The sequence below is a fragment of the Hemiscyllium ocellatum genome, chromosome 47 (genome assembly GCF_020745735.1).
Source record: "Hemiscyllium ocellatum isolate sHemOce1 chromosome 47, sHemOce1.pat.X.cur, whole genome shotgun sequence".
Classification (NCBI taxonomy): Eukaryota; Metazoa; Chordata; class Chondrichthyes; order Orectolobiformes; family Hemiscylliidae; genus Hemiscyllium; species Hemiscyllium ocellatum.
This window is the reverse complement of record NC_083447.1, coordinates 22,474,009-22,546,097: the sequence shown is the minus strand read 5'-3', so window position 1 is coordinate 22,546,097 and position 72,089 is coordinate 22,474,009. Positions and strand designations below refer to the sequence as shown.

At 42.2% G+C, this 72,089-nt stretch overlaps 1 pseudogene; it reads right to left on the bottom strand.

The window, feature by feature from the left end:
• Positions 1-14,972: 14,972 nt before the first annotated feature.
• LOC132836654 (complement C1s subcomponent-like) lies at positions 14,973-62,275 on the bottom strand (annotated as a pseudogene).
• Positions 62,276-72,089: the final 9,814 nt, after the last annotated feature.

The window sequence follows — 72,089 nt, the reverse complement described above, 5'->3', positions numbered from 1 at the left end:
TCTTCCTCTATCCATCCTATCTTTTGCATAAAAAAATAACATTTTCCAAGCTACCATCCGTTCTAAGGAACGGACGTTGGACCCAAAATGTGAACTGTGATTTCTCTTCACAAATGTTGCCAGACGTGCTGAGCTTTCCCAGCAATTTCAGTTTTTATTATACAGATGCCACTTGCCCTGAAAGTGATCCCAATCATCTAGATATCTGAAGCCATCCATGCTACACCAGCTCTTTAGCCCCTGCATTTTACTATGTTATCGTCCTATTTTTGGCCTCACTCACACATGGTACAGGAAGTAATCCTGAGATTACAACCCTGGAAATCTGCTTTGCGACTTCTTACCCAATTTCCTAAATTCTATTTGCAGGACATCCTCTCTGTTTCTGACAATGTTGTTAGTCCCAATATGGACCTCAATCTCTGGCTGCCTACCCTCTCCTTTCAGAAATCATGTGCTCACTCTGAAACATCTATGACCCTGGAATCAGGAAGGCAGAAGGTAATGTAGGAAGCTATTTGTGTCTCTGGATGCTCCTGTCCCATGGCATGCTTAGTACTGGATCTCTTATTGTTCGTGATATAGATATTGAAGTAACTAAGCGTGAGAGATGGTAGGAAAGTTTGTAGATGGCATGAAGATTGCTCAGGTTGGTGGCAGTGAGAAGAACGGTCTTCAGTTACAGAAAGACATAAATGAATTGGTCTGATGGGCAGATCAATAGCAAATTTCTGGTCAAGATGGCGGCAGTGTAAGCAGCCCAGTGTTCAAGCTCCTGAGCGCTGGAGCTTGAACACTCCATCCATTTTTCCCTCTTATTACCTCCTTTCTCATTTTTTAAAAACTTTTAACTGATGGTGGAGTAAAGCTCCTGAGCCCAGGACTCATTCAGTCTGTCTGCTTTTCTTTTTGTTTCTTTTCCTTTCTCTTTTCTTGTGTGTTCTTTTTATCTTTGACTCACCTTTTGGAGGTGGCAAGTGATCCCCACATGACTCGACTGAGGGGCTTACTTACTTTTCTGGGGCAAACACAGGATCTGGCTTTGGAATAAGCAGCTGCAATATTGCGGAGGCAACATCAATGAGCTGGGCCCAGAGGTGAGAGATGGCGCCTGCGGATTGGCAACGTTTTTATTGGTTGGATCTGGTGCTGATGGTGGCAAAGCAGTTGCAGATTGGCCATCATGTTTACATTGGTGAGGTGAGCCCAGTAGCAAGAGAGGAGACTCCAACTTTGGTGGGTCCGTGCATGTAACAGTAATGCAGTAGTGGAGGAGAATTGGCCCAGCAGTGAAAGATGGTGCCTGGAGAGTGGCAACCTCAATATCGGTTGGGTTCAGTGTAGGAAGCAGTGAGGTGGAGGGGAAACGATAGCAAAAAAGGTGTTGCTGACCAGGAGCCAGCTGAGGATAGATGAAGTTTAAGCTACATCTTCTATTTTTATCACTTCCTGATTCTTATACGTTTTAAAATTGGTGTCAGATTGTGGCGACAATGATTTATATTTTACTCTAATTTACTGTTTTCCTCACTATAAACACATACATGACAGTAAAATCATCAAAAAATCATCATCATATTGAGTTTAAACCTGCTAAGTGATACAGTTATGAAGAAATAACAAACTAAGCGAGAAGTCTATGAATAGTAGGATACTAGAAAGCTCAGAGGAACAGAAGGATATTGGGGTGCTTATTTACAGATCCCTGAAGGTAGCAGGTTGTGTTAATAGGGTCGTTAAGAAGACAGAGGGTGGTGGTGGAATGTTGCCTTTCAGACTGAAGGCCTGTGACCTGTGGAGTGCTACAAGGACCAGTGCTGGGTCCACTACTTTTCATCATTTATATAAATGATTTGAATGTGAACGTAGGAGATTTAGTTTTAGATGACATAAAAATTGGAGGTGTAGTGGACGGCAATAAAGGTTACCTCAGAGTACTATGGGATCTTGATCAGATGGGGCAATAGGCTGAGAAGTGGCATTTGGAGTTTCATTTGTGAGATGCTGCACTTTGGAAAAGCAAATCTTAGCAGGACCTGTACACTTATTGGTAAGGTCCAAGGGAATGTTGCTGAAAAAACAGACCTTGGAGTGCAGGTTCATAGATTCCTGAAAGTAGAGTCACAAGTAGATAGGACAGTGAAGAAGGCCTTTGGTATGCTTTCCTTTATTGGTCAGAGCATTGCGTAGACGCATTGGGGGAGGGGGGTCATGTTGTGGCAGTACAGGCTGTTGGTTAGTCCACTTTTAGAATATTGCATGCAATTCTGGTCTCCTTCCTATTGAAAGGATGTTGTGAAACTTGAAATAATTTGAAAAAGGTTGGAGGACTGTTTTCCCTGGAACATCAGAGGCTGAGGGGTGACCTTATAGAGATTTATATAATCATGAGGGGCATGGATAGGATAAATAGACAAAGTCTTTTCCCTGGAGTGAGGGAATCCAGAACTAGAGGGCATACATTTAGGGTGAGAGGGGAAAGATATAAAAGGGACTTAAGGGGAAACTTTTTCACACAGAGGGTTGTGTGTGGATGGAATTGCCTTTAGCAGTGTTAGGACGGAATTCGTCCAAGTGTGTTCTTTAAGGAGAGACCACACTTACCCAATTATTTGATATAAAGCAGGTACATTTATTTAGCTGCAGAAACTTAGCTGTTACAGCGAAGCACGAGCGTTCGAATGGTTCGCTGGAGAAAATGTACAAGTTCTGAAAATCTATCAATAAGCTCCGTTAGTTATACTATTTTCTAATCTCAATTCATGCAACGTGATCTTTCACAAACAAAAGCCTTCTTCAAAATGGTATAATTTGCAAACAAAGGTTCTATGTATTCTGGAAACATTTTTACAAAGGCTTTACATATATTTGATACATTCTGTATCATAGACACAAAGAATTACTATGATCGAGACATTTTTCCTAGTCTTATTATCACATAGTTTACCTTAATCTAATCACTTAGTTTAGCAGGAAAAATTGACCTTGCTGATGTTCTTTCATTTGAACATCAGCTTTGTTAGTTGTCATGGCAACAAGCCCAGAATTAAAATTACTTTGGTCATCATTTTAAACTATAGGTTCACAGTGCCCCCCAATGTCCTAAGAAGTAACTACATCTCTATCCTACCTAACATTCCCCCCCTTGACCTCTTCAGAGGCCATAACAACTTAAACCGTTACAATCGCAATATTGCGCGGCAACCAGGGCCAGGCGTGTCGGCAGACTCAGTATTTACGTCCCTTTGGCTTTTCCGAACACATTATCTTGTCCAGGCCATCCGGTTCTAGGGAAACATCAGATCTGAGTGTAGGGGTCCCTAAGCAGCATCTTAATTTATAAAGTAAAATCAACAATTAGTATTTGATTCTAAAGTATTCTTATTTTAGCAAAAGAACTACAAAATCTTTATTAAAATTAACAAAACATAAAATATAAATGAGCATGATAACAAATAGTAGAGAACCAGAGAGAGAGAAGAAAAAAAAATGAGCTTGGATGCTTGTAGAGTGAAGGTCAGTTGTCCAAAGAACACCAGATTGTACACCCACCAATTAACCGGTCACACTATACTATATCATGAAATCTCAAAATAGCTTTTCATATTACTGGCACAATGCCGAATTTTCTTGTAATAGATTTAAATCGGCTTCAAAATCAGCCGCATAGCTGGCATTTATATTTTTTTTATCAAAAACAATGTGAATATAATGTGCTGTGTCCACAGCTTTCTTATTTTTTGCTGCTCGGCAAGCCAGAGACTAGTCCAGATTCCCAAGACAGATGCCAAGGCCAGGCATCCGTTAAAACCACATGTTCACAGTCCACCACTTCTGAAGGTCAATGCGCGACTGTGCCTGCCTTAGGTTGTTCCTCAGCTCGAGGAATCTTACCCGTCATTGGCTAACCAGTCGTTCCTCAATGACCAATGCAATCCACATCCATTTCAACGTACAGGAAAGTGGTACCTGGTTTATCATAGTGATCAGTGGCTCTCGATACCAGACGATGTTTAGGAATCTCTTGCATGATCAATAGTCCCTCAAGCCTCGAGACACATAGCACTTCAAAATTCCTGACTATTAAAGCACAAATTTAACTGTTTCCAATCTGTAACGGGAGAGGAAGAAACAAAACACAAATACAGCCCTCACAATTAGAGCTTTGGAATGAGTAGGATTAAAAAAAGAAATACAGTCATATAGTAAAATCATTAGTTGTCCCGCGCTTCTCTTAGACATGTCTCCTCCATCCTCTCTGGTTCTGATTCCGTAATCCTTCCCTGAGCCGCCCCCATCACAGGCTCCTTCAGCACTGCTGCGGAACACCAGTATGCAGGTGTTGAGTCATCCTTTCCCGTCAGGTCATGGTCAATCGTTCGTGTCACCAGCGTCCTGATACATGGCACACACATAACAATAACCACAGGTAATAAAAATAGCAGCAGGGATGCGTAAACCAAGGGTCTCCCCCCCCTAACAACAGAAGCTACTGACATGCAGCCAGAAAGTCACCAATTCTGTCTGACTTGTTTGCTTTTCTAGTGTATGAGCTTTGCCAATAGTGATGGAACACTGCACAGAAGCATACCGTGTCATTCCATCTCCAATAGGGAGATTTAACTAGTTGTGCTACCCTTGAAACATGCTTCTTGCTGGACAGTGACAGAGTTTTGTTGGCATAAACTGTAGAAACGTTTTCAGCCTAAATTGAGATTGATACAGTATAGAATTCTGTAAGGATGGATTAACAAAGCTAGATGTATTGGTCTGCTTTGTACCAGGTAAAAATTGTAACTGATTCAATCTTCTGGTGATTTTACACATACTTGCAACTATGTGGTACAAATTTTACTGATCTGTTGGTTTTGAAATTACTAAATGTATTGCTCTTCTTTAAGTAGGGCAGCAAGTACTCAATTGTTGCTATTGACAGAGCAATAATTCAAAACATCAATTGCGAGCAATCTTAATCATGCAATGATAAATTCAGAAATCTCATTTTTGGAAATGTATGTAATATATCAAAAACTCATCAGACTTTAACAAGTAACTTTTAATCTAATTTTGTTAGTGAGCCCATACCAATTTTCCATTTACTAATTAATCACAGACCCATAAGCTCCTCCTTCAACAGGGGTAGGGTCATCTTCCAGTTTTTTTGAAACCTAAAACTAAATTCAGATCCAGTACTTAATAATGAACAAGGGGAATAAGTCTCTTACTCTTAACCACAACTAATTATATCTGATTTCTTATCTCATCTTTCCTAGAACCGTCATAACCAAGTTTGAATTGTGGAATTAAAATTAGGTGTTTGACCACAGTTGTATTAGGAATTGGCACAAAATCTGTGTGACCAGGACTGAATCCCTCCTGTTAGTGAATAGCTGTGAAAAGTACTATATAACAACCAGAAATTTAAATCCAGACTTTGTAATACAAAAATATAATATTACTCTATCATCCAAGCATCCTTAAGACTTAAAATTTATTCCTCTTCAGAAAATCCCATTTCCCTCTAGAACTAAATTTCGAATCAAACTTGTGCAAATAAATCATTTAGCAAAATTGATACCATAATGATGTCATTCACTGTAGAGTGCGAAGCTTGAATAGATAAAGGTTCAACACCCATTCCACGCAATAAGCTCAGCTCAGAATCTAAGCAAAACCGATGGCAGAATATTGGCATCTCAAAATCATTGATTACAGAGGCTAAAGCAGTAGCACAATGGATCATGCAAAAATGCTTGCCTGCAGGTCTTAGAAAAGATAGACATAGAGACCTACCGAACTTCCCCCACAAAACTAAATGTTAAATTGAGAGAGAACAGATTCTTCCCGACTCAGGCGACTGACTGTGTGGAGTTTGCACGTTCTCCCCGTGTCTGCGTGGGTTTCCTCCGGGTGCTCCAGTTTCCTCCCACAGTCCAAAGATGTCCAAAATTGGCCATGCTAAATTGCCTGTAGTGTTAGGTAAGGGTTGCGCTTCGGCGGGTCGGTGTGGACTTGTTGGGCCGAAGGGCCTGTTTCCACACTGTAAGTAATCTAATCTAAGAAAAAAAAATGCTGTTTGATTCTTTTGATAAACTGTGAACAACTCCAGATGGTGCGAATGTCTTGTTAACACAAACAAAAGATATATCTTTCCAGTCACTTTATGTGTAGAGCCTGATAATTATTAGCAATGTGGAGAGAAAATAGAGAAAATAACAAAACGCATTGAAGTAGAAGACCATCTGCAGAGGGAGGGAGGAAAGAACAGCAGAAGGTTTCACTTTCCGTAACACAATGCTTTCAACAGACGAGCGCTCCAGTATCCCCATATAAGTCCCCCTTTTCCCCTAGTAAATAGTATATTTAAATTAGACATTAAACCAGCCCACATATACATACTGGGTTTTAATCATAGATTAATCTGTTCTGAAAATCCTATCAAATTCTCAACCAAGACCGTTATTTCCTCTTTTATGTTCCGACCTCCCCACTAGTGAGGGGAACACCTAATCTCCTCGTCTCCTATCGGTACTTTCCAAAGTTACAAGTCATTATCTTCTTCCCTTTTCCTTTCTTCTAAGAAATATTGCAATGTCCTTAGATTCCCATATCCTTAAACACCAATTTACCAATTCATGCTTGTCTTACTTTAATGCCTGTAACTAACTTGTAAGCATATTTATATATTTACGTCCATTTATCCAGTATTCAATTTTCAAAATGTAAAATGCATACAGTTACCAATTTTGAAGACCACTGTGATCACTCAGTTTTAGTTCCCCATTTTAGATCCAAAATTAGTTTTCTTAAGTACTTCTGGTCAATCATTACTCAATTAAAATACTTTAGGTCTTAAAATAATCAGAGATGTCGTACAACAATTTGTTGATTCCAGTTAAAAACTTCTAACGCATGCATAATAATCGAATCCAAGGTCACAGATAATAACCATGGAAGTTTTTGTTTTTACAACTACCCACTGTTGAACTTAAACTTCAACTGACCTTCACATATTTTGTATGTAAAAAGATAAAAGAAAAGGACAGTTAGACAGTCATGATTTGTAAAAGAACAGAAGTTATTAACCTTTAAAAAAATCATGTTAAGTTTTCATAAAAATCACATTTAAAACAATCCTGGAACTCAAGCTCCAGTGAATAAAACTTACTCATTCAATCATCAACAAATGTGCATTCAAACTAAATCACAAGGTGTTAATTGTTTTGCTAGCTGTACACACACTCTCCCTCTCTTTCCACAGTCCTTTGTGAATCTCCTTACCCCTAACCCTTATTTCTCGCAATCCTTCTATCCGTCCTTCTCTCTTGGTTCCTCTTCCCTTTGTCTCCTTCACCTTCCATTTTTCTTTATCTATCTCTGTTTGTTCTGAAACTTCAGTTTGTTATTTTGGTTAAAAGAAAAATTAACTCTGTCTGCAACTTGACCATGAAGTCACTCAACATAATACTGGATCCAGGGCACTACATATTTTGGCTCTATATTGTTTTAATTTTAAAAATATCTCAATGTCACTTATACAACTGTGAATTAAACTCAATGGGAGTTCCTCGTCCAAATAGAAACACACACACACACACACACATCTGGGAGCCACAGTCTATGGAAAAAAAATCATTATAAACCACAAGCAATTCACACCCCAGTGGCAATGGAAACCAGAGAGAAAAGAAAAAAAATTGAAAGTCAATGACTGCCAAACCATAAAAATATATACATTAAAACATATTTACAATTTATTTGGAAGTTGTACTTGCTATGAACTGACACAGGGAGTACATAAAAGGGAACTTTATAGGTTCAGTAATTATACCAAAGTTCAAAGTTTTTTTTCGTAATGTTTTAAAAACTTTACTCACGCAAAATAGAGTGTCTGAGCTATAGCCGAATCCCATAATACAAATACTCTAATATCTGGACTAGAAATTGCTTTACTTATAATCCTTATCTGCAGCTTTAATACTATATTTTGAAATTGAATCAACAATTATTAATTTAGAACATTAATTATTAAAATCAGTTTGTATTTCATAACTGATTACTAAATTCCATATTAATTTAGTTGCTTTACTGTCCTGATTCCCACAATACAGACATCCCAAGCTTTTTGGACCCTATCCAATAAGATGCACTCTAAACAAGATATTTTTTTGAAATATTAATTTTGTTTTCGGACGTGTTACCTGGTGTGATAAATTTTGAGCACGATTACCTACTGTCTCTTCTATATTTATAAGAACATTGGAATAGTCGGATGGAAAACTTTTTTTATAATAGAACATAATCAAATCTGCCCTGTCTATCCCCAGCTAACTCTGCAGTCTCAATAGTGGGCAGCGTTAGTAAGTGGCTCTGGAATCGTGCCAATAATTCCCGTAGATAGACGTCCTCATCATCTATTTTCGTTGACAATTTGATTTTACTAAAAACATTTTCCTTTGCTTCCTCTTTTCTCTCTGTCAAATTATCTTGAATTTCTGATTGAAATTCATCAAAATCAGCAGCTGTAAAAAACAGTTGGTCATCTGTGGGGAACCAGCTCCTGCTCCTCCACAGCTTAAGATTCTTATCTAAATTTTCTAATTTTCTCTGAGCTTCTTTAATTGTATTATTTTCTACAATTAGATTCATAATGTCTTCCAGAACTTTCCCTGTCTGTGTTTGTGGGACTATTACTACAGGGACTGGGTTGAAGTCTTTATTTACTAACCCCTTGGGGATATGCACAGACGCTACCAAACAGTTTAAATCACACTGCGGAATAAAAGTAACCACAAGATGGGTCTTCCATTCTGGTAACTCATTCTTGTCCGTGCCTATCTCTTCAGTAGGGGGTTTGCCCAAAACAATCACTTGTCGTGCTAAAATATTAGTAGACTCTCTGAGACCCTCTAAAATATTTGTCATTAACGTAACATTCTGAAAGGTCTCCTTAATCTTTTTCAGAATAAGTTCTTTTTGATTTAACGCCTGTCCTAAGACTAGGTCTAAAGTTTCTTTCTGTAAAGCTACACAGTCCAATAGCAGTCGACCCCCTAGGGTCGTATTCCCACCTAGACTGAGTCTCCACCAGGGAACTCCAGGACATTCTGTCCTGAGGTGGCGCAATTTTGGTGGTCCAAAATTTAATTCCTCCATCTTATTTTCTCTTATCTGACTCTAAGCTTGCCCCCCCTTTGTTTCTGTTTCTATCTTTCTTTGACACTTTCTCCTTTTTTTTCACTGTAAGCTGTTGTCAAAAATAAATTTTTCTGCTGTCCACCTTATACTACTTTCATTTAAACATAAAATTTTCTCTCAAAAAATGGGGTTTAACCTTATCAGTTACCAACTAATCTTTTCTTCTTTCTCAATATCTATTAAAATTCTATCCTGAAAGAAAATCACGTTAAGCATTCATGAAATAACAATCAAAAATATCACACAGAATTAAATGACAGACTACAAGTCTTAAACATAAAAAATTAACAAACAGATGAATTCAAGCCAGAGCACAAAGTGTTAAACTGCTTGTTAGCCTTCTGCTCACAGACAGACACACTGATAAAGCTTGCAGCAGTAAAATTCTCTCTCTCTTTTTGAGATATGACACACAGTTTCTTAATTCCACAGACCCATACAAATTTTCACACAAACAGAGATTCTTTTTTACAGAGATTTTTATACAAAAAGATTCTTACACCCACACAAATTCTCACACACACACAGAGACTACCTTTCTCTCGCAATCAGTTTTACACACACAGAGATTCTTATACACACTTAGATCTTCACAAACACAGAAACTCTCTTACTCTCACAGATTTTTACAAACTTAAAAATACTTAAACACACAGATTTTACACACCCAGAGACTCTCTCTCTCTTACAACGAATAGATTTTTTACTCATACATACACATAGTCATTTATATTAGCAGCTTCCGTTCGTTCTTCCTATTCTGGCCGGCCCCTTTATCACATACTTACATAAACATACAAATTCAGATATCCACTTCAATCATCTGACTCTTTTCCCTATTGGGATCCGCTTTCAAAACAGTACGTCTTTAAGAACCTGACCTTCACGTGGCAGACCTCTGCTCTTAATAACCAGTCTAAGGTAGACGTCTGAGTGGAAAAAATCCCTACAAGGAAACGGTTCAGACTAATTCCTACTGCAAGTCTCCTCACTCCCAAGAATTTTTAGTGTACACTAGCGCGTCGGGGTTAGCCAAACCCCTCACTTGGAAGAATTTTAAACTGGCGGAGACAAATTCTACGACACTTTCCCTCCTCACTTCTAGGACTTTCACATTTGCACGGCGGAGATAGCTAATCCCCTCACCTAGAAGAATTTTAACGGCGGAGACTCCTCACTTCTAAGAATTTTCAGTGTACACTAGCGCGTCGGAGTTAACCAAACCCCTCACTTAGAAGAATTTTAACGGCGGAGACTCCTCACTTCTAGGAATTTTTAGTGTGCACGACGGGGTCCGCGGTTCCCCTCACCTAGAAGAATTTTAACATCGGAGAAAATTAACATTAGAAGATTTAAAATAACTTACCAGCTAAGATTCAGTACCTTTGTGTCCAAATCAATTCAATTTCAAGTTGGTGAGGATTAAAAAACAGATAAATGTCTAACTCAAGAGTTAACTACTGGAAGCTTTTAATGTAACAGGCGCTTCCTCACCTTAAAGTTTCGGCCGAAAAGTTTGTCTGCTTCCCAATCTGCCAACCTGTGGTCTCCTCCTCCACTTACAGGACGGAATTCGTCCAAGCGTGTTCTTTAAGGAGAGACCACACTTACCCAATTATTTGATATAAAGCAGGTACGTTTATTTAGCTGCAGAAACTTAGCTGTTACAGCAAAGCACGAGAGTTTGAATGGTTCGCTGGAGAAAATGTACAAGTTCTGAAAATCTATCGATAAGCTCCGTTAGTTATACTATTTTCTAATCTCAATTCATGCAACGTGATCTTTCACAAACAAAAGCCTTCTTCAAAATGGTATAATTTGCAAACAAAGGTTCTATGTATTCTGGAAACATTTTTACAAAGGCTTTACATATATTTGATACATTCTGTATCATAGACACAAAGAATTACTATGATCGAGACATTTTTCCTAGTCTTATTATCACATAGTTTACCTTAATCTAATCACTTAGTTTAGCAGGAAAAATTGACCTTGCTGATGTTCTTTCATTTGAACATCAGCTTTGTTAGTTGTCATGGCAACAAGGCCAGAATTAAAATTACTTTGGTCATCATTTTAAACTAAAGGTTCACAGTGCCCCCCAATGTCCTAAGAAGTAACTACATCTCTATCCTACCTAACAGCAGTCAGGGCATTGATTATCAGAGGAAGGAGGTTATGTTGGAGTTGTGCAAGACTTCCACTAAGCCACAGTTGGAATGCTGTATGCAGTTCTGGACACAATAGGAAGGAAGTAATTGCACTTGGGGCTGCAGAAGAGATTCACCAGGTTGTGGCCTGGAATGGGTTAGTTCAGTTGGTTAAAACGGGTGGTTTTATTTGAAGGTAAAAACAATGACTGCAGATGCTGGAAACCAGATTCTGGATCAGTGGTGCTGGAAAAGCACAGCAGTTCAGGCAGCATCCAACAAGCAGCGAAATCGATGTTTCGGCCAAAAGCCCTTCATCAGGAATAAAGGCAGTGAGCTGGAAGCATGGAGAGATAAGCTAGAGGAGGGTGGGGTGGGAGAGAGTAGCATAGAGTACAATGGGTGATGGGGGACGAGATGAAGGTGATAGGTCAGGGACGAGAGGGTGGAGTGGATAAGTGGAAAAGAAGATAGACAGGTTGGACAAGTCCGGACAAGTCATGGGGAGAGTGCTGAACTGGAAGTTTGAAACTAGAATGAGGTGGGGGAAGGGGAGATGAGGAAGCTGTTGAAGTCCACATTGATGCCCAGGGGTTGAAGTGTTCCGAGGCGGAAGATGAGGCGTTCTTCCTCCAGGCGTCTGGTGATGAGGGAGCGGCGGTGAAGGAGGCCCAGGACCTCCATGTCAGAGTGGGAGAGGGAGTTGAAATATTGGGCCACGGGGCGGTGTGGATGGTTTTATTTGAAGCAGAGAAGGCTGAGAGAGAACCTGACTCAGGTGAATCAAACTATGAGGGACATGGACAGGGTGGATAGTAAGGAACTGTTCCCCTTTGTTGAAGGGGCAGTAACAAGGGGCCATTTAGAGGGGATTTAAAGAAAAGATTTATCACCTGGTGTGGAAATGTGGTATGTACTATCTCAGAGGATAGTTGTGGAAGAAAACCTCACAATCTTTAAAGAATATTTGGATAACCATCTAAATTATCAGAATACTCAAGGTTATGGACACACTGCAGGAAAATGGGATTCAAATAAGCTTGGAGTAGTTTTTGTTGGTGCGTCTCAATAGACTGAAGGGCCTCTTCTGTACTATATGATTCTATGATCATACCTTGGCCCACCTGTCTAATCCACTTGCACTTTATGCTCCTTTCAGCATCTTGCCTTGTTCCAGCCTCCTCCACTCTTTTTCTCACTCTTTATTCTCTGCTGCTCTTACAGATACCTTTTATTATATAGATCTCTTCACTGCTTTCCTCACTCAGCGTCTGCACTAAAAATCGCATTCTCAGTGATTCTGACCTCCCACTGATTATGTTTTCTGGGATGCCTATTCTCTAATCCTCCATGAATCTCTCACTCCATGTAAACTTTCCGATCTATGGTGGTTCTCCATGTCATCTCACACAATCATCTGTGTTTCAATCATCTGTGCTCATATATTCATGCCATTCTCCATTCACAATTCCCTTCTGCACCTCAATAATACATTGTATATCTGTAACTGGAAAATAATATTATAATGCATTTTCAACTCAACAGTAGTTCAGAATATGGATATTACTGAAAGAATACATTTTGTTGAAAGTTTTCACCTTGTACTCATCAGCACAATTTGCAAGAAGTACCAATAAAAGGAAACCAGAATTTATACTCTGAGAGGAAAACACTAATTGTTTGGGAATAGGATTCTGGGTGTAGAAGCATTGCGATGGAGAATGCAACAGTTGATGTCATCTCTGCCACATCCATCCTGCCACTAGCCTCAACGGCCTTGTATTTTATTCTTCAATGTCCTACTTCCAAACTCACATCTTTGTTGTGTCCTCACATGCTCTATTTGTTCATATAAACTATTCTTATCCTCTTGATTCTCTTCCCACAAAATTGCTGATCATACAACGTTTTAATTTTAAAATGATAAATTTTAAATTTTAGAAATTTTAAATGGATTTCTCTCTGCTAGTGTTGCCAGTCTCTTCTTTAAATCGACCATCACCATCCCTTTTCTTCAAAGAATCAAACCTTGAGCTCTCTGTTCATACATATCCAATCTCGCATTCTTCTCCAATGTTCTTCAGCATATTATACCCTCCAAATCCATTACTGTCTTTTTTGGAGCTCTGTTATTGAATTCATCCAAACAGGTTTGCCATGACACACACATAATTCTTATCAAAGTCATAACTGACATCCTATGGGGTGGTAAACTTTCCCTCCTTGTGTTTCTCAATTCATCTGCAGCTTTTGCTCCAGTCAATTACACTACCCTCCTCTAATCACGGCACGGTGGCACAGTGGTTAGCACTGCTGCCTTACAGCGCCAGAGACCCGGGTTCAATTACCGACTCAGGCGACTGACTGTGTGGAGTTTGCATGTTCTCCCCGTGTCTGTGTGGGTTTCCTCTGGGTGCTCCGGTTTCCTCCCACAGTCCAAAGATGTGCAGGTCAGGTGAATTGGCTAAGCTAAATTGCCCGTAGTGTTATGTAAAAGGGGTAAATGTAGGGGAATGGGTGGGTTTCGCTTCGGCGGGGCGGTGTGGACTTGTTGGGCCGAAGGGCCTGTTTCCACACTGTAAGTCTAATCTAATCTAATCTAGTCCAGTTTTGTTGGACTACTTTCACTTGGCTCCATTCTAAACTATTACTCATAGTTACTTACAACCTAAAAATCTTTCTGCCCCAACTGGAACCAATGTCACCTGAGGCACAGTGTTAGTTTTCTCTTTTATGCAGATAACCTCACCAACATCTCTCTTGACTGCTTCAATTTTGTTAATTTGCAGACTAGTTATCAAACATTCAGTTCTGGATGATCAGAAATTTCATCCAATTAGATGTTAATAAGATTGAATTTATTGTTTTTATTCACTTCTTTATTCCTTGGGTACTGAAGTTATTTCTGGTAACAGTCTGAGATTGAGCTGCCCTCTTTACCTTTGATTCTGAGAAAAGTTTCTGACCTCAAAATCTGGACATTGTTGAGACACAATTTTCTACTTCGAGAAAGCATTGTACAACTTTGCCCATATTTTTCTCCCTAAATTTCTATTTCTCTCCATTTGCCTGCATGTGCATCTCTCTCTCTCTCTGTCTGCATATAGCTGTGTATCTCTCATTCTCTGTTTTGCCTTCCAAATATATCTCCACCTGTATGTGTGCTGTATATTTTGTGTGAATCTATCTCCATTTGTTCCACCATATCGTTCTCTATATATAATTCTATTTCTCGCTATCTCTACCCCGTCTCTGTTTTTTTATTCTCTATGTCCCTCTGCCTCTCATTCATGCCCCTCTCCCCCTCCCTATCTCATTTATTTTCTGTCTCTCAAACCTGAAACAAATAAAAACATGCACCCACAAGAATAGGAATGGGAGGCAGAACTATTTCACAGCTCATTCCAATTAACTTTGCATATGGAAAGTGAAAGAGAGAGAGAGAGATTTGAAGACAGATTGTGTGAGAAAGAGACTGAGAAATAGGAAGAAGGGTATGACTTCCTGTTGCTCAGGAGGAGAAAAAAAGGAATACAAAGAGACAGAAAGGGAAATGGTGAGAAAGTGAGAAATACACAAATTTACCATTACACTTTATTGTGATTGACAGCACAATGGATTAGTTCAGTCCTCCTCGTTGCTTTCATATTTCCTTATGGTTGTCTCAATCCAGTCAAGATACTTCCCCACATGAGTGTACAACCCATTAACGCCACAATACTTGGGTCCAAAAGACACAATGCCCCTGGTCACGTAACGATTCTGGTCCTGGGCTCTTTGAACACAAAGGTTCCCCCAGGATCACCCTGGCAGGAGTCAAAACCACTTCTTCCAGCACAGATCATGTTGGAGGTGAAAATTGGCTTTGGTTCTTCATAGTGTGAACCCGTGCAGTGGTCCATGCTGGCGATAGGTATGGCAGCGTACTGCAGGAAGACAGCCTTCTGATGTCTTTCCGTCCTTCCCCACCCTGAAATGTAGCCCAGTTTGCCATGCTGCAGTGATGAAGCTTTTTCTGGTTTAGGGAGGCAGACGGGAGACAAGTTTGGTCCAAGTTTGATCTTCTGCTTGAGTTTAATCAGAGCAATGTCATGATCAAAGTTGGGTTGTGCTTTTTTGACTTGTTTCCTACAGTCTGGGTGCACAATGACCTCTTCCACAGGGAGTTGGTTTTCTCGTGACCTATGTCTCATGTCAACATGGATATTCACCTGATGCGAATTGTCAAAGAGAGAAGCAGCCGTCAGCACCCAACCATCGGATATCAGTGCTCCACCTCCATATGCAGATCCACCAATGATCAAACGCCCAACTCAGCTGGTCTGCCACCGAAGATGCGCCCAGGTTTAGAGGAGAGTTGGCTCATCCCACAGACTGTGAAGGGATGAAAATAAGAGCAGTTAATAAGTTCTCATATCCACTCAAATGCAAGACTTGCAAATATTAATTACCGAAAACCGAAACCCTGGCAAATGTTTGATTTGTGGGCAGCACACAGTCAAGATCCACACTACAATCTCCTCTGTGTTCAATTAAAATGGACCCAAACAATATCTTCTGTAAAATAAAACAAAGAAACTGCAGTTGTAACAGATTTTAAATAGCATCTGCTGTGTTGTCCATTGTACAAAGCCATCCCCATTTCTGATTACCAGGCAAAATCTGTGCTCAACTCTCTGGGAAGGACAGAATCCTGAAATACTTGATAAACTGTTCTGAAATTATTGCTAAGATCCCAGCTGGAAAATAATGTCTCATCCTGGGCACAATGTTCAAAAGGATATGAAACTCTGAGAGTGTATGGAAACAACTTGAGCTGCTTTGTGCAAAGGACAAGAAACTTATAATTACTGCTGAGAGATTAGATAAGCTCATAGAGTCATAGAGATATACAGTACAGAAACAGACATGGTCTCATTCGATGTAACGGCACTATTCACCTCTATCGACAAAACCCAACCCAGAGAAACAATATCCAACCTGCTGGACATACATAACAGACAACAGGATGTTGAACCTATTAACAAAGATGGCATACTTAAACTACTGGACCTATGCCTCACAACACACTTCACGTTCAACAACCAGATATATGAACAAATTAATGGAACACCCATGGACTCACCGATCTCTGGACTCATAGCAGAAGCAGAAATGCAAAGGTTAGAACAAACAGTCTTAACGCAAATACAACCCAAACTCTGGGTCAGATACGTGGAGGACGCCTTTGTAATCATTAAAAACACAGAAATAGAGAACACACACCGTATCATCAGCACCACACTCACAGGAATTCGATTCACGAGAGAGGAAGAAAAGGACATTCCTAGATGTAATGGTACAGAGAACACTGAATGGAGAATTCAACACGAAGGTATACAGGAAAGCCACACACACAGACCAAGTCCTGAACTATGAAAGCAACCACCCCAACACACACAAGCGAAGTTGCATTAGGACACTATTCAAAAGGGTCACAACACACTGCAGCACACCAGAACTGCAAAAAGAGGAAGAAGAACACCTATTCAAGGTATTCACCAAAAACAGATACCCGCGCAATTTCATCAACAGATGCCTAAGGGAAAGACAACGGAATGAGGACATGCCGCAACCCAAAGGAGTGGCCACACTACCATACATCAGGAGCATTTCCGAACTGACAGCCAGACTACTGCGACCACTAGGACTCATAATAGCACACAAACCAACAGCCACACTTAGACAACAACTCACCAGGACAAAGGACCCGATACCCAGCATGAGCAAAACCAACGTAGTGTACAAAATCCCATGCAAGGACTGCACAAAACACTACATTGGACAAACAGGAAGACAGCTAACAACACGCATCCATGAACACCAACTAGCCACGAAACGACACGACCAGCTATCCTTAGTAGCCATACACTCAGATGACAAACAACATGAATTCGATTGGGACAACACCACTATTATAGGGCAAGCCAAACAGAGAACAGCCAGGGAATTCCTAGAGGCATGGCACTCATCCACAAATTCTATCAACAAACACATCGACCTAGACCCAATATACCGGCCACTGCAGTGGACAGCAACTGACAACCGGAAGCGGCAGAAACAAACCACTATAAATGCCGGAGGAATCAGCACAGAAGCGCTTCACAGGAGGCTTCCAAGCACTGAGGATGTCACCTAGAAAGGGGATGAAACGTTTGCAACAAAAACTCCCAGCTCAGTGAACAGAACCACAACAACGGAAACAGACTTGTCCATGCCAAAAAGATATCCCAACCCAATCTAGTCCCACCTGCAAGCTCTTAGCCCATATCCCTCCAAACTCTTTTTATTCATATACCCATCCAGTTGCGTTTTAAATGTTGTAATTGTACTGGCCCACCACTTCCTCTGGCAGCTTATTCCATACACGTACCACCCTCTGCGTGAAGACATTGTCCCTTAGGTCTCTTTTATATCTTTCCCCTCTCACACTAAATGTATGCCCTCTAGTTTTGGGTTCCCTCACTCCAGGGAAAATACTTTGTCTATTTATCCTAACCATGCCCCTCCTGATTTTATAAACCTCTATAAGGTCACCCCTCAGCCTCCGATGCTCCACGGAAAACAGCCCTAGCCTATTCAACCAACCCCAATAGCTCAAATCCTCCAACCCTGGCAAATTCCTTGTAAATCATTTCTGAACCCTTTCAAGTTTCACAACATCTTTCACATAGAAGGAGACCAGAATTGCATACTATATTCTAACAGTGGCCGAAACAATATCCTGTACAGGCGCAACATGACTTCCCAACTCCTGTACTCCAATACTCTGAATAATAAAGGAAAACATACCAAATGCCTTCTTCATTATCCTGACTACCTAAGGCTGCACATTCAAGGAGCTATGAACCTGCACTCCAAGGTCTCTTTGTTCAGCAACACTCCCTAGGACCTTACCATTAAGTGTGTAAGTCCTGCTAAGATTTGCTTTCCCAAAATGCAGCACCTCGCATTTATCTGAATTAAAGTCTATCTGCCACTTTTCAGTCCATTTGATCAAGATCCCGTTGTAATCTGAGGTAACCTTCTTCGCTGTCCACTACACCTCCAACTTTGGTGTCATCTGCAAACTTACTAACTATACCAGTTCTGCTCACATCCAAATCGTTTATATAAATGATGAACAGTAGTGGACCCAGCACCGATCCTTGCGGCACTCCACTGTTCACAGGCCTCCAATCTGAAAAACAACCCTTCACCACTGTCTTCTACCTTTTAAACCAGTTCTGTATCCAAATGGCTAGTTCTCCCTGTATTCTATGAGATCTAACCTTACTAACCAGTCTCCCATGGGGAACCTTGTCGAATGCCTTACTGAAGTCCATATAGATCACATCTTCCAATCTGCCCTCTTTGTTACTTCTTCACAAAACCTCAATCAAGTTCGTGAGACATGATTTCCCACGCACAAAGCCATGCTGACTATCCCGAATCAATCTTTGCCTTTCCAAATACATGGACATGCGTCCCTCAGGATTCCCTCGAACAACTTGCCCACCACTAATGTCAGGCTCACTGGTCTGTAGTTCACTACCTTGTCTAACTACCTTTCTTCAACAGTGGCACCACATAAACCAACCTCCAGTCTTCCAGCACCTCACCTGTGACTATCGATGATAGATTTATTCCACTATGCGCTGGAGTTGTTCTCCCCATAGCTGAGAAGATAAAGAGGAGTCTTCATTCTGGTGTTTAAGATTGAGGGATTTTGAAAACCAAGAAAGTAATGTCTCTATAGCAGCACATTTGGTAAATAGATGAGTAGATATATGATGGGAAAAGAAGCTGCAGCAGGAGGAAATATTTTTTCAGATGGCACGTTACTTAAGATCATTAATGATTTGGACATGCCGGTGTTGGACTGGGGTTTCCCAAGTTAAAAATCACACAAGACCAAGTTATAGTCCAACAGGTTTATTTGGAAGCACTAGCTTTCGGAGTGCTGTTCTGAAAACTCGTGCTTCCAAATAAACCTGTTGGACTATAGCCTAGTGTTGTGTGATTTTTAAGTAAGATCATTAACTGGTTGAACATTCAGTGGAAGCAGATAATATAATTCTGAGGAGATGTGGTATATGTTTAGAAAGAAACTACATTTTTAGGCAATGGGGAAAGGGCATGAGGAATGTTTTTAATTAAAAATGTCTACATACAAAGCAGTAGAGGCACGGTAGGGTGACTGGACTCCTTGTTAGTGGTATTACTTCATGATTTCATGTTGTTTTTCTTTTCATGCATTTTGTTAAATATTTACCTGGTTTACACTTGGGCATGGTCCGCTGGCCACTCGTAATGTCCACCCATTCAGCATCAGCCGAACATTCAAAGACAGCTGGTGGAGAGAAGAATGTAAAGGGAGAGGGTTTTCTTTTAGGGAGAAGGCTGCATAACATTACATCCTTTTTCCCAAATGGGCTCATGGGATCATTGCCCCTGGTCCAATGTGGGTGATCGTGATTTTAACGCACATCATTCATATTTTGTAACTATCTTCTACTTATCTTATAGTAAGTTGCTCAGGAAGCAGTGCTGTAGTTTTGACCGAGTTCTGTTGATGCAGTTTTTGGGGACTCTCCAATTTTCTTAAATTGACCTCATGAGCACTCACTGCCTTTAAGGGTGGCAGAGGCAGAAACTTTCATAAGAGCATTTAGATGTACATTTGCATACACAACAAAACTCTGGGCCAATTGCTGGAAAATGGGATTAGAATAGAATCATAGAATCCCTGCAGTGTGGAAGCCACCATTTAGCCCGATGAGTCCACACTGACTCCAAAGAGCATATCATAAAGACCCACACTATCTCTGTAACCCCGCATTTCCCATGGCTAATCCATCTCTCCTGTGCATCCCTGGACACAATGGATAATTCAGCATGACCAATCCACCAAATAGTTTGGTGTTGTTTTTGACTGGTGTGGACACAATGGATTGAAAGGCCATTTTCCATGCTATAGATTTTTTTTGGCACTGTGATCCTGTAAGTGGTCCACTGTAATGCTTACTTTAAAGTGATTCTTGCTAGCTTTTTCTGACAATTGCTGTTTTTCTGACAACTTCACATGTCCCATCTTTGCATCTAATACTATCCCCCATGTATTATGTTTTCTCCTCCTCTTCCACTCTAGTCTAAACTCTAACAACTGTCCCTTCAAACACTTTGGTCCCGTTTGTGTTCTGATACAGCTGGTCTCGTTTGTATTGGTTCCACCTTTCAGAGAACCTGTCCTAATGTCAATAAATCTGAATTCTTCCCCACTACAACATTTATTCAACCATGTATTCATCTGATCAATCAATTTTCTGTAGTCACCTTATAGGACCTCAGCCCTTTTTCTCACTAATTTCATTGGTACCAATATATATGATGACCATTGATTGTTCACCCTCCCTCTTCAGAATGTCCTGTAGCATCTCCGTGACATCTTTGATCTTGGCAACAGGGAGGTCACATACCAGCCTGGAATCTCTTTAACTGCCTCAGAAATGACTGTTTCCCCCCTTACTAATAATCTATCACTATCTCAAAATACAACCCTGCCACTCTTCTTCCTCCTATCTTACACAGCTATGCTACATGTGGTTCTGTGGAACTGGCTATCACTGGTATCCCCAGAGATGACAGTGCTCCCACCCCCAACAGTATTCAAAAAGGTATAAATCTTAGGGAGGGGGTTGGCCACAGTGTATCCTGCTCTACCTGCCACCTTTTACTTTTCCTGGCTGTCACTTACCCCCTTCTGCAGTCTTTACCTGGTGTGATTTGAGTACCTCAATGAGTGCGCTGTAAAGATAATCTCAGCATTGCAAAAGCCCCAAGGTGAGCCCAGTTACAGCTCCAGTTCTGAAATGGTGGTAACCAGCAGCTTCAAAGAGATCCTCCACTCACATCTCAGTCACTTCCCTGCTTTATTTTCCAAAACAGTCAAGTTTTGATCCTTTTCTAGTAGATCCATTTATGTATTGGTTGAGAAAGGTTTCTTGAACACACTTAACAAATTCCAACACATTCAAGCTCTCAACACTATGGCAGTCTCAGTCTGTTTGGAAAATTCGAATCCTCTATTAGTACAACTCTTCAAGGTTAATGTAAAGACTTGTAGCTCGGATGCTGGTTGTCATGGTTGTGAGTATGATTGTCAAGCTGGGAAGTTGATTTACAGATGTTTTGTCCCCTATCGAGTGACACCTTCAGTGCTTTGGAGCCTCCTGAGAAGTGCTGCTGTCCCGCATCTTCTGGAATTTATTTGGTTTTGTTCCTGCTGCTTCTGGTTGCCGGTTCCAGGTGTTCATTGTAATGGTGGTATATTGGGTCCAGGTCAATGTGCTTGTTGATGGAGTCCGTGGCTGAGTGTCATGCTTCTAGAAATTCTCTGGCTGTCCTATGTTTAGCTTGTCCTGTGATCATTGTGTTGTCCCAGTTGAATTTGTGGTCCCTGTCATCTGTGGATGTGGCTTTTAGGGACAGCTAATCGTGGCGTTTAGTGGCTAGTTGGTGTTTGTGGATGCGGATGGTTAGTTGGCTTGCCTGTTTGTCCTATATAGTGTTTTGCGTGGTCTTTGTATTGAATCTTGTAAATTACATTTATCTTGCACATGATGGGCACCGGGTCCTTTGTCCTGGTGAGTTGTTGGCTTATGGGCTGTCATGAATCTGATGGTCGGAGAAGCCTGGCTGTCAGTTTTGAGATGTCTTTTATGTAAGGTAGCGAGACTAGTGAGTTAGGTCATGGTATGTCCTTGTCAAATTGTTTGTTTGTCAGGCATCTGCAGATGAAGTTGTGGGGAGATCCGTTCTTGGCAAATAATCCGTAGAAGTGTTTTTCTTCTACCCTTCGTAGGTCAGGAATGCTGCAGTGTGTTATCGCCCTTTTGAACAGAATGCGAATGCAGCTTCTCTTGTGTCTTTTTGGCTGGTTGCTGTTGTAGTTCAGTACCTGGTCGGTGTGTGTGGCTTTCCTACACACGTTTGTGGTCCATTCACCGTTCTGTGTTCTTTGGACCATCGTATCCAGTAATGGGAGTTGATTGTTGGTTCCTCCTCTCTCGTAAATCTGATCCCTGTCAGTATGGTGTTCATAATCTGATGTTTGTTCTCGATTTCTGTTCTCTTAATGATGACAAATGTGTCATCTACATACTTGATCCAGAGTTTGGGGTTGAATTTGTGGTAGGCCTGTTTGTTCCAATCTTTGCACCACTGCTTCTGCTATGAGGCCAGAGATGGGTGAGCCCACAGGTCTTACAACTCTACTATTCTTACAGCTATCAGTGATCTCCCTACAAAATTGCCCCTCAATTTCTTACTAATTATTGGGAACCCTATAGTACAATCCCAGCAAAGTAATCACACTTTTTTTTCACCTCCCCTGTGTTTCTTCACTGGAAGGCCCTCCAGGAATATCATCTCTAAATACTGCCGTGGCATTTTCCTTAATCAAAAATGCCACTCCCCTCCTTGCCTCCCCTACCATCTATACCCTTGAACTTTGAGCTTCTGGTCCTTTCCCTCCCTCAGTGATGTTTCTGTAATAGTTATTTTGTCCTAGTCCCATGCCTCCATCCTCTTCACAATCCACTTTACAGTAATGCTGTTGTTGACTGACATCGGACTTTTAGTGAGGCCGTTCCAGGATTTGTACCCAGTGACAGTGAATTTCCAAGTCAGGATGTGTCCTGGAGGGGAACGAGCAGGTGGTGATGTTTTCATGCAGTTGCTGTCCTTCTCTATCCAGATAGTTATGAGTTTGGAAGGTGCTGTTGAAGGATTCTTATGAGCTGTTTTGCTTAATCTTGTAGATTGTACACACTGCTACCACGTGCAGTAGTGGTGGAGGAAGTGGATGTTTAAATTGATGGATAGGATGCATTTTCTTTTTCTGGGATGATGTCAAACTTCCAGACCTGCACTCATCTGGACAAGTGGAGTGTATTGTAACACACTTTGACTTGTACATTTAGATAATGGATTCAATTTGTTCTCACTTTGTGGACAGGACAGACAGAGGCAACTTTCCACATTATTTGGTAGGTTCCAGTGTTGTAGTTCTGCTAGCACAGCACAAATATTCAGTATTATTTGGGGAATCTTGTCAATGCCCATAACCTTTGCAGAATCCAGTGCATTCAGCCATTTATTGATATCATGTGGCATGCCCTCTTGCATTCTTCATTGCAGCTGGGTCATTTGCCTGACCCTACGGAAATGGTAGAGTAGGAAACATGCTTCGCCATGAAATTACAAATTGTTTTTGAATACAATTCTACTGCTACTGATGGCCCAGTGCCCATAAGAGATGCCCAGTTCTGAGTTGCGAAATGCATTTGATTCTGTCTTTGATTTGAATGTACCTTAATGACTCAACATGGACAGCCTTCTGCAGTAAAGAGTTGTGTCGATTCACTACCTTCTGAGAGGAAAGATTCCTCCTCATCTTAGTCTTAAATGGGTCCTCTTACTCAAAGTTTATTGTTGCTTTTAAAAGCAGTCGTTCCAGAAATCCTGACATCGATATTAACTGTTATACATAAGACCATGAGAAATAGTAACAGGAGTAGGCCATTCGGCACCGAGAGCCTGCTTAACCATTCAATGAGACCTTTACTGATCAGACACTCTTCATGTCCACTTTCCTGCTCATTCCCTATAACTTTAGATTGTTGATCAGCAGGTGAATCAATCTTTCTCAGCCTTAAATATACACTAGGATACTCTTCACCACTGCTGTATGTGGCAAGGAGGTCCAAAGACTCAACTCTCTGAGAGAAAAAACTCCCCCTCATCTCAACCTTAAATTGATACTCCTTAAATCTGAGACCATGCCGTCTGGTCCTAGACTCTCCTGTGAGTCTTCTCATCCTTTCAACATTTACTCTGTCAAGCCCCTTAAGAATCAGACATGTTTCAATGAGATCATCTCTCCTCCTTCTAAATTCCAATGAGCAGAGTCCCAACTTGTTTAACCTTTGCTCATAAGACAATTGCTGCACACCAGGGATCATCTTACTGAAACTTCTCTGAACTGCCTCCGATGAAGTAATATCTTTTGTACTCCAGCTGTGATTTCATAAACACCTTGTACATCTTGGAGTAAGGCATCCATATTCTTAAACTCTCAAGCCTGTGAAATAAGGACCAACATTCATGATCCTTCCAGATTACCTGCTGCATGCACCTGTGTACTAGCTTTCCGTGGTTTGTGCACAAGATGCTTCATATACTACAAGCAATGGACTAAGTTGCAAGTCTGAAAATATGATTTAGACTGCGTAGGTGCTTGTTGGCTGCCGTGAACACAATGGGTCTCACCGTTTCCTTCAAGTTCATAGTATGATTCTTCACAGCTGTACGTATTCCAGTGACTGTAAACTGTGGATGTGAAGTTCTCATATCCATTTGTCAGGTTACTGGGAGGTCCGCAGTTCACGGCTGTGAATGGGAAACAGTTGAGCAATAAGCTGCAATAAATCATGAGATATCTTTTAAGGTTCACAACTTCAAAAATAATATTTATACTTTTTTTTGTTTGTTCAATTTACGTTTCACCATTTTTCCGGTCTGTTTGAACCAACTCTGTGTTTGTTTGTATTTTTATAACATTTACGTTTAAGAGACTTGTTTCAGACATCAGGTTTCTCAACCTCAAATGTAACATGAAATTCTAACTCATCATGCTCACTCTTTTCCAGAAAACCCTTCATTGGAGGATCATGAATTAATGCTGCTAATCCATTATTACTAATAACCTGTTTCCTGGATTGTTCCACATCATCAAATCTACCTTTGCCAATTTGTTCATGCCAAGCAGTATGAAGGTTAACCTACACTGATAACACTTTCCTTAAAAGCTGTCACTATTTCTTTTTGTGTACAAGTCCGACAATGTAGCTACAGATGAGGCAGCTATATGTGAAAACGGAAGCATCGTGGGAATGCCATGAACTAGTATTCTGGAGGCCAGGCTCTCTGGATGCGAATTTAAATAGCACCCTGGCAGCTCATGGAAGTAAAACTCAGGAAATGAATTTTGAATTGAAAGCTAATCCCAACATTGGTAATAGTAATAACAATTAAATTATATTCAATTATGATTAAAACTTCTCTAGTTCACTCATGGTCTTTAGGAACAGAAATCTCTCTACCTACCTGATCTGACCTGCACGTTACTCCAGACCCACAGCAATGTGGTTGACTCTTAACTGCCCTCCGAACTGGCTGAGAAGCTCCTGAGTTCATGAATAGGCAACAGATACTGGCTTTTTCAGCAAAATTTGCATCAAACCTCACCTTCGCTTTTTCTTGTCTCTACACAAACTGATTCTCCGCTTTGATCTTTGGAACCATGGTCCGCATTCTGCCATTCTCAAACAAAGAGCTATTCCACCTCCTGCTCTTTCTGACAAAACGTCAAGTGCCCTTGTCTTCAAGATACTTCATTTGTGCGTAAATTAGAACAGCCTGCAACAGGCAGGTCATAACATCATTGAACATGGGAACATGTTTGAAATGCAGAATGACTGACTCCTGTTGTTATATCTCTTCCTGAACAATTATCTGATCAAAAAGATAGTTATTTTTGAATCAATTTGGGCGGCACGGTGGCACAGTGGTTAGCGTCTGAGACCAGGGTTCAATTCGCGACTCAGACGACTGACTGACTGTGTGGAGTTTGCACGTTCTCCCCGTGTCTGTGTGGGTTTCCTTCGGGTGCTCCGGTTTCCTCCCACAGTCCAAAGATGTGCGGGTCAGGTGAATTGGCCATGCTAAATTGCCTGTAGTGTTAGGTAAGGGGTAAATGTAGGGGTATGGGTGGGTTGCGCTTCGGCGGGTCGGTGTGGACTTGTTGGGCCAAAGGGCCTGTTTCCACACTGTAAGTAATCTAAAAAAATACTTGTTCAATGATGTCATTACACACCTCCTTGTCCTGAGGTAGGGATATTACAATGCATCAGAACATATCCACTTGGTCAACAAGATAAGAATAAAGGAAGTAATTACTGAAAGAATGATGGACAGAGAGACTCCACATTCTGGATTAGTGGTGCTGGAAGAGTCAGCAGTTCAGGCAGCATCCAAAGAGCAGTAAAATCGACGTTTCGAGCAAAAGCCTTTCATCAGGAATACAAGCAGAGAGCCTGAAGGGTGGAGAAATAAGTGAGAGGAGGGAGGGGATGGGGAGAAAGTAGCGTGGAGTACAATAGGTGAATGATCGGTTGGGGGGAGGGTGGAGTGGATAGGTGGAAAAGAAAATAGGCAGATAGGACAAGGAAGAGGTGTAATCCAGGTAGCTGTGGGAGTCGGTGGGTTTGTAAAAAAAATATGTCGGTGTCAAGTCGGTCATCATTAATAGAGATGGAGAGGTCTAGGAAGGGGAGGGTGGATTATACCTCTTCCCACCCTACCTCCAGCAAAAATGCCATCCCCTTGATAAGTTGGAAATAGATATAGTGACCATATAGAAAATGGAGCTTAGAATGTTAACTAAAATGGCTGAAGCACATTGGCTATATTGCCCAGCATCCTGAGCGAACAAATTGCTAATACAGCAACTTGCACAGGCTGGGTAAACATGTCCAATCCCACAGATCTGAGAATGACATAGTACCAGCACTAGGTCAAAGGGCAGCCATCAGAGGAGCACTGGTGCCTCATGTCTAGCTGTAACACATTAATGAGGTTTGAATGTTTACATTTAAAGAGCATCTCTGAGATTTGACTGTTGCCTTGAAGGGTTAGAAAAATAAGGGGAGTTAATGTCAGACTTTAAAGATAGTGTTAATATCTTAACCAGATGGGTGCTGGTGTCTGTGTGTTAGATTTAGAGCATGTTTTGATGTGTAAGCTTACAATTAAGTATACTTTGATTAATATACTTTGCGATAGCTTAATGACACGGGACTCTGTATTGCGTGAGAAGTTATGTATAAATGTAACAACTTTCCCTATCAACGGTGAGAGAATCCACTCTTTAGTACCCAGTGTGGTCTGAGTGGCTTTTCTCTCCCAAGCCTTGTTAGTATATTCATATACTGATAGTCTTGAATAAAAACAGTACTGTTGAAGTGTATTAATTAAGTGGTGGTTCTCTGTTCTTGGACAGGCGTTCACAGAAAGCCAGGTAACGTGGCTGAGCTTTCACATTTTGGTGGCAGCGGTGGGATCCCAACGGTAGGCGGCTCCTGGTGACGGTTGAACAGGACACGGTCTTGCTGTGGCAAGGTGGACACGGGCCCAACTAGGACGTGAGTATACCGTTTGGGACTCACGACTAGTGTCTCCCCAAGTCAGGGGCGGACCTGGATCCAACTCACCGCAGCAGGAGCTGCTACTGGACGGGATCAAGAACGAACCAGTGAACAGGTTTTTAAAGGGACCACCACAAAAGCACTGGGAGTGCTATAGAAGGTAGAAAAAAAGGCGCTCTGAACGCGGTAAGAAGTAAGAATAGTTAGATACGTACGTGTGTGTGAGTGGGTTTAAAGTCCCTTGAGCAGGATCTCATAAAAGCAACACTCACAAAAGGTTACGGAAAGTTTAGGGAATATTATGGGACAGTTTATGGATAAATGTGAGGATCCGGGATCATTAATTGTAACAGTCTGCGCAGAATATCCTGAGGATGCACAGTCACTCAGGAAATTGTCAGGATGGCTAACAGAAAAATTGGGACCTGATGAATGGCCTGCAGGAGGTACGTGGAAATTGGAGATTGTAAAAAGAGCTACGGAGTTAGTATGGAAAAAGGGAACGGGGGAAAGAAGGGTAAGAAAATTATGGTTAAACTAAGAGATGCATGCTTAAAAAAGAAAGAGGAAGCTAAACAACAACACGAGCAGAAGGTTTACAACAGTTGGTTACATAATGCTACAAAAAGGGGGTTAAGTGTCACTAAGGATGGGCTTCCTTTGACCCTCCATGAGCTCAAGGTTGCATGTGCAAATTTTGATGAAAATATTAATAAGAACAAACGGTTGGCCAACCAAGCGGTGGAGGCGGCATTGTCAGACCTGAGGCTGGGTGCAGGATGGGAGGATAAGGGAATTAGTTCTAGGAATGTGGAATCCCCTCCCCATCCCCCTCCATCGGGTACAGCACCCCAGGAGGCACGTAGTGAAAGGAGTTTTACCCCAAGCACAGGTAAAAAAGGATATCGGCCTCCACCACAGTGTGAACCCGAACGGCAATTGCCCTACCCTTGGACAGAGGAGGCTGACGATGACAGTTCAGAGATAGAGGAACCCTCAGGTCACATGTTCCCTATGCGTACTGTTCCTAACCCTCAAGCAGGACGGGTAAGAGTCCCCGCCCAGCCGAACGCTGTCCCTCCTGTCGCTGCGATTTTTCACCCTCCTACCCTAGAAATTTTTACGCCATGGAAACCGCAGGAAATTTTGGCACTGACTATGAATCTCCCTGACAAAGATAAGGATCCACAAAAATGGTGTGAATCAGTTGAAAGCATTTGGCAGGATTACGGGGCAGTGGGAGAAGATATCTGGAATTTTTTGAGGGTTGTGTTTATTGGCTTGAAGTGGACAAAATTTTTAGAAATATTAAATATGCCCCCTGGTGCCAACAGTTGGGCTGCCTTTACAGCACAACACCCGAATCAACAACAACAGGAGCAGGAAATTAAAGAAGCAATGCGGCAGGTCCTCAGAAAACCGGTTGACTTAGCAAAAATTATTGATTTAAAACCAAAAAGGGGGAGGGTGCTGAGGAATACCTACAGAGGTTTAATGAAACTTATGGCACATATTCTGGGGACCCTCTTTTCCCTTTGGGAGCGGGGGCTGTCTCATAACAGTATAATAGTCTCTTGATGAACACTTTGCCTAAACCTACACAAGATAGATGGAAAACTAACAACTTAAATTGGATCAATTCCTCACAGGGGGATACAGCTAGGGCAATTAAAGCATTATGGGGCGAGGGTGAAGGTCCTAAGGCCGAAAAACCTATTAAATCTGAATTTGTTGTACGGGAAAGTGATCAAAATACCATGGCCCCCTTGCGGCAACCTCCCACCCCTCCCCAGCAGACACAGCAGCAAGGGCTGTGGAGATTACCCGGACCCCAGCTGCAGTCTGACAATAGAGGCTATCAGCTGGAACCGGATTTTTATGTCCCAGGCTGGCAAAACCAAAAGGGCTCAGAAAGCTGAATTAATTGCATTAACTAGGGCATGTGAGCTAGCCTCCGGACTTACAGCTAATATATATACTGACTCTAGATATGCCTTCGGGGTTGCCCATGATTTTGGGACACTATGGGAAAATCGAGTTTTTCTCACCTAGTCGGGGACCCCTATCGTACACAGGGAGGAAGTCATTAATTTGTTACAGGCCATTCAAAGTCCTCGCGAATTGGCCATTATTAAATGTTCCGCGCACTCTGCCGGAACAGATCCGGTTTCTATGGGAAATAAACAGGCTGATGAAGTTGCTAAACAGGCTACGGAGCTCCCTGGCTCCTTAATGAAGATTCAGAGGAAATCTATTAGGGCCTCAGTTCCTGACAAGCAGCCTCCCTCCACCGCTGATATTGTTGCTTTACAGGGGGACGCCCCTGACAATGTACTTCATGAATGGACTGATCTGGGATGTTTCAAGGACGTTGACGGTCTTTGGAAAACCCCAGCAGGCCAGGTGTGTATGACTGATGTTTTAGCCGTCTGGGTGGTTGATGTTGTCCATCACTTAACACACTGTGGGGCTAGACAAACTGCAGACTTAGTCTGGGAATCTTGGTGGCATCCCAGTGTTCTGCAATTGGCTAGAGCACAAACTAAAAAATGCTTGACATGTATGCAGCATAACCCCGGCAAGGGGGTCCCCTGTGAACAGGGTAGAACCCCGCTGCCTGAAGGCCCCTTCGATACGTTGCAAATGGATTTCATTGAGCTACCCAGAACGGCCAAGTGTAAATATGTTTTAGTTATTGTAGATGTTTTTAGTAAATGGATTGAGGCTTATCCTGCAGCCGATGACAAGGCTGACACTGTTGTTAAGACTTTACTCAAGGAGATTATTCCTAGATTTGGTGTGCCGCGGACACTCAGTTCCGATAACGGCCCTCATTTTGTGGCCCTTGTTAGTCAAGAACTTTGTAAAGTTCTTAATATCAAGCAGCAGTTCCACTGTGCTTACCACCCTCAGAGCGCGGGAGTGGTGGAACGTGCTAATCAGACTTTGAAATCTAAATTGGCCAAACTGTGAGCTGACAATGGTCTCTCGTGGCTCCAAAATTTGCCCATTGCTTTGTTTCAACTCCGGGTGTCCCCGGCAGGAGCCCACCGTCTTTCCCCCGCCGAGATTTTGTATGGGCGGCCCCTCCGCACTCCCTTTAGCACTGACTTCTCTGATTCTCCTGTTGACATACATTAGATGTCAGATGGGATGATCTCCTATGTTTTATCCTTAAATGATGCCTTACGCATGAACCATGCGATGGTTAAAGCTGCCAGGCCTTTGCGGTCAGATTTGCCGTTGCCCCCAAACATCCGACCTGGCACCTTTGTATTGATCAAAAACTTTGCCAGAAAGCACGGCCTGGAACCCCGGTGGGAGGGCCCTTTTCAAGTCCTCCTTACCACCCCTACTGCTGTTAAGGTTGAGGGTCGTAAAGCCTGGATCAGCCTACACCATTGCAAGCTTATTGGGGAGGAATGAGAATAAGGGGCAGCTACTGTTGTATGTACGTTCTCTTCCCTTGACAGAGGTGCCACTAAGGAAGGAAGATTGAAGAAAAGTGAAACGATGAAACCTATCCTCTTTCTCTTTGGCCTCTGCCTAACATCAACATGGACATCAATGCAGACCAGTAACACCACCAGCGGTGCACCCCCTACTCTCCAAGGGTCTACAAGCAACTCTAGTGCAGCCACCGCGGAGACGTGGATAAAAACAGGCACCCCCGCGATGACTTCACACTTTACAGATGTTACTACTAAAATGACTAATGGTTTTGTGAGTATGGCACCACGTATTGCTTCTGATGGCCCCAATGGTACAGTAATAGTCCCGAGGGATCTCGTGAGTACTATGAGTGACAATATGACTATTAGCACCCCCCTAATGAGTTTATCACTGTCAAGAGTGATAGGTACCCAGTCTAATAATATAAGTGAACCAAGTCAGACCCTAGCTACCCCTTGCAACCTCATCAGGGATTGGTGGGTATGGAAACAGGAGAATAGCATAACGCTGAATAACACAGGCCCCACGAGAATAGTTCAGGTCAGAGTGAATGCCACGTGTGATCGTCATGGCCCAGGTAACAGTGGGTTTAACCAGACAATTTGTCCCTTGGTCGGCTTTCCTGACGACTCTAAGGCCACTTCTAATTATAGCAGCATAGTTGTCCAAAATATTGCCTGGTCACAGGATTGCGTAGAGCATTTGCAAAACCTAACAGGACTTCAACAGTGGTGCCCTGGATATAATATTACAACTCTGGATGCTAGGACAGAATGTCCCAGTAATATAACAATTCATAATACTGGCATCTGCCAGGAAGTAATGTATGTATGCCTACGAGGAAATGGCACCAAATCCGAGGATACCTATACGTACTTAAATGGCACACGCATGTGCTGCCATGCCTTTGTGAATAATACTGCAGCGGACCCTAGAGACTATTTGTTCAACTTTCCCGGTTACTTAAAATTAAAAAATCTCGTCTGCACACTGCACCGTTTTCTTAAGACCCACCAAAAGAAAAGAAGCAATTTACCGGAAGCAACGAGCCTTACCGGCAACACCTTTACTGGCTTCCTTGAAAAAGTAAAAACTCATCTTGACAATCAGACTGATGAAGGAAAGAATACCAAAGTAGTATGTGTCCCAGGCCCACACTCGGTAGGGTCCGGATTCCTCATGATGGCGGCCCCTACTGGTCAGGATGAATTATGCAGTCTTACCTACAGGCGTACCCAACAAACCCCAAAAATTATTCCCTATAGAGACATTTCTGACCAATACCCGATCCAGTATGGTTACCTCAGGCGTTGCTATGACACCTGGCAAATGGTACCAAAAGGTTTTGTAGTAGCGGTGGTGCCAGAATTTAAATGGTGCATTCATAGTGATACAGGAAAACATGCCATGGGAGACTTAGAAGACAGTAGATGCCAGGTAATAATATCTCATGATCAAACCAGGTCAGACCCCTTTGGGGGCCTCCCGGAGGACGATTGGGACCTTTGTGTTAATGAAAAGACTCGTCCCGACGCCCCTACAAGCCGCATGGGTGCCGTCCTCTTCCACGCTAAACACTGTATTACGCCTGCACTTAACGGGACATTTTAGTTATGCAATCACACAGCCTATGAATACCTATCTATTAACTTTAAGGGCACCTGTGCGTTGATATATCACCTCCCAGCATTCCAGTTATTGAATTCAACCCCAGAGGTTAACAGCAAATGGAAGAAGTGGCATGATCTTAATTCAAATTACAAACCTCATGCTCGAGGCAGGAGAGATCTGTTCCACCAACAGACATTTTGGAGCAGATTCTTTGGCGCCCTTCTGCCCAATTATGGGGTCATGCAAGCCCTGGACCAGATTTGTGATCTCAGTCACGAGCTTGAGGAAATGGCTAAGGCCACTGCTGATGCCCTGGATCATTTGGAACACGAGCAGACTGCCCTGCGAATGATGACCTTACAGAATAGGATGGCTTTAGATTATCTCTTAGCAAGCCAAGGGGGAGCATGTGCAGTTATTGGCCCGGAGTGTTGTACTTATATTGAGGATGAGAGCTCGGCTGTATATAATGACACTTCACTAATTAATGATGTTGCCACTAAAGCATATGATCTGGACCACACAGACTCAAAGGAGACCTGTGCCTCGTGGAACCTACTGTGTCAGCTGTTGGGATAGCTAAAGTCTATTGGGCTGGACATTCTCTCCATTCTGGCCATCATTCTTGGCATTTGTATTAGTATTCGAATCGCTTGGGCCCTTATTAAGAGAAGTTGTCAAACGTGTCCCGCACGACGCCGATGTAAAAAGGAGACAAGCCCTATATGGACACAGGAGAAAAGATTGACACCTACACTTTTGACTGATGGCAATTTAGATGTAGAAACAGAAAAAGAGTTTGCTCGACTTCAACGTATTAATATCTGAAGGTTATCATGAAATGATAAAAAGGGAGGAATGATAAGTTGGAAATAGATATAGTGACCATATAGAAAATGGAGCTTAGAATGTTAACTAAAATGGCTGAAGCACATTGGCTATATTGCCCAGCATCCTGAGCGAACAAATTGCTAATACAGCAACTTGCACAGGCTGGGTAAACATGTCCAATCCCACAGATCTGAGAATGACATAGTACCAGCACTAGGTCAAAGGGCAGCCATCAGAGGAGCACTGGTGCCTCACGTCTAGCTGTAACACATTAATGAGGTTTGAATGTTTACATTTAAAGAGCATCTCTGAGATTTGACTGTTGCCTTGAAGGGTTAGAAAAATAAGGGGAGTTAATGTCAGACTTTAAAGATAGTGTTAATATCTTAACCAGATGGGTGCTGGTGTCTGTGTGTTAGATTTAGAGCATGTTTTGATGTGTAAGCTTACAATTAAGTATACTTTGATTAATATACTTTGCGATAGCTTAATGACACGGGACTCTGTATTGCGTGAGAAGTTATGTATAAATGTAACAACTCTCCCTATCAACGGTGAGAGAATCCACTCTTTAGTACCCAGTGTGGTCTGAGTGGCTTTTCTCTGCCAAGCCTTGTTAGTATATTCATATACTGATAGTCTTGAATAAAAACAGTACTGTTGAAGTGTATTAATTAAGTGGTGGTTCTCTGTTCTTGGACAGGCGTTCACAGAAAGCCAGGTAACGTGGCTGAGCTTTCACACCCTATTCCCAATTCCTCTGCGTCCTCCGTATCTGCTCTCAGGAGGACTAGTTCCACCACAGAACACACCAGATGGCCTCCTTTTATTAGAGACCACAATTTCCCTCCCACTTGGTTAAAGATGCCCTCCAATGCATCTCATTCACATCCCGCACCTCCACCCTCAGACCCCACCCCTCCAACCGTAACAAGGACAGAACGCCCCTGGTGCTCACCTTCAACCCTACCAATCTCCGCATAAACCAAATCACCCACCAACATCTCTGCCACCTTCCAACACACCCCACCACCAGGGATATATTTCCTTCCCCACCCCTTTCTGCCTTCCGCAAAGACCATTCTCTCTGTGACTACCTGGTCAGGTCCATGACTCCCGACAACCCACCCTCCTATTCTGGCACTTTCCCCTGCCACTGCAGGGATTGCAAAACCTATGCCAACACCTCCTCTCTCACGTCCATCCAAGGCCCCAAAGGAGCCTTCCACATCCATCAAAGTTTTACCTGCACATCCACCAACATTATTTATTGTATCAGTTGCTCCCTATGCAGTCTCCTCTACATTGGGGAGACTGGACGCTTCCTAGCAGAGTGCTTTAGGGATCATCTCTAGGACACCCACACCAATCAACCACACCAACCTATGGCCCAACATTTCAACTCCCTCACCACTCTGCCGGGGACATGGAGGTCCTGGCCCTCCTTCACTGCCGCTCCCTCACCACCAGACGCCTGGAGGCTGAACGCCTCATCTTCCGCCTTGGATCACTTCAACCCCAGGGCATCAATGTGGACTTCAACAGTTTCCTCATTTCCCCTTCCCCAGTTCCAAACTTCCAGATCAGCACTGTCCCCATGACTTTTCCTACCTGCCTATCTTCCTATCCACTCCTCCCTCCCCCCACCTGACCTATCACCTTCATTCCCTCCCCCACTCACCTATTGTACTCTATGCTACTTTCTCCCCACCCCCTACCTTTCTCTGACTTATCTCTCCACTCTTCAGGCTCTCTGCCTGTATTCCTGATGAAGGGCTTTTGCCCGAAACGTCGATTTTTACTGCTCCTCCTGAACTGCTGTGCTCTTCCAGCACCACTAATCCAGAATCTGGTTTCCAGCATCTGCAATCATTGTTTTTACCTAGAGAGACTCCACGGCCTATAAGAATACATTACATAACTTCACTTACGTCTGCAGGAGTAAGAGTCACTGTTCCACGTCCCATTATTCTGGCAATGCAGCATGGTGGAATTGATGTGCACTTTTTGCTTTGAATCCTACAGGGAGCGCAGTTAATGGAATTGTATCAAAGCAGTACCAAGGAATCCTTTTGCAAGTTCTCAGGAGTCAGTCATCAGTTGTGGCTCCATCAGAGGGAGTCAGAGAGCAGGGTGACTGAACGTGTGACAGAGACAGACAAGCCTTAATAATGTGTTTGGAATCATGAGATCAACACAGCAGGGAATGGCATAAAACTTTGAAATATTGTGAAATGGAAAGAGGATATCACAAGCATCAAGAGGTTTATGGAATAGGGGGACATGTGGCTGCTGAAATTTAGTGCAGAGAATTGTGAAATGATTTAAAGCAGACTAGTGTTTCATAGTTAAAATACGGAGGGACAGCATAAGTTGGAGAGCAAGTCCAAACTTGAGGGCAGGAGCACAGGAATTTTGGTGTAAATGTACTCAAGTCAATGAATGTGGCAGCTCAAACTGAGACAGTGGTTAATTACGTATTCAGAACCCTAGGATTCATAAACAGGATTCTGGAGTAAGAAAAACAGCAAAGTGATGAAAAAAACCTCTATAACTCAATTATTCAACCTGGACTTGTGTTGTGACCAGTTCTGGACACCACACTTTAGGAAGGACGTGAAGGTATTCAAGATGAGTAGAAAATATTTGTCCTATTGTTCTTGGAGTGAAGGTTTAAGAAAAGATTATATTGTTGCAAAATGTTGAGAGGTCCACACAGAGTTGATTGGGAGAAGTTGTGTGTTGTAGAAGGAGCAGGAAATAGAGGAATCTGGTTTTAAGGCAACTGGCAAAAGAATAACAGCAGCATGATAAAAAAACATATTTTACACAGTGAGTGGTTTGATCTGGCAGTACTTCCTGACAGAATGGTAAAAACAGATTCAACTGAGGCCTTTAAAAGACAATTAGATAATTATCTAATGAGTAAAAGAAAATCGGGACTACACAGGAAAATGTGGCAAGTGGACCTACCTGCTTTGCTTTTGCAGAGATTCAGTTTGGAGTCAATACACCAATTGCCTGCCTTCTGTTACATAAACCAATCTATGATTCAGTTAGACAATTAAGTCCATCATGCAATGTGTTGGCTGTTTGATAGAAGTGTCCAATTAATTCTGCTTCCCTGCTCTTTTCACATAGTTTTGCACTTACGTTAAATACAAATATTTACCCAAGTTAGTTTGAAATACACAAATGTATCTGTTCCAACAGTTGACCTTAAAATCAAAAAGAAAAGCAATTACTGTTTAAAAACATTAGTTACTCATGTCACCTCTTGTTCTGTTGCCAATTAGCTTTAGTCTGTCTCTTCAGCCACAAGAAACAGTTTCTCATTTATACATTCTCTTTAAACCCTTCATGATTTGGAAGACGTCTGTAATATTTCCCTGCTGCAAAAAGAATAGTTCTAGATATACCAGCCTGTACACCTTACTGAAGCCCTTCATCTCTGATGCAATGCTGGTAAATGTCTCTGCAAAGCATTGACTCCTTCCTAAAGTTTGGAACCCAAAATTAAATACACTTCACCCTATGAAGGCCCAAATGGCATTTTAAATAGGTTTAGCATATTTTCCTTGCTTTTGTACACAGTCTCTGAGTTAATAAATTCAAAGATCAGTCTAATTTTTTGACAATGCTTTCAACTTGACCACAAGATTTGTGTGTGTATACCCCAAGTCTTTTGGGTCCTGCTCAGGAGACTGAAAAACAGATATTTTGATTCTAAGATGACTTGTGTTTGGAACTCTGTTGTTAAACTTTCTTGTTTGGAACTCATTTTATCCTGAAAATGTTAATTCAAAGTCTCTCACCATAGATGCTGCCAGACCCACTGAGTTTCTAAAGTACTTTGAAATGAAATAAACTCGAGAAATAAATATCACCCTTCACCCCAGCCCCCCACCCTGGACAATCTAAAGTACTTTCTATTATTGGAAAGCAGCAGTAAAATTGCAAAGAGAATGCTTCCACAAAAAGAAATGGGATAAAGACCACTTTCTTTTGTGAACTGAATTGGAGAATAAATACTGGTCAGAACAGAGGGGAAAGAATCGCTGCTCTTCCTTAAAATACTGATCATGGTATCTTTGCATCCTCTGAGAGAACTATAGGACCTGCATTTCATGTCTGAAATACAGGGCAGCACTCAATCAATATTACAGTGATGTTTTGGGTGTAATTCTTTCATTGAAATCTCTTCTTTACGGTCCCATGTAATAGTAATACAAGACATTTCAGATCCCAGAGTGAAACCCACCTTGATAGTTCATAGGTTAAACTTTTGTGGTAGGTCACCATGGTGGTCAGTCATTGAAACATTTTCTTCTAAAGTGACGGATGTTCTTTAACAACAGAACATATGTTCGTTATGCAAAATAAAGAGAACCAAATAAAACTGTATGTATACCAAGACAGTTAAATAAAACCGCAAAGCACATCTCAGTGTTTCCTTATACAATCCTTTTATAGACATTCAGTCCCAGGGAAATATCACTCCCATTTCCACTCTTTAGTTTTTATTGACTCTTAGCTGTTTCGTTTCCTTGGACTGCTGACCCAGTTAGATGATTTCTTTCCAAGTCGGATAGCATGAATCTTTCTCAATTCTAATAGCCTAAACTATTTTGTCAGTTCTAACAACTTGAAGACTTCTATACAAATGCTCGCAAATGAAACTTCACTCAGAAAAGCTTGGGCAGCGCAATGGCTCAGTGGTTAGCACTACTACCTCATTGTACTAGGGACCTTGGTTCGATTCTTGCCTCAGGCAAATTTCTACATGGAGTTTGCATGTTCTCCCTGTATCTGTGTGGGTTTCCTCCCAAACTCCAAAGATGTGTAGGCTTGGTGGATTGGCTATGCAAAATCACCCAGTGATATTGTTGCGAAGTTGGTATGGTGGAAAGCATTGCATGTTCCCTTTAAATTATGGTGTTCTTTTCAGTGCTTAGAGGTTAAGGTGGATGTCTGAACAGCAGTTAATGTCCATGTTTACAGAATGAAACATTTTTTGTATGAAAAAGTCAAGCAGCATATTTACCAACTCAACAAGTCTTTTCAAATTTATCCAATCAATTTGACCAAGCACTTTGAGATTGAAAGCCAATTAGATTTAAATCTGTTAATTTCTTTACAACCAATTTGGTTGTAAAGAAATTAACATGTCCGCATGGGTATAAAGACAAGGATAACTGGACAGAGAGGAGAGAGCTAACTGCCATCTCAAGGGCTAAGAAATCTTCACACCCTCAGCAAAAGGCACCATCTATTCATAAAGGTATCATGGCACGTTTAGATAATATTCCAGGCAAATATATCAGAGAAAATGCCTGAGAAGCATTTCAGCCAGAGGAAGACGACAGGAGAACATACAGAAAGTTCAGGAGGATCCATTCCGTGTGAACTTTGAGATACTAAGTTTTAATTTATTGTTTTCTTATTACTTGGATTTAGATAAATGGGACCTATGTTATTGGAACAGCATACTATTACAATCTAGTTTTATTCAGGAATAGGTAGTTAGAGAGGAATTGCTCAGTTTGTTAGTTGTTCTGTTAGTCTGTTCAGTGTTTAAGATATATAAATAAATTGTTAGTTGTTAATTATAGAGTGTGTGAAGGGTTCCATTTCATTTAACCACTCCTTTATCGCAGATTGGGTGCAAGAGGTAGGTTAAACCATTTCTCACATGTTTTTAAAATGAGATTACGAGGCGAGGTGAGCTTCTCTCGGTGGTTTGGGTTTAATTGTCAGACAGGTGTTGATTTCCACTTTGCAACAATATGCAGGTGGGTTGACCATGGCAAATGCAGGATTATAGGGTAGGGAGTTGGGTCTGAGTGGGGTGCGCTTCGAAGGTGTGGACTTAATGGGCTGAATGACATTCAGCCATTCTATTATTGTTCCCTGATGCTATGAAAACACTTCAGATAGGTTGATTGTTCCCTGACCTTGATTCTTCTGCTAAGAGGAAACAGTTCTCTCTTCCAAACTAAACTCCTGATTCTTTGGAACTGAAGTCAAAGCTAAACTAATGGCTTCTGATTTGTATAAACACAACAGTATAAACAAATCATCCATTGACATAACATGTGTCTTGTCACACAACTGACTGAAACCTGCTTGTGTATAAAGTATTCAGGTCACTACTGTATTCCCAAATGACTTTCTGATCTTATAAAAAATAACCTGAACAGACCTGAAACCACACATCTGCCTCTATTTTAAAATCAAAATCCCAAATGGTGATAATTTGTGTAGTATATAACTTTAACAACACTCCAGAGTAGGAATTGTGCTCATAATCTCCTGAATCAGCATGAAAGGTTTATGCATTAAACATCAAAACAGGGTTGAACAGAGTTAACAGAGCCCTCAATGTTCATTACTTGGTTTAAAGAGAATGCAACTTACGTAGAGCTCAAACCCAACATCACAGCTCAGTTGCACAATGTCCTTATAAACATACTCTGATTTATTTGGCTGAATAATATTATGCTCCAAGATGTAAGTGGGACATTGCTTGGCTGCAGACAAAACACACAGGAAACCATATTAGATTTTAAACAAGCAATACTGGCACAGAGAAATATAGCACAGAAATATGACATTCAACCTACATGTCTTTGGTAAAGTTAAAAATCACGCAACACCAGGTTATAGTCCAACAGGTTTAATTGGAAGCACACTAGCTTTTGGAGCAACGCTCCATCACCTGATGAAGGAGTGTCGCTCCCTAAAGCTCGTGTGCTTCCAATTAAACCTGTTGGACTATAACCTGGTGTTGTGTGATTTTTTTAACTTTGTACACCCCAGTCCAACACCGGCACCTCCAAATCATGTCTTTGGTAACTGTTTGAAAGAGCAATCCAATTATTCCCTATTTCTATAGGCTTAAAAATAATTTTCCACTTGAAGAATTTATCAGTTCCCTCTTGAAAATTCTTACTAAATCTTTCTCAACTGCACTTTGAGGCAGCACGTACCAATTTATAACAACGCATTTCATAAAAAGGATGCATTCTCAACTAATGCATGGTTCATTCATCAATTATCTTGAATTAGTTCCTCATCACGGACCTACATTCTTTGAAACAAGCAGTCCCTACTTTATCAAAGTGTGATATTACTTCTCCTCTTTATATCTTGATGAACGTACAAGATCGCTAACAATATAGAAATTGTTTTCACAACTGGAATCTACTAACCACTGGGTCTCCTTCCTGCAGCAGCCATGGGACAGAGGCTATTATTCTCATTCAGAATTCATGATACTAAGGGTTCAAGTCCCATTCTAGAGACTGGAGCTTGGAATACAAGCTCACATTACCAGTGTGGAAGTGTTGCATCATTGGTGGGTCAGGACAGAGGGAATGTTGCATTGTCAGAAGATCATAAGTTCCTTATTAAAGGAACACTGCACTGACAGAGAATCCATACTGCGAGAGTTGTGGGAAAAAAATCATTTGCAGGATGTGGGCTTTGCTGGCTCAGCCAGCATTTATTGCCCATACCTAATTGGCCAGAGGGGTAATTAAGAATCAATGACAGTGCTGCAGATCATGTAGGACAGCAGTTTCCTCCCCTAAAGGACATGAACGAATCAGATGATTTTTAGCCAACAATGAACAATAGTTTTGTAGTGACCGCTCGAGGCTTAAATTGAATTCAAATTCCACCATCTGTCTTTGCAGGATTTAATCCCAGGTCTTCAGAACATCACTTGAATCTCTGAATGAAAAGTCTAGCACTACTCGGAATCAAAAGTCAAGGCCATCACCTTCCCCAGTATTACACGATTGAATGATCAGTGTTAAAGAAATGCTGCCTTTCCAAAGGACCAGGGAATGCTGTATAGTCAGAGAATCACTACTCAGGGAATGCAGCATGGTCAGATGGTCAGTACTGAGAGAGTGCTGCATTGTCAGAGGCTGAATGCTGAGAGAGCGATGCATTGTCAGAGAGTCAGTACTGTGAGAGTGCTGCATGTTTGGAGGATCAATACTGAGGGAAAGTATAGAGACTGTTGTACAGTCAGTACTAAGTGAGTTCTGCATCATCGAACAGTTAGTGCTGATGGAGTGCTGCACTGTAAAAGGGTCAGTACTGAGGCAGCACTGCACTGAGGGAACACAGCATTGTTGAAAGGTCAGTACGTTGAGTGCATTGCACTGATAGATATACCATGTTTCAGAACCAAATTTAAAATGAGTCTCTGTAGAGCCAGTAAAGAACTGTATAAAGGTACTGAAGAAACGTTTGAAAATAATTAGCTAGAATGCTACCTAAACTAAAGGATAAACAAAAATTAGAAAAGAGAGAAAGAAACAAGTTTGGGGTTTTCTTCTCAAGAAGTTTGGGCACGGGGGCTGTAATCGGAATTAAACTTTAAAATTATAAGTTTCAAAAGAGCAGACTTGGGAAAGATGTTTCCACTTTTGGGAGAAACTAAAATTAGGGGACGTCAGTGTTAGACAGTTACTCATAAATATATTCAGAAATGTCATCATCCTGAGACTGGTAAGAATGCAGAACTCACTACCAGTGAGTACAAGGAGAAGGGGAGAGATTGACATGCTGATGGGGTGAGACGTAGAGAGGGTGGGAGAATGGGAGTAGTGAAGCATAACCACAAGCTACATGGCCTCCTGTACAGTAAAGTTCATGTTACTTTGGCAAAGTTTATATTTTACCAGTTGAGTTGTACATTATTTTCCAACCATTCCTTTCCCCTTGATCATTGGTGTGGAAATTTATCTCCACCTCATTTGACAGAAGTTCATGAATAACCGGAGCTCTATCTCCACAGAAGGGGCCATATTCCTTTGCTCCGAATGTGATCTGGAATCAGGAAATCTATATTAGTTGCAGAATCATGGAAAACTCTAATACTGAAGGATGCCAGACAGCCCATCAGGATTGAAGTGGCTCTCTCAAGCAGCAGTCTGATTAATTTCACAAGAACTCCTTTCACCTTGCGATATTTCTTTTTTTACAGTATCTATCCAATTCAGTTTTAAACAGCACAATTAATTCTGCTTCCACCACCTGTACAGAGAGTGCATTCCAAATCCCAGTCAGTTATTGGACAGAGAGATTTTTCTTCCTTTGCTTTGTCCCTCAGGCTCCTTTATTTGCATCAATTTATTGACTGTACATGTCATCCGTATTACCTGCTGTGCAAGTTCATCACTGCCATCCTGATAGCAGTCCACTGACCACCCAAGGTGGAAGTGAAGAAATTTACACCAGTACAAACCCACCTGAGATGAAATTCCCCAAAGCCTTATTCATCATAGCTGGTGACTTCAACTGGGCCAACCGCAAGAGGGTGCTATCAATATATCATCACATCTTCTGTCCCACCCGGGGTCCAAACATCCTACACAGCAATCAAGGATGCCTACTGCTCCATACCCCATCCACACTTCGAAATATCATATCACAACACTGTGTTCCTCCTCCCAGTTGACAAACAGAAGCAGAAACGTGAGGACCCAGCATAAGAATAGGACAGTGCTGGTCTGAGACAGTGGAAGACCTTCTGTGGGACTGCTTTGAATCGGTGGACTGATCCATATTTGAGAATTCTGCAGCCAACCCAGACAAGGATGCCACCACCAGCATGGACTTCATTAGCGAATGTGTGGATGACTGCGTGCCAAAGAAATCAATCTGTATGTTCCCCAACCTGAAGACATGGATGAACCGGGAAACCCATTGCCAACTGGAGATCAGGTGTACGGCATTCAAGTCAGAAAACTCAGACCTTTACCGCAAATCCAGATACAACATCTGCAAGGTGATTTGAGATGACAAGAGGTAATACCGTACTGAGTTAGAGACCAAAGCCCCACTGCCTGTGGCAAAGCCAACATGAAATAGAGTTCGAGAATCATAGAGCTGTACAGCACGGAAACAGATTCTTCGGTCCGACAGGTCCCTGCCGACCAGATATCCCAACCTAATCTAGTCTCTTTTGCCAGCACTTGGCCCATATCTCAGCCTTTTAAATGCTGTAATTGTACCAGCATCCACCACTTCCTCTGGCAGCTCATTCCATACACGCACCACCTTCTGCGTACAAACGTTGTCCCTTTGGTCACTTTTAATATCTTCCCCTCTCGCCCTAAACCTTTGCCCTTTAGGTCTGCACTCCTCCACCACAGGGAAAAGACTTTGTCTATTTATCCTATCCATGCCCCTCATGATTTTATGAACCTTTAGGACCCTCAGCCTTCGACATTCCAAGGAAAACAGCTCTAGCCTATTCAGCCTCTCACTATAGGTAAAGTCCTTATAAATCTTTTCTGAACCCTTTCAACATTCACAACATCATTCTGATAAGAAGACGACCAGAATTCCATGCAATATTCCAATAGTGGCTGAACCAACGCCCTATACAGCCACAACATGATGTCCCAACTCCTGTACTCAATGTTCTGACCAATAAAGGAAAACATACGAAACACCTTCTTTCAAGGAGCTATGAACCTGCCCTCCAATGTCTCTTTGTCCAGCAACATGCCCTAGGAACATACTGTTAACTGTGTAAGTCCTGCTATGATTTGCTTTCCCAAAATGTAACAGCTTGGAGTTATCCAAATTAATCTCTATCTGCCACTCCTCAGCCCATTGGCCCATCTGATCAAGATCCTGTTGTAATCTGAGGTAACCTTCTTCGCTGTCCACTAAAACACCATCTGCAAACTCACTAACTATGCCTCCTCTGTACATATCCAAATCATTAATATAAATGATGAAAAGTAATGGACCCAGGACCGATCTTTGTGGCACTCCACTGTTCACGAGTCTGATAAGAGCCTTCCACCACCACCACTGTCTTCTACCTTTGAGCCAGTTATGTATCCAAATGGCTAATTCTCCCTGTATGCCATGCGATCTAACCTTGCTTACCAGTCTCCCATGGGGAACCTTGTTGAACACCTCACTGAAGTCCATATAGATCATGTCCACCGCTCTGCCCTCATCTCTTTGTTAATTCTTCAAAAAACTCAATCAAGTTCGTGAGACATAATTTCCCACCACAAAGACATCTTGACTATCCCTAATCAGCCCTCCCCTTTCCAAATAAGTGTAAATCCTATCCTACAGAATTCCCTCCTACAACTTGCCCACCATCAACGTCAGGCTCACTGGTCTATAGTTCCCTGGCTTGTCCTTACCACCTTTCTCAAATAATGGTACAGCGTTAGCCAACCTCCAATCTTCTGGAACCTCATCCGTGACTATCGACAACACAAATGTCTTAGCAAAAGGCTCAGCAATTACTTGCCTCACTTCCCACAGAGATCTCCATTCCACCTGATAAGGTCCTGGAGATTTATCCACCTTTATAAGGTTAAAGACATCCAGCACTTCCTCCTCTCTGATATAGACATTTTTCAAGATGTCACCATCTATTTCCCCACATTCTATGTCTTCCACAGTCAACACTGACGCAAAATATTCGTTTAGTATCTCCCCTATCTCCTGTAGCTCCACACAAAGGCTGACTTGCTGATCTTTGAGTGGCCCTATTCGCTCCGTGGTTACCCCTTTGTCCTTAACGTATATGTAAAAACCCTTTGGATTCTTCTTAACCCTATTTGCCAAAGTTTTCTCATACCCTTTTTGCCCTCCTGATTTTCCTCTTAAGTATACTCCTACTGCCTTTATCCCCTTATAAGGATTCACTCAATTTCTCTTGTCTATGCCTGACACATGCTTTCTTTCTTTCCTTAACTAAACCCTCAATTTCTCTGGTCACCCAGCATTCCCTACACCTACTAGCCTTTCGTTACATGCTAACAGGAATATACTGTCTCTGGAATCTTGTTGTCTCATTTTCAAAAGCTTCCCATTTTCCAGCCATCCCTTTATCTGCGAACATCTACACACAATCAGCTTTTAAAAGTTCTTGCCTAATACTGTCAAAAGTGGTCTTCCTCCAGTTTAGAACTTGGAAGGTTAGATCTAGTCTATCCTTTTCCATCACAATTTTAAAACTAATAAACTTATGGTCGCTGGCCCCAATGTAATCCCCCGTTGACATAACGGGATAAAAAATTAAGCGGAATAGAATAGTGAAAAAGAACACAGCCCCCTTCCCATGTGCCAAATGCCGTTTATGCTCAGTTCAAGATGGGTGTCAATGGAATGATGTCACCGGCCCCGAGAGCCCTGGATGACTTACTCCCTCGGTCACCACTGCACATGTCAGATTGTCCTTCAAGAGAGTGAAAGTGAGGACTGCAGATGCTGGAGATCAGAATCGAGAGTGGAAAAGCGCAGCAGGTCAGCCAACATCCGTGCAACAGGACAATCAATGTTTCAGGCATGAGCCCCTCATCAGGAATGAGGCTGTGAGCTAAGGGGGTGGAGAGATAAATGGGAGGGGGTGTGGTTCTGGGGGCAAGATAGCTGAGCGTGCAATAGGTAGATGGAAGTGGGGAGTTGATGGTGATAGGTCAGAGAGGAGGATGGAGCAGATCGGTGGGAAGGAACATGGACAGGTGGGAACACGTCATTAGGACAGTGATGAGCTGGAAGGTTTGGAACAGCGATGAGGTAGGAGGAAGGGAAATGAGGAAAATGGTGAAGTCCACATTAATGCCGTGTTGTTGGAAGATTCCATTGCATCAACTAACCCCACCGCCACGTGACCGAATACTTCCACTCTGTCACGGACATGCAGTTCCTGGGCCTCCACCATCACCATGCTGTAGCCACCTGACGCCAGGAGGAAGAGTGCCTCATCTTCTGCCTTGGAACCCTTCAAACACACGGCATCAATGTTGACTTCACCAATTTCCTCATTTCCCCTCCCCCCATCTTATGCCAGCTCCAAACTTCCAACTTGGCACCGCCCTCATAATCCATCCTACCTGTCCATCTTCCTTCCCAGTTATCCTCTCCACCCTCCTCTCTGACCTATCACCATCAATCCCCACCTCTATCAAACTATTGCACTTTCAGCTACCTTTCCCCCAGCCCCACCCCCTCCCATTTATCTCTCCAACACCTTGGCTCACAAGCTTCGTTCCTGATGAAAGGGTCTTACCCAAGACATCAATTCTCCTGCTTTTTGGATGCTGCCTGACCTTCTTGAGAGTGAACCCATGGAAAGTGACTGGCCCGGATGAAGTCCCCGGCCATGCAGATTCTGTGCAGACCAGCTGGCGAGAATACTCATTGACATCTTTAACCTCTCCTTGCTACAATCTGAAGTCTCCACCTGCTTCAGAAAAACCACCATCCTCCCAGTACCCAGGAAAGTGCATGCAATGTGCCTCATTGATGTCAGCCTGGTGGCTCTGACCTCCATAATTATGGAGTGCTTTGAGAGATTAGTAATGGCTCATATCAAATCTAGCCTCCCAGCCTGCCTTGATCGCTTGGAATGTGCCGACTGGTACAACAGGTCCATAGTAGGCATTATTTCCCCAGCCCTACACTCCTCTCTGGAACATGTGGATGATAAGGATACCTGTGGCAGGCTTCTACTTATCAACTACAGCTCCATCTTAACCCCAACCAATCTAATCTCCAAACTCTGTGACCTGGGACTCTGCGCCATCTTCTGCAACTGGATCTTTAACTTCCTGACCCATAGATCGCAGTCAGTGAAGGGAGACGACAGCATCTCCTCCACGATAATCCTCGCCACCAGCGTTCCGCAAGGATGCAAATGCAGCTCCCTGCTGTATTACCTCAACCTCACGAGCTGTGTCACCAAATTTTGTCTGAATTCCATCTACATGTTCACTGATGACACTACTGTTTTAGGCCAGATATCAAGCAATGACTCAGAATACAGGAAGGAGATAGAAAGCTTTGTGCAAAGATAACAATCTCTCCCTCAATGTCGGTGAAAATATATAGCTGATCATCTACTTCAGGAAGAAAGTAGGAGGACACACCCCTATCTACATCAACGTAGCTGAGGTGGAGAAGTTTGAGAATGTCAAGTTCTTAGGAGTGACAGCAACTAACAATCTGTCCTAGACCTGCCATGTAGATGTGACAGACAAGAAGGCACAATGCCTCTTCTTCCTCAGGAGGCTAAGAAAATTCAGTATGTCCATAAGGGCTTTCACCAACTTTCACGAATGCACCGTAGAGATCTGGATGCATCATGACTTGGTACGGTAACTGCTCTGCCCAGAAAGTTGTAAACACAGTGCAGACCATCATGCAAGCCAACATTCCATTTGTGGAAAGCGAACGAACTGCAGATCCTGTAAATCAGAAACCAAAACAGAAGTTGTTGGAAAAGCTCAGCAGGTCTGGCAGCACCTGTGAAAATAAATCAAAATTACTGTTTCAGGTCCAGTGACCCTGCTTCAGAAGTGAGGAAGCGTCACTGGACCTGAAATGTTAACTCTGATTCTTCTTCAGAAACTGCCAGACCTGCTACCTTTTCCAATTTTTCTTTTCCATTTATGGATTCCATTTACATGTCTCCTTGCCACAGAAATTCTGCCAATATAATTAAAGATGCCTCTCATGCTTTCTTCTAACCTCTTCAGTCAGCCAGAAGATAGAGAAGCTTGAACACATGCACCAACAGGTTCAAGTACAGCTTCTTCCCTGCCATTATTAGACCATTGAATGGATTCTCTAACTGCAAATAACATTGATCTTGGTTTGCAGACCTCCTGTGCAGTTGTAACTTGAATGCCTTACTCTGTCTAAGTGCCCTATTATCTGTATTACCTAGTTTGCTACGATATGCCTGTACTACTTGCAAAACAAAGCTTTTCACCATAATTAAGTGCATATGACTACAATGAATAAAATAAAATAAAGTAAATCAAATCGAATCAAATCAAATCAAAGCCATTAGAAATTATTTCTTCCTTTGTCTTCTATCTTAACCATTAATGAGTTTGAACATCTCCATTACATCCCTTCTTGGCTTTCTTTACTTTAAAGGAAATAAACAGCAGTTTCTTTAGGTCTCTCCTCAGAACTGTTATTCTAAATCCTGGACCTGCTGACAAAACTAGTTTATGTTAATTTGCCTTCAAACTCTGTCAGTTAGAAATAGAGTGATTGAAGGGCTGCTTCATGTCATGTTCTGAGCATCAAGAGATAGCCAGTCAAGTAGGTGTCTTGAAACGGGCTTAATAGTCTCCTCCTGATCCTGTGTAGAAGGCTCAAGAGGGAATGAATGGCCTTTCTCTTGCTGTGTTATAGGTTCAAGGAGCTTAAAATTATCCTCCTCCCATCCATGCTGGTTCAATATTTTTCAGATAGGGCTGAATGGGTCTCTTGTTTTTGTATAACAGGCACCAGAATGGGCCTTGTTATGAAGATGTAGGGATACTGTACCTTTAAGAGAGTTGGAAAGCTAGCAAGGACTTAGAGAAGCACAGAGAGTCTGGAACAAGGTAACAATGTAATATTTGATAGTTGAGAGCTGTGTTGCCAGGGTACAAAACTAAATTCAAATTTGACCAAAATCCAATCGAGTTTGAAACAAAAAATAATGTTTTGACAACACGAAACCAACAAAATGATTCAATGTTTTGGGTTATGAATAACAGACATTTTGACAAGTCACCCAGTTTCAAAGAGCAGCTAGCATAAACAACTACAGAGAGACAGCTTGCAGAGAGATATGCTCTCTTAAAGGTACCTTTATCTGTCAAAGACCTGGGAAGCAGAGTCCCTAGGAGAAGAGAAAAAGAAAGAGGAAAATCTACAGAGGACACTCGGCAAAGCTGACTGATGCTGAAATGTGATTATATTTTTTGGTAAATTGTATATCAGATTTTTTTATTGGACCAGTATTGTAGAGGGGTAGGTAAAATATAGTTTTGAGAAAGGTAAGTAGTTGTTAGTTAATTATTCTCTATTAGGCTTTAAAAATAAAGTTGTTAATTTTTACGTTAAATAGTGATTTTTGAGATAGTTCTTTGCCTCTTGAATTTTAATAGATTATAGCACAGAGTGAATCTTTTCAGTGTTGCTGGTTTAAATTAGCAGAGGGGTTTATGCCATGTTGTAACAGCCTCCTCATTATTCCAGTATATTGTTTATACATGATATTTGTGATTTGGAACCAAATACTATTAGAGAATATAGAATGCTCCTCTTGTACTGCCCTAAGGGTCTGTTTCATTAATAGTGTTAATGAATTAACTGTGAGTGAGTCTCATCAAGAAGATTCACTTGCATTAACAATGAAATTTAGTTTACTGTACAACAGCACAAGTTACATGAGAAGCTGGATATAATTAATCAGATAATCATGAGCTGGGGAAGGTGCATCTGACCCCACCAGGATCTTGAGTTAGAGTTTGGGTGCACCATAATGCAGCCTCCAAAATTAACCTTTCAAAACTATTACTGAATACAGTTCAAGAGACTGAATGGCCTTCCTCCTTTTGCAGTGAAACACGATCGAGAGACTGAACAGGTCCAGTACTGCCTTTAGGAACTTGCTGTAGGGATTAAGGGACTTGCCATTTATAAAAGATAGCCATACCTTTAGGATATCGGACAAACAACCAGTTGAAGGATCCCCTTCTACCTCGAAATCCTCTGCGAATTGCAGGACCACCTCAAATCCTGGGTCGACCTGGATATTGTAATGGCACTCGGGGGTGGTTATACCATAAATATTGGTATTCAGCAGATTATTTCAGGAGGTTACTTGAAATGTCAAAGGATATTGTCTTATATCCCTATTAGCCATTAAGAGAGTATTGTCATTAAACATTTGCCTCTGATGGAAAATCAAGGGTGATTAATACTGGAACTTTCTTCAATCGGATGGTAATCAGGTCTAGGCACCAGTTTCACCTGTCAAGGACTCCTTCAAAAGAAGAATTGCTGTTGATTGACTCAGGAAGATACTGTCACCTATCCTCAGGAAGTCTAAAGGCTCTTTATTTCTCATAAATGACATAGTTGTTCTCCCCGCTGCACTGGGCCAATATTAAATCATTTTAAAAACTCAACCAAAAAAGAAAGTGAGCTCCTGGTTTTTCACACAGGTTCTTGATGTGACCGATTTGGCAGTCCGGTTATTTTGCATTACAGAAGGGAACACGACTCGATCACATTTGGAAGCGCTTCTGACAGTCCAGCACTGCATTGGAGTTCCCTGCCTAAATTGTTGTGCTTCAGTCTCTGGAGTGGGATCTAACTCACAACTAGTTTGAGCTCAGAAAAGTGTGCACCTTTCCATGAACCAAGGCTGACATACAGATGAAAATTGCTTTTTCAAGAAGCAGTGAAATGTTGATATTAAGAAAAGCAAGGAAGCAACCAAAAAGAAACTGACATTGCAAAGTTGTAGATGAAGGGTTGAGGCTTTAGCTGATTGACTCATTTAATGCACTGGAATGGAGACAACGAATCAAAATGGATCCTTTCCTTTAATGTGAGTCACCATTGCCAGGCACTCATGATGTCTGATGCTTGTTCACAATACTGCCGTGATGTTGCTCTGGCAGGGACTGAATTAGGATTCTCAAATAGAGGTGACTTTTTATTTAATCTTTCAAAGGACATGGGCATTAATGGATATGATCCGTTCCATACTCTAATTCAAACTTTATGGTGGTATAACACTATGAAATATTTAAGTGAAAGACAGAAATTTATTATACTACCGCAGATTCTTTGGTTTTCTTGCAAGAAGTAGCCTGGGCGGCAGGAGCAATTAAATCCTCCGATATAGTTGTTGCAATAATGGCTGCAAGGATTCTCTTCCTTACATTCATCGACATCTACAATGAAATAGAGACAGGTATATATCACTTGTCAGTTTGATGCTTTCTCTCCTTGGGCTTTGGGCAGATGCAGAGCAAAATTGCCAGGGACAATTAGGTGGCACAGGGTTTTGTCAAAGGAATAATAACTGGGAGTTGGGCAATTTCCCAACTCTCAAATTCGTTTCTATACAGAGGATTACCCCTCTCCTTGGTATTCTTGGGAATTATGGTTGGTTGGAGACTGCCACACATCTGCAGCAGTGCAGTAAATTATGCCATTAGCTGAGTTTGGGCTGATAACTCGACACCCAGACTAGAATGAGCACATTGCCATAACAGGAAATACTAGACAGTCTAAGCCTGTAACCTCTGGATGAAAACTGAAAGAACTGCAGATGCTGAAAATCAGACAAAAAAACAAAAATTTCTGGAAAAGTTCTGCAGATCTAACAGCATCTGTGGAGAGAAATTGTAGTTAATGTTTCAGGTCCGGTCACCCTTCCTCAGAGCTCCATTTGACCCATCCTGCTCTGACATGGGGGCATCAAGTTAAGTTTAATTTGTGCGGAGGGAAGAAGATGATGGGCACTGCCAGGGTGCCCACTGCTCAGAATGTCAATGATGCTGAAGTACCCATCCCAAATGCACAAGGCAGTGGAAGAGACACATGCCAGAATGGTGGTGGTGATGATGGTGCTAGTGCACAAGGCATTATTGACAGCTGGCACAGATACTGATGTGTTAGTGAAGTTGAAGATTTGATTGGGCAGAGTTTGTCAATTATAGTCAAGAATACTGGCCTCAGACCACACATGGTCCCACAGCACGCAGTACTACTGTGATGTTGCTCAGGCAGGGACTGAATTAGGAATCACAAATAGGTGTGAAGATCTTTTAATTAATCATTAAAAGGATGTGGGCATTGCTGGATAGGTCAGCATCAATTGTGCTGGAGAAAGGTGGTGAGATGCCCTCTCGTGCTGTTACATTCCAGGTCGTATTGGGACACAATGCTCTTAGGAAGTACGTTCCAGGATTTTCACCCAGTGACATTGAAGGAATGGTTCCAAATCAGGATATTATGTTGCAAAAAGGAGAACGTTGAGGAGAGAGTGACAATCCTTGACATCAAGGCTGCATTCAACCAAGTGTAACATCAAGGAACCTCAGTAGAACAGGCATCAATGAGTATCAGAGGGCAAACACTCTGCTGTTTGTAGTTATAGCTGGCTCATAGGAAGATGGTTGTGGTTGTTGGAGGTCATCATCTCAACTCCAGAACATCTCTCTGGGAGTTAGGATAGTGTCCTAGGCTCAACCATTTTCAACTGCTTCATCAATAATTCCTTCCAACATAAGGTCAGAAGTGGGGATTTTCAACAATGGATGCACAATGTCTAGCACCATTTGTTACTATGTCAATAGTGAATGTAGTCCTTACTCAAATGAAACAAGCTCTAGACAATCTCCAGACTTGGGCTGAGAAGTGGCACATAACATCCAGGCCACAAAAATGCCAAGCAATTGCCATCTATAACAAGAGACAATCTAATCACTAGCACTTGACATCTAATGATGTGACCATTGGCCAAAAACTCAACCAGACCCACCACAGTGGCCATGGGATCAGGTCAGAGGCTAGAAATACGGCAGTGAGTAACTCAACTCCTGACTCCCCAAAGTGTCCACCAACTATAGGGCACAGACAGGGGTGTGATAGAATACTCCCCACTTGCCTGGATGGGTGCACCACCTCAAAACTCAAGAAGCTTAATCCATCCAGGCTAAAGCAGACCACTTGATTGGCATTACATCCACAAGCATTCATTCCCTCCACCAGCAACACTCAATAATGTTTATACTGTCGACAAAATGCACTGCAGAAATTCATCAAAGATCTTCAGACATCACCTTCCAAATGCAAGACCACTTCCATTTAAAAGGACATGAACAGCAGATAAACGGGAACACCACCACCTGCAAGTTCCCCTCCAAGCTACTCATCATCCTGACTTGGAAATGTATCTTTGTTCCCTCAGTGTCACTGGGTCAAAATCCTGGAATTCCCTCCCTAAAGGCTTTATGTGCCTACATCCAACATGTTGACTGCAGAGGTTGAAAAATCTCGCTCACCACCACCTTTGCAAAGGCAAACAGGGATGGGCAATAAATTGGTGGCCAACCAGCAATGTCCAGGTCCCATGAGTGAATTATAAAAAACTTACAGAAGTGGTGTTCACCGGCATTGGCTGCTCACGTTCTAGATGGTAGATGTTTCACATTTGAAAGATGATGTTCAAGGCCCCTTGATGAATTATTGCAGATCATCTTGTCAATGGTGTACCATATTGACATTGGACAAACACCTAAATATTTAAGATGGTGGATGTCGTGTCTATAAAATGGGCTTCTTTTGCCCTACTTAATATCAAGATCCGAGCACATTGTTGGAGCTGCACTCATCCAGGCAAGTGAGGCCTATTCTGTCACATTCCTGACTTGTGCTTTTTGCTGAGTGGAGAAGGTTCGGGTTGTCAGGAGGTGAGTTACTCACTGCAGGCTTCCAAACTCTTTCATCCACTGCATTTATACGCCAAGTCCAGTTCAGGTTGTAGGTCAATGGATATCCTGAGGATGGTGACAGTGGTAATGGTAATGTCACTGAATGTCAAGCGAGATTGGTTAAAATCTCTCTTGTTGGAGATGGACATTAACCTGGTATGAGTTTACTTGGCACTTGTCAGCTCAAACCTGCATGTTGTTCAGGTCTTGATGCATTTTTTATTTAAATTCAGTCTTTGGATGAGTGCATAACTCGTGGCATCTGCATTTATTGTCTTTGGGAAGGTAGTGGTAAGCTGCCTTCTTGAACAGCTGAAACCCATGTGTTGTAGATAGACCAAATTGCGATTGGGAAGAGAATTTCAAAACTGTGGGATTACTGAACGTTTATGGATGTGCTATCAATCAAAAGGCTACTTTATACTGAATTATGTCTATGTTCATGAGTGTTGTTGGAACTGCACTCATGCAGGCCAGTGGAGGGCGAACATCCCCACTTCTGACCCAATAATAGAAAGAATGTGATGATGAAGCAGCTGAAGATAGTTGGGCCGAGAGCACTATATGGTGTAACTCCTTCAGAGATCTCCTCGAGTTGAGATGACCAACAATCACAACCATCGTTCTATCTGCCAGATTGACTCCAACCAGTGGACAGTTTCCGCCCTGATTCTACTGATGCCCGGTTTGCCCACTTCATTAAATGTGGCATTGATGTCAGAGGCTCTTACTTTGAGGTCCCCAGATTAGTATCTGGGTGTCTGGATTAATAGTCTAGTGTTAATACTACTGGACCATCACTTCTCTTGGAAAACATACAACAAAAGCATATACTTACACATGAAAGAATACACACACCTAGCGACATAGTGACATATGGACACATAGAAACACGAATGCACACAGATACAGATTCATGGATATATACTCAGAAAAATGCAAAATGTAGGTTTCCAACAAAAACACATTCACTGTCACACGCACAATTAAACAATATAGACACATAAATACCCCCATCTGCATTCTCACACACATACAGACTCATTCACAGACTGGGATATATGAAGGGATTCACACGCATACACAAACTTCACATGACCATAGACACACATGCACACACTCTCACACACACTCATACACACAGGTTCAATAGCACAGAAATGCTCAGGAGCAAATGCTCACAAGATATACATCCTGTTTTAATGCATGGGGAAAGAGGAATAGAAGGATGGCATGAAAAGAAGAGAAAGGAGGAGGGATCATATTAAAACACACATCAGCACAAATTAATAGCCCAAATGACCCTATGCTATCCTGTATGTAAATTTCTAGTAACTTCATACCAACTGCTGCATAATGGGCAACAAATCCAGTATAACGTTCTTCATTGGAGAAATTTGATTTAAAAGTGACTTTCATCCAATTTCCTGTGGTGTGGTATTCTTGGGGGACTTGGAAATCTACCTCCTCTTTGCTATTGCCACAGATCGGAGAATGAATAGCTTCATCACAAAAGATCTGGAAAAATGAAATGACACAATAAGATTAGTTTCATAGTTTCAATTGTGAGACCCTCAAATAGAGACGTACAATCAATGGAAATAGTTACATCGAAAAATTTGGAGATTGAGGGATAGACTGCAAGATTAATGGAAACATACGTATCAATTTCTGAACATCACATGATCTAAGACCAAAGTTCTTTCCTTTAAAAAACCAAAAGTTGTTTGTCCATGCATTCTCTCACAGAATCCCTACACAGTGTGGAAACAATCTCTTCAGCCCGAGTCCACACCGTCACCCTTTGAAGAGTATCCTCTACCCTATTACTATACATTTTCCCCTGACTAATGCACCTAACCTACATATCCCTAAACACTACGGGCAATTTAGCATGGCCAATTCACCCTAACCTGCAATCTTTGGATTGTGGGAGGAAACCAGAGCACAGGGAGGAAACCCATGCAGACGCAATGAGAATGTGCAAACAGCACAGACAGTTGCCCGAGGCTGGAATCAAACCTGCGTCCTTGGCACACTGGGACGCAGCAGTGCTAACCAATGAGCCACCATCCCGCTCACAGATCATGTCACTGCCCACTCTAAGTGTATGAGCAGCCATTTCCATCCCCATTGCACACTTTCAATCTCCAACATGGTGGAAGATAACAGTGAGTGTATCTCTGACAATGACTTCCAGCTACCACATTAACATCTAGGCATCTGCATTCCCTTCCTAGTAACCTATCCCATTAACCCCACAGGCACAAGTCCCCATTCAAAGCTTACGTAAAGATGTGTAGCTCAAGTGCCTGTTGTCATGGTTGTGGGTACGTTCACCGAGCTGGGAAGTTGATTTACAGATGGTTCGTCCCCTGTCTAGGTGACACCTTCAGTGCTTTGGAGTCTCCTGAGAAAGGCTGCTATACTGCATCTTCTGGAATTTATTTAATTTTATTCCTGCTGCTTCCAGTTGTTGGTTCCAGTTGTTCATTGTAGTGGCCGGTATATTGGGTCCAGGTCAATGTGCTTGTTGATGGAGTCCGTGGATGTGTGCCATACTTCCAGAAATTATCCAACTCTCCTCTGCTTAGCTTTTCCTGTTGTGTTGTTCGAGTCGAATTTTGGTCCCTGCCATCTGTGTGTGTGGCTACTAGGGACAGCTGGTCGTGGTGTTCAGTGGTTAGTTGGTGTATGTGGATGCGGATTGTTAGTTGGTCTGCCTGTTTGTCCTATATAGTGTTTTGTGTGGTCTTTGTATGGAATCTTATAAATTACATTTGTCTTGCACAAGATGGATACAGGGTCCTTTTTCCCGGTGAGTTGTTGTCTGAGCATGGCTGTCGGTTTATGGGCTGTCATGAATCTGATGGTCAGAGAAGTCTGGCTGTCAGTTCCAAGATATATTTTTTATGCAAGGTAGCGTGGCTAGTGAGTTAGGTCATGGTAAATCCTGGTCACGTTGTTTGCCTGTTGGTATCTGTGGGGATATCCGTTCTTAGTGAAGTCTCTGTAGGGGTGTTCTCCTCTTCCCTTCGTTGCCTGGCGTGCTGCAGTGTGTTGTTGCCCTTTTGAACAGGATCCTAATGCAGCTTCTCTTGTGTGCGTTTGGGTGGTTGCTGTTGTAGTTCAGGGTCTGGTCTGTGTGCGTGACTTTTCTGTACACTTTTGTGGTGCATTCACTGTTCTGTTCTTTCTACATTGCATCCAGGAATGAAAGCTATAATTGATGGTTTCCTCCTCTTTCATAAATCTGACACCTGTGAGCATTGTGTGTGTTTTCGATTTCCATTCTCTTAATAATTACAAGTCCCCATCGAACTCATCTACATTTGTTTACCATCTCCACGCAGCCACTAGCTTATGAGGTGACCATGCCTGGTGTGGTGGTCCTGCACAGCACCCACCATTGAGGGCAAGGTGCTCCTGACTGTGGGAAGCACCCCCTTCCCCCTCCCCACTACATCCTTCTCGGGCATATTTTCCCACATCTGCCTTCCACAAATCCAATCCCCAGTGTTCAAGGCTAACCTTCCAAGACTGGATCCCATGGCATTGGCTCTTACTCCCTTGTTTGAAATGGCCTATCCCCTCAACAGATCAGACTAAACAACCCGGCTAAGACATGCCCAAATGAATAGCTGGTGGCTATACTGTGCGTATGCACGCAATTACGCTCACAAAAACGCTGCTGTCACATGTACATGTGTCAGATTGGTATAGCATGTTGCCACACTGCAACATAGCACCTCTCCATTAAGGACTGGTGACCAGCAAGACAAGTTGTGACCTGTGTCAATGCAACAATTTGAACATTAAGGCAGGGCAACACATGCATGTTGCATCACAGTGGTCACACTGTCTCCAGCTAACATTCCCACTGAGCTATTTGTAGCTGGACTAGTCGGGTTGCAGATAAGGAGGCAGCAGCCTAGTGGTATTGTCACTGGAGTTAATCCAATGATGCAGGGAATGTTTTGACCTTCAAACCTTGCCACACCAGATGTTGGAATTTGAATTTAAATCAACTGGAATGAAGAGTTTAATTGTGACCATTTTCTGATATTGGTGCTTTTCAGAAAACTCCATGTGGTTCACTAATGCCGTTTAGGGGTGGAAACTTATGTCCTTACCCGGTCTGGCATTAGATGCGTGTGTGTTAAGTGAGCAGCCCTGAGGTGCATCCTAGTCCAAGCCTGTTGCTATGCGTAAAGTATTTCGCTGTCACCTTTCAAAGTTACTGTCATAAATGGAAATGTGGACCTAGTTTGAGAAAGTCAAACAAATTTAGATCGTAGTGTATTTTTGGTAGTACAGACTCAATGGACTGAATGCCCTCTTCTGTGCTGTGCAATTCTTTCATTCTAATGGCTGGTGTGCCCTACAATTTTAAGTCTGAGCTTCCAGGACACACTGCTAGTACATTGAAAATTTGCCACGATATAGGTGAGACATTGCCGATTGTTAGTGGAGAAAGGGTACAAGGTACCTGTGGCTATGCCCTGGGTTGTGATTTGGTTTCAACATTGGGTTCTACAGGGCAAATGGAGAGCTGAATCATCCTGGGTACAATGTCTTGGTTTCCAAGTCGGGTTTTCACAATGTTGAGTTTGCTTGCTGAGTGTGCCAAGATAGAAAGCTGCCATAAACGACTGTCACCAAGGCATTTATCAAATTTCATTCCCCATCAAATGGCAATAACATTACCTGGTGAGAATCCTGCCTCACCAGAAGCATGTCTGATGGAGTGAGTTGATCCCAATGTCGAGATGGGCTTCAATGGATTTCTCATCTTGCCATAGCCCACATCGCTCAGACCTTCACGGCCTTTGTAAGGCCTGCAATGGTGATTGCGTTTTATGACTATTAACCTCACTTAACTCTGACTACAAGGAAGCTCCTTGTAGCTCCTCATTGCACGAGGAATGTTTTAAAGAGGAATTCTCAAATGTGAAACTTTCAACAGATGTGACAAGTCAAAGCAAATTGTTTTAAATCATCAAATCTCCACTAACATTGATGTAAATGCTGTGGCCCACAGCTCATGTAGCCACTTTCTACAATAATATGCTGATTGTCCATGATTCCGGGTCATGGACAATTTGCGGGAACTTTGCCCCCACTTCATTAAGAAATGCATTGAGATTTTTTTAATCCACAGCCATAACAACTTTATCTTTTTTTTGTATTATGCCTTTTTCCAACTGAGGAACCAGCTTTAAGTAAATTGCTTGGCATAGCTATTAAATGCCTGTTAATTTCATGTTGCTTAACTTTCTTAACAAAACATCCAAACTATTGTGCCTTCTTAAAAATATTTATAAAAGTTTCCAAAAGCTTTTAAACATAATGTGGAATTTTACATGTATTTTCACAATTGTTTTGTAAATGTGTTTGTTCAGTTAACTACTGCTGAAAGCAGTAAAGCTGACTAAAAGCATGGGAGTCATAACAGAGGATTGGAGGGATGCGAATGTTGTTCCTCTTTTCAAGAAGAGGGATAGTGAAATCCCTGGCAATTACAGACCAGTCAGTCTTACGACAGCAAGGTTTTGGAAAGAATTCTGAGGGATAGGATTTATGACTCTTTGGAAAGACATAGCATGGTTAAAGGCAGTCAGCATGGCTTTGTGAGGGGTAGGTTATGCCTCATGAATCTTATTGACTTCTTTGAGGAGGTGACAAGACATGTCAAAGAAGGTCAAGCAGTGGATGTAGTATATATGGAATTCAGCAAGGTATTTGGTAAAGTTCCCCAAGCAGGTCATTCATAAAGACAGGATGTGTAGGATACGGGGAGATTTGGCTGTCTGGATTCAGAATTGGTTGGCTGACAAAGCAGAGAGTGGTTGTAGATGGAAAGTATTCTGTCTGGGGGTCAGTGGTGAATGGTGTCCCGCAGGGCTCTGTTCTTGGGCCTCTGCTCTTTGTCGTTTTTATAAATGACTTGGATGAGGAGGTTGAGGGGTGGGTTAATAAATTTCTTGCTGACACAAAGGTTGGAGGTGCTGTTGATAGTATCAAGGACTATTGGAGGCTGCAGGGCAATATAGATAGGATGCAGAGCTGGGCTGAGAAATGGCAGATGGAGTTCAACCTGGATAAATGTGAAGTGATGTATTTTGGAAGGTTGAACTTGAATGCTAAATAAAGGATTAAAGACAGGATTCTTGGCAGTGTGGAGGAACAGAGGGATCTTGGTGTTCAAGTACATAAATCCCTCACAGTTGCCACCCAAGTGGATAGGGATGTTAAGAAAGCAGATGGTGTTTTGGCTTTCATTAACAGGGGGTTTGAGTTTAAGAGCTGCAAGCTTTTGCTGCAGCTTTACAAGATCCTGGTGAGACCACACTTGGAATATTGTGTCCAGTTCTGATCGCCCTGTTATAGGAAAAATACTGAGGCTTTGGAGAGGATGCAAAGAAGGTTTATCAGGATGCTGCCTGGACTGGAGAGCTTGTGTTGCGAAGAGAGGTTGACTAAGCTCAGACTTTTCTCTCTGGAGAGAAGATGGAAGAAAGGTGACCTGATCTAAGTATACAGGATAATGAGAGACATGGATAGAGTCAATAGCCAGAGACTTTTCCCCAGGGCAGGATTGACTGGCACGAGGGGTCATAGTTTTAAGATATTAGGAGGAAGGTATAGACGAGATGTCAGAGGTAGGTTCTTTACGCAGAGAGTTGTGAAAGCATGCAATGTGTTGCCGGTGGTGGTGTTGAAAACAGGGTCATTAGGGACATTTAAGCAACTGCTGGACATGCACGTGGACAACAGTGAATTGAGGGGTGTGAAGGTTTGGTTATTTTATTTTAGATTAGGAAGAGTCTTCAACACAAAATTGTGGGCCGTAGGGCTTGTTCTGCGCTGTACTTTTCTATGTTCTATATTATAAAGCTCTCCCCTTATTTGTATTGGTTTACTTGATATGCCTAGTTCCAGTTTCACATACTATGAAATTCATAATCTGTATTTCAAACAAGCTGTTCCCAGGACTATAGCTAACTGGCTGTTAACCCACCCAAAAGACAATAAATTTAGTTTCTACTTTTCATTTTAGAAGCTTGCCACCACTAAGGTTAAACTGGTTGGCAGATACAAAACTTATCTTTACATTCTTTTTTGAATACATTTAACATTTGCAATTCACCATTCCTCTGACACCACCATGGGTTTCAGGAAGAGTGGAAAATTATGGGTGGTGACTCCACAATTTCTATTCTCACTTCCTGTTCTGTTGTCTTGTCAACCTTATGTGTCAGACTTATCAATTTTAAACCTTTTAAGTGGTTAAATTACATTTTTCTTTCACTGTGGCCTGTGTAGTGTCTTCTTCCATATTAAAGATAGCTGCAATGTACCTTTACCACTGCCTCCATGCAGAAATGTATTGACTTTTTTGTCTTGAATTCACACACTTCGAGAAATGAGAAAAGGTTCATTAATAATCATGTTGTGAGAGCTTCTTCATGAAAAAGTGACCATAATGTGATAGAATTCGTCATTGGGATAGTAAGCCCATCAGCAACTAGGGTCGTAAATCTAAACAAGGAACCTATGGTGGTATGAGGCGTGAATTGGCTGTGATAGGTAACTATAAAGCATGGCATTGGATAGGCAATGGTTAATATTTAAGGAGCAAGTGCAATAGTTGTACATGCCTTTTAGGCAAAAAGAATTTAAACTTTGCAAGGGAGAATCGAGTGATTGATTCAGAGGGGAGTATGACAGCAAACTTGCAGGGAAAATAAAACAAAATGTTTGAGTTTCTGTAATATAGAAATGAAAATATTAGTACAGACAAGTGCAGGTCACATCTAGTTCAAAATGGGAGAATTAACAATGGAGAATGAGCCAGGGTTAATGTAATGCATCTTTGAAAAGAAAGACACAAAGAAATTGCAAGAAAGGCTCAGGAGGTAAAGATCTCTTGAAAATGAAGAATTAAGGGATATGGGCAAAATGCACGCTAGTGCCATTAGTTTAATTTGGGAAAGTTGGTTGACATGGATGACTTCAATTGAAGGGTCTGTTACCATGCTGTATGGCTCTGTGAAGGAAATTAATTTTAGTAAAAAAGTATAGAGCTGGACAGGTTATTGGGACTGTAAGTTAATAAAATGCTACAGTCTGCCTGTGGGAAACATCGAAGAATTATGTTCAAGTTCTCTATGTTCCTTAATGATCGCCCATGTTATTAACACACAGCTCTATCTCCAATCCACTGACTGTCCTCAGTCCCACTCTGACAGTCCTCAGTCCCACTCTAGCTGACCTCAGTCCTGCTCTGACTGATTGCAGCGTTGGTCTGACTGTCCTCAGTCGCACTCTGACTGTCCTCAGTCGCACTCTGACCTAAATTCCATTCTGACTGACCCCGCTCCTCAGGTATTACCCAATTGCTCCTGCCGCTGTTCACTCCCAAGTTTGCTGTGCTATGGTATGCTGCCATCGCCGTATGTGAGAAGAGATTAAACACTGAAACTTAGAAAATAAGGATAGGATTAGACAATTCAGCCCTTTGAGTCTGCTCTGCCATTCAATATAATTGTGGATGATCATGCAACACAGAACCCTGTCCCTGCTTTCTTCCCATCAAGGGCCAAACAGTCTGTACTCTGCTATAATGTTCTATGTTCTGTATAATTTAATCCTTTTAGCCTAAGAACTAGATTTAATTCTACATTCAATATTTAGCCTCAAGTGCTTTATGTGGCAGAGAAGTACAAGTTCACCACTCTCTGGGTGAAGACATTTCCCCTCATCTCAGTTCGATTTGGTTTACCTTTTACTCTTAAACTGTCATCCCTGGTTCTGGACTTCCTGGGCATTGGGAACATCCATTCATTTTGGAATTTTATGGGAATCTCATTGAAAGGTATAAAATTACGACAGAACTGGACGGACTGGAAGTAGGGGTGATGTGCTCACAGTCTGACGATTGAGACTGAGATGAGGAGAAATCTCTTCTTGCAGTGGGTGGTGAACCTGAGGATTATCTACTACAGAAGGCTGTGGATGCCTCAGTCCCCAAATATACCTGAGAAAGAAGCCAATTTCTAAAGGCTAGAAGTCGAGGAGAATGTGGAGAAACTGGAGTACGATGTTGAAAGAAATCTGAAAAAAATATAATCATGTTCATTCGAGGAACAGCAGTGATGGCCAAATGGTATCCTCCTACTCCTATTTTCTATCCCCAGCATCTCAGCATTATGCCAATTTAATTCACCTCAAGTGATATCAAGAAATGACTGAAAACATAAGATTATGCAAATCATGTGCCTTGGGACACAGCAGTTAGCACTGCAGCCTCACAACATCATGAAACCCGGCTTCGATTCCACTCTTCAGTGACTGTCTATGTGGGGTTTACACATTCTCCTCATGTGAAAATGGGTTTCCCCGGGTACTCTTCCCACAGTCCAAAGTCGTGCAGGCTAGGTGGATTAGCCATGGGGAAATGCAGGGTTACAGGGTGTGAGTGGTAGGTCTGGACAAGATAGTATTTGGAGGATCAGTGAGAGTGAATGGGCTGAATAGCCTGCTTCCGTGCCACAAGGATTCCATTGAGAACATTCTGGCAACGTTCAGTAGACATGCTCCAGAACTTGCTGCACCACTAGCCGAACTGTTCCAGTGTGGCTACAACACTGGCATTTACCCTGTTATGTTGAACTGTGCTCAGGTTGGTCTGTTCACAAAATGCAAGACCCATCCAACTGATCATCTCTCCAGTCCATCATGAGCAAAATGATAGCAAGTGTCATTGACGATGTTATCTGTTCACTGACACTAACCTTAGGTTCCATCTGGCCCCATTAGCTCCTGAACACATTACAGCCTTGGTCCAAGCATGGACCAACAAAAAACAACCGAACTCCCAGCGGTAAGTGAGAATAACTGCTAATATAAAAGCCAGCATTTGACCAAGCATTGCATCAAGACGCTCGAACAAAAGTGGAATCAAAGAAAATCAGGGGAGAAACCTATTTGTTGGAGCTGTACAAAGCTCTCATTGACATGACTTTAATGCAGGGCTTCCCCAGGATTGAATCCAAGGTCCAGAAGTGAGGATGTTTACTGATGATTGCACAATGCTGAATCCATTGTAGGGAGGGGCTGGCACATTGTAATATAATTGAACTAATATCCAGAATCCTATGCTAATAGATCCATAGAAATGGTATTGCACAGAAGGACAACATTTGGTTAATCTTGTTCATGTCAACCCAAAGAAACCCAGGGTTTCTGTTCACACCTTCCTGCACATGGCCCATAGCCCTGCAGCTCATAGGAGCTAAGGTGCCAATCCAGATATTTTGTAAAAGAGGTTAAGGTCTCTGCCTCCACCACCAACTCAGGCAGTGAACTCCAGACACCCATCACCCTCGACTTAAAAGCATTTTCCCTCACATTCCCCTCTAATCCTCTGCGGCTTGGATTGCATCTATGACGCCTAGTTTTTTTTAACACTTTGCCCAGGGAAGCAGGTTCCCTTTGTTTACTCTTGCCCTCACAATTTTGTGAACCTCAATCATGTCACCCTCAGCCTTCTAAGAAAATAATTTTCCAAGCAATCCAAACTTTGCTCATGGCTACAATTCTCCAGCCGTGGCAATATCTTGGTAAATCTTTTTTGCACTCTCTCCTGAGCATTTACGCCCTTTCAGTATTGTGGTCACCAGAATGGAATACAATGCTTTAGTTATGGCGTCACCAGTGTCTTATACAGTTTCATCAGTATGTCCCTACTTTTGTATTTACTCCTGCTTTTGTATTCGGTATTGCTGCCAATAAATGAGACCATTCCATATGCCTTCTCTATAAACTAATCTAGCTGTCCTGCGACCTTTAGGGAACCTGTGCACTTGCATGCCAAGATCTCTCAATTCTGGTGATATAGGTTCAAATCCCATCAGAGAAAATGGTGAAATTTGAATTCAACATAAATCTGAAATAAAAAGATGACAACTATGTAACCACTTTGATTATGATAAAACCACACTCATGAATGAAAACTGCTATGCTTACCTGGCCTGAGTTAGGTGTGACTGCACATACACATCAAGGTGATTGACTCTTAATTGTTCACTGGGCAATTGGGGTTGGGCAATTAGTAGAGTCATAGAGATGTGGGTAGTGGGCGGCACGGTGGTACAGTGGTTAGCTCTGCTGCCTCACAGCGCCAGAGACCCGGGTTCAATTCCCACCTCAGGCAACTGTCTGTGTGGAGTTTTCACATTCTCCCCGTGTCGGCATGGGTTTACTCCGAGTGCTCCGGTTTCCTCCAACAGTCAAAAAAAAATGTACAGGTTAGGTAAATTGGCCATGCTAAATTGCCTGTAGTGTTAGGTGCAGGGGTAAATGAAGGGGAATGCGTCTGGGTGGGTGCACTTTGCCGGGTCGGTGTGGGCTTGTTGGGCCGAAAGGCCAGTTTTCGCACTGTAAGTAATCTAATCTAATCTAATATTCTTCAGTGCTCAGGTATACAGAATGGAAACAGACCCTCCTGTCCAGCTTGTCCATGCCAAACTAAATTAATCTAGTCCCATTGGCCATGACTTGGCCCATATTCCTCTAAACCCTTCCTATTCATAAAGCCTTCCAGGTGCCTTCTAATGTTGTCATTGTACCAAACTTCTCCACTTCCTCTGGCCACTTATTCCATACACGCACCACTCTCTCTGTGAAAAAGTTGCCCCTTAGGTCCTGATTAAATCTTTCCCTCTCACCCTAAACTTATGCCTTCTAGTTCTGGCCTCCTACAACCCTGGGAAAAGACTTTGTCTATTTCCCCTATCCATGCCCTCATAATTTTGCAAACCTCTACAAGGTCACCTCTCAGCCTCTGATGCTCCAGGGAAGACAGCCCCAACCTTTTTAGACTCTCCCTACAGCTCAAACCGTCCAACCTTGTGACATCTTTGTGAATCATTCCTGAACCTGTTCAAGTTTCACAACATCCTTCCAATAGCAATGAGACCAGAATTACACGCAAAATTTCTAAACTGGCCTAACAAATGTCCTATACAGCTGCAACATGACCTCCCAACTACTATACTCAATGCTCTCGCCACAAAGAAAGTGTAGTAAACACCTTCTTCACTATCTTATCTACCTGAGACTCCACTTCCAAGGAACTATGAACCTGCACTCCAAGGACTTGTTGTTTAGCAACAATCCCCTTGAGCTTACTATTAAGTGCATAAGTCCTGCCCTAATTTGACTTTCCAAAATGCAGCATTTCACATTTATCTAAATTAAACTCCATCTGCTGTTCCTCAGCCCATTGGTCCATCTGATCAAGATCCCATTGTACTCTGAAGTAATCTTCTTTGCTGTCCACAAGAATGGGCGGCACGGTGGCACAGTGGTTAGCACTGCTGCCTCACAGCGCCTGTAGACCCGGGTTCAATTCCCGACTCAGGCGACTGACTGTGTGGAGTTTGCACGTTCTCCCCGTGTCTGCGTGGGTTTCCTCCGGGTGCTCCGGTTTCCTCCCACAGTCACAAAGATGTGCGGGTCAGGTGAATTGGCCAAGCTAAAATTGCCCGTAGTGTTAGGTAAGGGGTAAATGTAGGGGTATGGGTGGGTTTCGCTTCGGCGGGTCGGTGTGGACTTGTTGGGCCGAAGGGCCTGTTTCCACACTGTAAGTCTAATCTAATACTGAAGCAATCATGTCCAAATGTAACAAGATCTGGACAATATCAGGCTTGGGCTGAAAAGTGGCAAGTAACATTCGAGACACACAAATTTCAGGCAATAATCATCTTCAAAAGAGACATTCAAACCACTGCCCCTTAACATTCAGTAGTGTTACCATCACTGAATCCCCAGTGACCAACATGCGCAGGGTTACTGTTGATCAAAAATTGAACTGGACTCTCCATCTAAATATAATAGCTACAAAAACAGATCAGAGACAAGGAATACTGCAGCACATACCTCATTTCTGAACTTCTCACAGTCTTTCCATTATCTACAAGGCACAAGTGAGGACTGTAATGTAACACTCCCCATAGCTCCAACAACACTCAAGAAACTTGACACAATCTGCTGGTTGGCACAACATCCACAATTATTCAGTCGCTCCACCATCTACACCCAGTAGCAGCAGAGTGTGCCATTTGCAAGATGGACTGGAGACATTTGCTGAAGATCTGTTGATAGCACTTTCCAAGCTCACAACTGCTACCAGCTAGACTGACAAGGACAGGAGATGCATGGGAACAACACAACTTGTAAATTCCTCTCTTTGCAGCATCCTTGTATGGAAATATAGCACCATTCTTTTACTGTCACTCGGTCAAAATCCTGAAATACCTTCCATGAGGGCAATGTGGGTCTACCTACAGCACATGGACTGCAGCAGTTCAAGAAGGTAATTCCTCACCACCTTATTAACGACCATGAAGAAAAAGTAATACGTGTAACCAATGATGCCCCAGGAGTAAATTAAAAATGAAATATGCAGCAAGACCTGAGCAACATTCAAGCTTGTGATGAGAACTAGTAAGTAAACTCATGCCAAGTAATAGCCATCTCCAACAAGAGGGATTCTAACCATCCATGCTTGATATTCAATGGGTTCCCCATTATTAGACTGGAAACTGAACTGGACTAGCCATGTAAATACAAAGGCTACTACAGGAACAGGTCAGAGATAGCGAGTAACTCACTTACTAATTCCCGAAACCTTCTCTCCCATCTGCAACATACAATCCAAGTTGACATGGATAGAGAACCGGTTGGCAGACAGGAAGCAGAGAGTTGGAATAAATGGGTCCTTTTCAGAGTGGCAGGCAATGATGAATTGTGTGCCATATGGTTCAGTGCTGGGACCCTTGCTGTTTACAATATGCATTAAAAATTTGGACCAAGGACTTGTATGCCATCTCTCCAAATGCGCAGATGTGCTAAGTTAGGTGGGAGTGTGTTCTGTGAGGAGGATGTTAAGGGGATGCAGGGTCGACTTAGACAGATTGGCTGAGTGGGCAAATACTTGGTAAATGGAATATAATGGGGATAAAGATGAGGTCATCCACTTTGGTTAAAAAAAACAGGAAAGCAGATTATTATTTGAATTGTAACAGTCCAGGGAAAGATAAGATGCAACAAGACCTGGATGTCATGGTGGAACAGTCGCTGAAGGTTGGCATGCAAGTGCAGTGTGGAATGAGGAAAGCTGTCCTTATAGTTAATGGGTTACAATATCAGAGTGAAGATGTCTTGCTGCAGTTATACAGGGCCGTGGTGATGCCACACCTTGGGTGTGCAGTTTTGGCCTCCTAGTCCAAGGAACAACATTCTTATTATTGAGGGAGTCCAGTGAAGATTCATCAGACTGATTCCCAGTATGGCAGGACTGACATATGAGGAAAGATTGAATTGACTCGGCTTGTACTCACTGGAATTTAGCAGAATAAGGGGGGATCTCATAGAAATATATGAAATCCTGATGCAACCAGGCAGGTTAGATGAGGGATGATCTACAATGGTGATGTCATCAACAAACTTGTCAATAGAGTTGGGGTGGAACTTGGCCACACAATAGTGAGTGTATACAGAATATAGTAGAAGGGTGAGTGCACAGCCTTGCAGGGCACCACTGTTGAGAATTGTGATGGAGGAGGGGTTGTCATCAATTTCAAGGTATAAAGGATTTGAAAATTATTAAACGATGAAAGATTGCATCAAGCTACAGAGCAGAGGGATTTCGGAGCCCTCATCCATGAACCTCAAAAAGTTAGTATCGAGGTTCACCGGGTAATATGGAAGGCAAATGCAATGCTGATATTTATTTCAAAGTGAATGGTGTTTTAATGTAGGAAGATTTTACTGCTATTGTACAAAGCATGGGTCAGAACACAGTTGGAAATGTGAACAGTCTTTGACCTGTTATCGAAGGAAAGATATGATTGTCAGTTTTGGAGAGATCATTCCCTCCATGATTCTCTTGTCAGATCCATGCCCCACACCCCCCACCTCCCACTCCATTCCTGGCACCTTCCCCTGCCACCACAACAAGTGCAAAACCTACACCCACACCTCCTCCCTTACCTCTGTCCAAGGCACCAGAGGATTCTTCCACATCCAGAGAATGTTCACTAGGCTGATATCAGAAGGGGAGGGACTTTTGTTTGTGGAGAGGTTGTGGTGTTTGAAATGTACACATTGCAATTTTAAAGGTTAGTGATCTGACTAATTGAGTCTTTGAAAAGGTGATTAAACACATTGACGAGGTGAATGTAGTTGAGTGTGGTTTACATGAAATTCAGTAAAGCCTTTGTGACAAAGTCCCACATGAAAGGCTGGTCTGAATGGACAGTTTTGGAGTGACCATTCCCTCTGTGACTCCCTTGTCAGTTTTGGAGAGATCATTCCCTCCATGATTCTCTTGTCAGATCCATGCCCCACACCCCCCACCTCCCACTCCATTCCTGGCACCTTCCCCTGCCACCACAACAAGTGCAAAACCTGCACCCACACCTCCTCCCTTACCTCTGTCCAAGGCACCAGAGGATTCTTCCACATCCATCAAAGATTTACCTGTACTTCCAAACACATCATCTACTGTATCTGTTGCTCCTGATGTGGTCTCCTCTACATTGCAGAGACAGGATGCCAACCTGCGGATCATTTCAGAGAACATCTCTGGGTCACCCACAGCAACCAACCCCACCACCCCGTGGCTGAACACTTCAACTCTATTTCCCTTCAACCTCAACTTCAACACACAGGTTCTGGGCCTCCTCCATCACCAACCTAACCACCCGAAGCCTGGAGGAAGAACGCCTCATCTTGGAGCCTGCAACGACACGGGATCAATGTACACTTCGCCAGTTTCCTCATTTCCCGCTGCCCACATCTTATTCCAGTCTCAAGCCTCCAACTTGGCACTGTCCATCGTCCTTCCCTTTTATCTGCTGCACCCTCCTCTCCTAAATATCACCTTCTCCCCCACCTTCATCCACATATTGCATTCTCAGTTACTTTCTCTCAATACCCACTCCCCACCCATATGTCTCTCAGCCCCCTGGCCCACAAGCCTCATTCCTGATGAATGGCTTATGCCCAAAACATCAATTCCCCTGCTCCTTGGAGGTTGCCTGATGTGAGAGACATGTCTTTCATCTGGAGGGTGGTAAATGTAAGCAATGAGCTGCCAGAGGCAGATACAATAACCACAGTTAAGATGCATCCTGCCAGATAAATGAATAGGCAGAGGATAGAGGGATATAGACCTTGTCGAAGCAAGATCTTTAGTTTAGAAAGATATCATGTGTCTATGCGGTCTTGGCATGCCAAAAGACCGGGTCCTGTGTTGTCCTTTTCTTGGAATTTAATTGAAACTTTTATATAAAGATACAAGCATAATCATCTCAAAACTCACTAATACAAACATAAGTTACACAAACATAAGGTACAAGTGTTCAAACACTTTTATTGAAGCTTTTTGCTCAAAACATGTTTTAACAAAACTCGGAAAAATGTTAACAAACTGTAACTTGTGGAGTACAGATGGATCTTAACTATTTAAAACTTCATTAATGATTTTGTTGAAGGACCAATTGTTGCAATCAAATACAACGATAGGAAAGCACACCGTAAGGAAGGACACAAACAGCCTGCAAATAGATAAAGGTAGGTGAAGTGTGTGAGGAAATATTTTGGAAGGTAGAGCGTGATGAGGAAAAACGCAAAGGTTTTTGAATTTTTCAAGACAACTAGTGTAGGAGAGACCTGATCAGGACAAACTCCAGGAGGCAGCAGAGTTCAGGCACATAGCTGTTTAATCGAGCAATTATCTGCATTATGTCGGGAGTGGTACTCGACAATTCCACACAGCACTGTATCAAATGTACTCCACCCTCATGCAAGCTCATTCTCAGTTTATATATTTTCCTTGTCCGTCTCTGAAACCGCTGTGCACCACCACTCCTCTGTATACTATTGGTCAAAGGTGCTGTGTTGTCGAACTGTGATTGGATCCTTTTTACATCATTCTGTGCCAAGAATTGCTCGCTGCTGTGTGTTTAACTGCCAATTAATTAGATAGGAAACTTTTAAATTTCTCATTGCAGGGAATACAAAGAAATATTGATTTTTTTGATCAGTTCCAACAAATTTATGTGGTTACATAAAATGATAGATTTCTTTAAGCTGGCAAGTTGTGTCTCAATGTGTTCATTCAAACCACATTCCAATGTTTGATCATTTCTCTTTTCCCTGAAATCGGGGGCGGGGTGCATGGAGGAGCTTCTGTTGACTGAAACTGATTTGAATCTTTTTTTCTAACGCTTTCAGTGACCTTTTTGTGTGTGTGTGTATATATATATATATATCCATAATTACATTTGAATCTATATCTATCATTATCTGAAGGATTTAATTATAACTTACCCTTAATGTTGTATCAGATTGATGAAATAATTCAAGAGAAATAACTGATTAGTGTGAACTATCCTTATTATGTAAGCCATTGCAGCTGCACATTCCATCCCAGCTAGTAGCCTTCATTACACAGACCTGCTATTGTTCCACTTGTAGAGACTTCATGAAGAAAATATTGCCAAAGCTCCCTAACTCCTGTTAGCCATGTTCTGCAGAGCTAGAGGGGCATCTGTCAGCCATTTTGTGCTGCTCGGTTATGGGCAGCTTTAACAAATAGAAAAGCAGAACAGAATTAGGGAGACTGAAAAATGTTGCAATACAGAAAGTTTTGAGTCTCCTCATGCATGAACACGATCAGAAATATAAGTTTGTGTTGGGGAACAAGTAAATAACAAGGCAAATGGAATGTTCCCCTTTGCTATAAGAGGAACAAGGATTTATTTTAAGGAGGGAAGTGTCACAAATCTGGTTGCTTTTTTTTCAAAAAGCAGTTCCTTTTCTCAAGGATATGCTGGCCTTGATTTTTTTTCCAGAGAGATGATAAACCAGGCTGGGCTCCAATCAGACTGATTTGGTACAAGATGAAAAGGAATTTTGAGAGGCTATTTGTTTAAATGTAAAAAGGTGAGACTTCAGGCCAAAGTGGAAATGACCTGTATAATGAAAGGGGAGTGGTCAGCTCTCCAGATGAGTGGTTCAGTTCAGTCGAGAATTAGTTGTGCATTCAACAGCGAGCTGTATGGAAATACTGTCTCTCCTTCTACCTTCAACCTGTAAACATCTGTTTTTTTTAAGTGTGTTTCAAGAGGGTTTGCTTCTGGGACTATTGTGTATATTTGGAACAGCATAATTAAGTCTAGTTTGGATAGACT